The sequence below is a fragment of the Sturnus vulgaris genome, chromosome 2 (assembly GCF_052056855.1).
Source record: "Sturnus vulgaris isolate bStuVul1 chromosome 2, bStuVul1.hap1, whole genome shotgun sequence".
Taxonomy (NCBI): domain Eukaryota; kingdom Metazoa; phylum Chordata; class Aves; order Passeriformes; family Sturnidae; genus Sturnus; species Sturnus vulgaris.
In genome coordinates, this window is record NC_142244.1 from 115,007,557 (window position 1) to 115,059,620 (window position 52,064).

A 52,064-nucleotide genomic window follows, 5' to 3' on the forward strand; every position below is an offset into this window, starting at 1 on the left:
TGAAAACAATTCCCCGGGCTGGAAAGCAGAGGTCTCTGCAGGTCCCTGCATTCCCCAGCCAGCACAGAAGGGTTGTCCCAGTGGAGCCCCTCTGGGGCAACATTCCCAGCAAGGAGCCAGTGTTTGCCCTCAGAAATTTCAGTTTTCAAAACCAACAGCCCGGGCCACATTGCAGGTATTAACTGTACTCCACCTGTGTTGCAATCCAGGGCAAAAATGTGCCTTTGCAATCCTAAACTTGTGCTTTTAGGCAAGATGTTCCACCAGATTAACTGCAGAAGGAAAGGGTCAGTTATAAACTATGCATGCTTGTCCTCACTGAGCTATGCCAGGTCAGCCTTTGCTGATAAGGATGAAGATACTCTGTATTCCTTTAAAAATGGGGTACCCTGTGAAGAAATAAACTGGATTGCAAAGGAACTGGCTGCTGCCATTTATTTTTCACTGCATTCATTGCTGTCATTTCAACACAGTCTATGAGAAGCTGAGTGCTCATATAGCTGATCAGATGAATAATCCCCAAGATTTTATATTAAAATGTTGTTGTATAATGACAAAAATGGACTAGGCAGAAGTTCACAACAAAATGCAAGTGAAGAGGGTTCTGAAACCCCCTCTCCTATGGACATCACACTCAGAGAGAAGATTTCCCTTTTCTCTTGTGTTGATATGAATGGAGCAACGGCCAGAATGGAGCAATGATCTCCTAAATTTAAGATCATGAAAACTTGTCAAGAAGAGAAGGAGGTGGGTCAAAAGAGGAGGAAAGTGGACAGTTCTGTGCTGGTTTTGTTGGAAAAGCAAAAGGTGGACGTGGGTCACACAGATGGGAACACACAGAAATGAGGGTGGTGTTCAGGTCAGCAAGCAGCTCATGCCCACATCCAGGCAACTCCTGCCAGCACCTCTCACCCTCTGTCAACATGACCAAAACAGCTCCTTTCTGAGGGATTAATGACACTAAAAACCCCGAAGAACCAAAGTGATGCAGGCACCAGTGGTACCATGTTGTCCTGGCATCCCACCCCCAGACAAAATTGTCTGAGGATAACCTATACAAGTGGGTGTCCTGCAACCTTATGTTTAGCAGAATGCAAAAAAGAGCTCACACTAGCTTTACACTCAATAATTCAGATAAAAAACAAAACAAAAAAACCAACAAAAACCAAGCAAAAAGCCCCAGCCAAAACCAAGGGAAAAAAAAATCTATCACAAGACACAAAATAACTGCTTTTCTGTTTGCTTCTCACGTAGCTTTACTGAAACAAGTTTTTCAAGTAGTCTTGAGGCAGCCTGTTTTATGCAATACCCCATTAAATGTTTTTCATCTTGTTTTTTTCTTAGTTGCTGCACTGCCAGCATGAAAAGCCTGTTGCAATTGCCTGTCCCTTTGATGCTGATAGAGCCAAGCTGCCTCTCCAGGAGGCTCTGTCCATCAGTCAGTCTCTGGAAAATGTGGAAGATTTTTTGTAGTCAACTCTTTATGTCTTCCATCTCTCAAATCATCCTGCAGGAGCCTGTTCCCTAATTTCACTTTTGTGTATTGTTTTGCGGTCTTAATTTCACTGTTGTATGTTGCTTTGAGGTCAGATGCTCTGGGACAAAATTAACAGGGCACGTTTGATGCAGCAAGTGTCAGAGTCAGCAGGGCTTTTCCCTGAAAAATAAAAAATTAATTTTTATCTCCGAGATCCTGAAAGCTTTATCTTTTTTTGCAATGGTATCCTCCACAGAGTCTGTCACTGCAGCTATGAAAGGCAGCACGACATGAGATGGACCATCCATGAATGTCCATGGGGAAAAAGAGGAATTTACCTGCCTCTTTATCCTGAGGAACTGGGCTTTAAACCAGACAACTCCTTGAAAAAAACCTGATTGTGCTTGAGTGTTCCCTTCAGGAGATCTCAGGTTTAGCTGTGGGTCTCTACACACTGAACAGCATCTGTGAGGAGAAGAATATCAGACAATCTCTTAATTAAAACAAGGACTATTATATACTTGAGCTTTCCCAGGCATTTCAGTAACTTCTTAAGTCAGGCCTGAGTAAATATCAAACTGGCACAAAGTATTAACATTTCTGAAGAACATGGATAAGCAAGCCCAAGGATGGAGGAGGATGCCAGCTCCAGGCTTGTTCTCAGACTGAACACAGCTCTTAATTTCTGCACATCTTAAAAAGCTTCAGAGGCTTTACAGCTCCGTGTCTCAGAGCTTTCCTGGGTGCAGCCATAAATCATTGGCAAAGGTTTCACACAGGTACAGTGAGTGCTCTGTGTGCACCAGGAAGGAGAACCAGCTCCTTCTTGATTTGCTATGGATTTATAGCCTTGAATAGCTCGTCTGTTTTCTTTTTTCCAGGCAAGGTTTCAATGGGACACATCAGATATTTGGCAGAGTTCTTTAATGCTCAGTCTTGGGAGGAATGGGTTAAAAAGCAGAAGACTGGAGGAGGGTTGTAAATCAGCCCAAGTGACCTTGCAGCTGGAATAACCCTTGATAAGCCTGTGCAAACAGCAGGGCCAGAGATTCATTCCCCTGGCATGGGCAGGAGCTTAACAACATCTGTGGTTTGTGTCTCCTCTCGTGTGCCTCTGCTTTGGGGATCCTCTGCTTAGAGAGGTAATGGAAATCAATTTATTATTTGTGTTTTAGTCATGAATTCGTGGTTATTTGTGGTCGTTCTGGCTGCCTGCCTGTGCTGATTCATACACACACACCCTTGAGCTGACATAAACCTGCCTGGAGCACGCCAGGTTAGAGGACAGCTCTTGATTTCGAGTTTATCATCCACCTGACTCTGAGCTCTCCCATTGCACTTCCATTCACTAAATCAGACTTTTTATAGATCTGCCAGGCCTACCCACCAGCCTTTAAACATACCTGAATCCCCTTTGGTGCAAACTTCTATTACAGGTCTGTTTTTGTTAAACACTCCTGGGGGGGAATCCCATGGAAGCCTGTGGCATTTCCTAGCAGGATTAGCAGCAGTAGTGCCACTGCTATGCACTGTGCCCCTCAAACTCCTTTCAGCACATATTTTATAGTTCTATCCAAACACTCTGCTGACCCAGAACTTGTGGGTGGCAGCCAATCACCCTGGGTGGCTCAGCCAGGAGGCTTTTGTGTGTTCAAGTTGGAACCCAGGAGGGAAAATCAAGCTTCTGATCCATAACCCCACTAGACAATAGTCTCAATGGAAGGTAATTTGCAACTGCTCTGCTCCCAGGGGACAGAAATAGTGGCCTGAGAACAGTATGTGCTGTGAGGAGTGGAGTGTTATGCATAACTAAAAGTGCACTTCGAGCCCTGGCTGGAACATTGCTCCTTCCAGGGACTCCAAGGGATGCCCACATTTAGGAGGCAGCCCCAGCCAGCCTGCAGAGTGTAACCTAAACACAAGCATTGATGTTCTTGTGGACACTTGACCAGAGAGAAAAAAAACCCAACAAAACAACAAAAAAACAAGAGAGAACCTCAAAAGCATCAGAGTGAAATAGTGAAATCAGGGTGCCTCAATGTATTTTTTTCATCCCTAAAGACCCACGCCTTGCACAGCTGCTCCTCTGCTCTGCAGTTTCATGCTCTTTAACCACTCACAGCAACCCTTTTTCTGAAAGCCACACTAAAAAATTGCCTTCTTGCAGGTTGTAAACCAATCTGTGTCCAAGCAGCTCCTGCTGCTAAGGAAAGCTCAATCTTTCAGGCACCTCTGAGAGGGATGCATGCTTTTTAGCCTTTTATTATGTTAACTTTCCTTTTATTCAGGTGATGGGAGAACAATTGAGACATCTCTCTGAAGAAGACAGCAGTGTTATGGGTGTAACTCCATTGCTTTCACTTTTTAGTTCTAGCTTTGGGTGTATTTTGTGCCCAACAGCATCCACAAGAACCGACACATAATTTCAGGGGTGTTTCACAGGACTGCTCACCTTCTGCACTGGGTCACTGGATGTCCCCAGGGCAAGAGGGTTGTTCTTGTCTCACAGGACAAGCAGGCTAAACTCAGCTGGCTGAAATAATTTCTGCTTTCCTCCTGCAGAAGGGAGCACCTGAAGAAGCAGTTCAGGGATTATTGCTGCTCCTTCCGGGAGCCCTTTGAGGATGGGGGCAATGAATCCATGCAGAAACACCGGCTTTGGGCTTCCCTATTCACATGCAAATAGCTGAAATCCCACCACAGTCAAAGCCTGCTGTTCTTGCCCCATTCAGAGCCTGATAAAAAGCCTGATCTCCCACCTAGGTAAGAGTCAAGGCTGCAGCTTTTGCAGCCCCCTCACACGGTGCTACAGTTTTTGGATTAGTGCAGATCGGCTGTATTCAAATTATATAAAATTTACCTGCTCTGGGTGCACAGGATGCAGGACACCCAGTGGCCCCCTTTAGGTCCTTTCAATAAGTGGCTTACTCTGAGTGTTTGAAAGTCGAGCAGTTTGTGCTGATGAAATTACTCATGGACATCTGGGCTAATTTGTCACCTTTGGCATATCTAAGACAGAAATTCCAAGTCTTCTCAGACAGGGATCAAGCAAGTACAGCACAAACACTGAAGTACACTCTCGTGAATTGTTAGCTCCAAGTCTGCCTTTCTGGCTGTTTTGTGAATTCTTTGCCTTAAGGTCTTCTGACAGTTCCCTACACTTAAAGGGTAACTTCCTCTCTGAGTTGAAGCTCTGATCTCTGCAAGGATACCCTGAAAATAGTATTTTTCGTGTGGAATCCCACAGTCCTTATTTTAAGTGTAGTCCACTATTAAAAGACTAGATATTGATTAGGCTTTTCCAATAAATCGGACTGGTAGCAAGACACACGAACTTTATAGGATGACTTTAAATAAAAGGGTTATTTTGTATTTAAAAGCTGTAGGAAAAAATACATTAAAACCCACTCAAATGCTGCCAGCATCTATGACATCACTGTGGTGAGGTGTCCACCTTGGCCATCCTGCTGCTCTTTGAGGGATTATCCAACCCACACCCTGTGGATTATTATTTTCCAAGGTCTGGACTTTACTTGTTTACTGGCACTGGCACTCCTGATAAACCAGTCTCCATTGGGAATGAATTCAGGGAGGGACAGAGGACGCAAGCACTGAGCTCCTGTATCACTCCTGAGTCAGAATCTGAAGTTATAAGGTTATAAACTATGAATAATGATAATCTGAAGCAGAAGTTATAAACTCTGAATAATAACAATCTGAAGCAGAAGTTATAAACTCTCTCTGCCACTCCAGCCAGCTCAAGAAGAGGTGAAGCCTTGCTTTTGTACAACAGGCACCTTGCAGCTGTGTTTAAAGGTGTGGAAAATCCTCTTTATCCAGCTGGAGTAGTTCGGTAGAATGAAATCCACAGGGAACAGGGACAGAGGATTGTTTTGTCTTGAAGATACAACCAGGGCAGAGAAAAAACACGGCAAAGATTTAATTACTGTATAGTTAATATTAACAGTTGCCACATGTACATAGGCATGAGCAGAAATTACAAAACCAGAGCCATAAATAAAGGGACAAAAAGAAAGGAAAATTAAAAAAAAAAAAATAATCGTGTACCTCCCTCAAAATCAGATGGGGGAGGATGATCTTGAAGTAGATTTCAAAAAATAACACAGGGAATGGAAATACATCTGCCCCACAACAAATACAGCTCATTATGTATTAGGCAGCATGTAGCAGAAAAAAAAAGTGGCAAAATGAAATAAAATAAAATCTCTGACTACAGACACACGTTCATAAAATTAACTATTAGTTGGTCAGCTCCAGTCACCTGACTTCCATTTATGCCATCCATTCTTTATTTATCCCTTCAAAACTTGCCCACACAGACAGCAAGATAATCAATATTTTGCAATGACTGACCTGACCAATTAGTGATAATGGTAAAATGTTCAGATCTAAAGCACAGGCTTTGCCAGCTTTGGTTATTTGTGAAAATACTCATTTCTTAGGGCTATTTTCCACAGTGCCCATGCAATGTTGTCAAGTGGTTTTTATTGCACCTGCACTTTGAGCAGTTTTATGCACAGCAGCAGTGCAGATGCCAGCCCTAGTTGGTATTTATGAGATCGTTGCTGTTGTCCACACAGAAATATTTAAGAAAACAGGCCCATCACCAGCAGAAACTCGTATCAGCCAGCTTGTACTCCTTTCCCAGGATGGGTTCAAATTACCTTCTGAAAATTACTCACCTGGTGCTTGCACAGGAGTCTGATGACCAATGTCCAACCAATCCCAGAGAAAACAAACATTTCCAGCTAACTGCTTTGAGCTTCATAGGAAGCTTTGTTATTTTTCAGTGTCGTTGAGTTTTGATAACAAAAGAGGTCTATGAACTAAAAATCTGGTAATCAATTTGGTTAATCTTGAACAGGAATTTCTTCTTGTAAAATTTACTTGCCTAATTACAAAGTGTTGGCAATTAGGTAAAGGTTGAATTAAAGCATCAATCTTTCACCTCTTAGAGGAAAACTGTAATGCCACAGCTCTTGTTGTTGACCAGGATCTGTTTCCTTGTGCCACCTTCTTTAAAGATGAGAAGTATTTTGGCTTTATTTGTGCCTTCAAACACAAGGCTTCTTTCCATAGGCAGCAGGCAAGCAAACAAATTCTTTCGTAATGAATTCAAGCAGCCACTGAACCAGAATAAAGAGAGAGTCAGACTTAAATTAAGACTGATGAAGTAAGACATATTTTAGTCATTAACGAGAAAAATGCTGCAAGAGTGACAAGCATGTGACACCCCACTACAAGTTAATTATTTTTATACCAAGACATGGAAGAGTGGTAACTGTGATTCAGAAATAATTCCAGAAATCATCATTCTTCCTCCAATTGAAATTATATTCATAGTGCATATAGGGTTTCATTGAGCCACTTCAGTTAAAATTAAAAAGAAAGGTAAAGTAGAATAATTGAACATATTGGAATCAAAGTGTAAAATCCTGCCTTAGTCACAAACAAAGCTGTCTTGTTAAAAGTTATGGACAGCACATGTGGTTGCTTCCATGGAAAGCACAGAAAACTGCATATGCAAACAGCACGTATTCATCATCACAATTAAATGTATTTGGTCCTAAGTGAATTACTGGCTTGCTAAGGAATATAAACAGATGAAACTGAGCTGCATTTTCCCTCCCTTATAACCTGCCTGATCCAATGAGCTGGATCAGTGCTTCGTTGGTGACCAATCAGTGATTTACAGTTTTCTGACTTCATCTGCTCCATTTATCACGGAATTAAAACAATGTCCAACTGTTGATAAAAATCAAGTACCTTTATACCTGATGCAGGAACAGGCCATTAAAGCTTGTCTAGCTGCAGGTAAACATAAAGAGGACACTTCATTGTTACCCTTTTATAACAGGTTAATCAACAAGTCTCCAAGCACTTTTACAAATATTTGGTTGAATGTGAATATAGCTGTTCTTCTCCTGACATTGAATACCATTAATTCCCTTTTGCAGAGCAGGAAATGCAGGCAGATGGAAACAAATTTGCTGAAGTTATACAGCAAATCTAAAGCTGGACTAGTATGGAAAGTGGAAAAACAACCCCTTCTCTTTATTATTCAGACAAACAAAAGGCAATTCTTTTCAGATGGGATTTATCTCTGGTTATCTCATGCAGGTATTCAGAAAATTCAGCTGTTCAAAAGGTCTTGTTCGTTTTTTTTAACCTCTCTAGGATAAAAATATTGCAAATTAAATCAAAAACACTGGTCTTCATGGATCTATAGAAAACATGTTGGGATTTTTTAATACGAGATGGTATGTTTAACAGTCATCATTTTAAAAACCTATTATGATTAAATGATCAGTTGAGAAAATCTGGCTCCATTAAATCAATGTTAATTTTGTCAAAGATTACATTCAAAACATAATTTTTGGTTTCTAATTCAGAAAAAAAAATCTTAAGATTTATTGTGCTTTGCTTCTTTTTATTTTACTAATCCATATTTTTCTGTATGCATCAGGAAGACTAAATATATTTGATTCTAATTTGTACTGAAACAAAGTTCTTTCACTGGTTGTTTGAAGCCAATCACATAAGAACTGAGTAGTTTTTCTTTCGCAAATGAAAAAAAATTAAAAGGGTAAGTCAAAGTGCATTTTTGTCATTTCTTTTTATGAGAACTGTGAGATCATTCTGCATCGAAACTCAAATTTACTGATGCGTTGTAGTTGCTTTAGACCAGGCTGGCATATGAGTAAATAAAACCTGGCTTAATTGGCTGAGCAGTTTGGATTTATTGCTGCTTTGTGCTACAAGTGCAAGACAAAGCTAAACTACCAGATCAGTGAAAAAAAAAGGAAGTCTCAAATATCAGGAAAAAATCATACAATAAATGAAAGTTGTCATTCAATTTCTGTGCCACTAGAGTAGGGTTATTTTAATGTGGAGTTCAAATTTATAGGTTAAATTCTCTTCTGATATGGGAAAATGCAGCTGTATTTACATGATACACCCAGAAAAATCCAAGAAAGAGCAAGTATTTAAATTTTTATTCTCTTTTGTTATACAATAACAGAGGAGAAAATCATTGAAACAACATGCACCTGAACTAAAGTGAAGGCCACTTATTATTCCTGTCTTCCCTCCGAGAGACAGCAAAGAATTTAATTTTGTAACTCTGAAACTTTGCCACTGTACCAGAAAATTTAACTGGGAGGAAAAATGAAAAAAAAACCAAATTGAGAACTAAAAAGAGCATGGGCAATTTTATGGGTTTCCATCTGTGGGGCTTCAAACTCTTAAAATAGTTTCTGAAATGCTGGGAGAGAAGTGAGAATGTTCACAAGGACACACCTTTCTAATCTGCAGGCCCATGAGACCCTCTCCTGCTTCCCAGATAACAGGGTAATTGGTTTAAGGAGTTGTGTTTTTTCAGCATATTTAGTTAATACCCTAACAAAGGACCATCTCCTGCTTCATTCAACAGCTGGAATAATTTAAAAAAAGAGATTACATTTGAAGATGTCTGCCCATTTGTCTTGATTTTCAACTATGTCTGCAGCAGGTAAATTTATGTGTGTGTATTCATGGTAACACCAGCCAGATGCAAATGTACTTCCAAAGTCAACATACATTCAGTTTAAGCTTAGTTATTAAATGACTAATTATGTTCCCAGGTTTGGTGTAGTTTTATGGTTGAGTGGGTACCTGTGGTTTCTGTCAACCACAAAGATCTTTCATGGTACCAAGGGAAGAAGAAATTCAGAGAGGACACCATCATTTCAATATTGTTTGTTTTTTTTTTTTCCCCAGTTGTGGGCTTTAGCACTGAAACTCCCTGGAGATGGCTGTAATTTAGTTCTGTTGGAATGATGAAAGGAAGTTTTGTGCTGTAATCCCAAAGTCAAGGGCAAGCTCACCCTGAGTGTTTGGAGTAAGTGGCTGGATGTTTGGATTTAGGGAGACTTTATCTCCCATCGCTCTGGGGTTTTGATTAGACACCTGAAACACAGGCAGAAATCAGAATACAAGGCAGCATATGGCAAGTTGGGCATTAACTGAGTGGGAAATGAACTGTGTTGACAAAGTGCCCGCAGAAACAAAGCCAGTTGTGACTAATGACCTCATTGTGGTCTTGGGAAACAGAGGGACAGGTACCAATCTCTCCACTCTGTGACCAGTGAAACCTCATGGAGTAGAGTCGGGAAGTTTAGGTTGTATTTTAGGGAAAGGTTCTTCCTCCAGAGGGTGCTGGGCACTGCCCAGGCTCCCCAGGGAATGGGCACAGCCCCGAGGCTGCCAGAGCTCCAGGAGAGTTTGGACACTGCCAGGGACAGGATGGGATTTTTGGGGTGTCTGGGCAGGGCCAGGAGCTGGACTCGATGATCCTGATGAGTCTCTTCCAACTCAGAATATTCTATGATCTATAAACAGATGGACAGAATATAGAATATATACAGTTCTACCTTATAGAACAGGGCTGAGGAGGTGCCATAGGAAGCCAAAGGTACCCCCGGGTAGGATGCACAATGTAAGTGGTGCCAGACACCTGAAAAGAGCAGTTTATTCATCACTTTATTTATTTATTCAGATGCTTAGTACCAGTCTGTGGAAAGGTTAGCTTGCATTCCTGTGAAGAGCCAAAATAACACATCCAAACATCGTTTTGCTACAGAAATACGGAGGAGGAAGTGGTTTGCTAAACATTTAACTTACTAATAACTTGTATTATCAATACCATTGAACCATATTAATATTTAAGTGTGATAAAGTTGTTTGGAGCAATTTCTGGGTCATGCTGAAGGTCTCCATGCCCTGAATTCTGGGCAATAACGCTGGGCTGCCCAGCAAGCCCTCATCCCTCTCCAGCAGACACTGCCTGCTCCTCCCAAAACCAGGCAGCCACTCGGAAAAACCAAACCCTGCCCTGATCTCTGCTTTAGAGGTTGTTTATAATCCATTAATAAAATGAGTGCTCCCAAAGCCAGCTCTGAAAAACTTAAAACACAATTACACGCTCATGGAGCTATTTTGGATGAGATAACAGGGCCAGAGCTCAGCCCTGGACCAGGCAGGAGAAGCTGAACAGACCAGGCAGCTTCTGCTGCCAAGAGAGGAGGCAATGACCCCCTCCCCAGCACTGCAGGCTCTCCTGTTCCTCTGACCTTTGTCAGCAAGCTGAGTTAACCTCGGGGAATATTAACCCAGGCTGAAAAAAAAGAAAACAACCCAAACCAAAACCAAAAAAACAACAGCAACAAAAAAACCCCCACCAAACTTTTACCACTCTAGAGGCCTGCAAGGCCCCTTAGTGAGCCAGATACCAGCCAGGAGGGAGGGAATAACTGGGAAAAAGAGGGTGGGAATGCGCTGTTCTGTTCGCTGACCAGCTCAGCCCTCTCCGAGAAGAAAAGGTGTTAACAGGGGTAATCAACGAGCTGCTGGCGAGCGCCCAGATCTTCGAGGCTGTAACTAAGCAGAGCTCCATTCATTTGAACCGAGCTGCCCTGGATCTCCCCCCCAGCAGGTCTGGTGTTCTTTCCTAGCGCACAAAGCAACGCCGGGTCCTCCTAAAGGCTTTAAACTCCCCTGGCAGAGCAGCACTGAGTATTTTTTTTACTCTTGCCCAGTTGTTCTTGTGACACCTGAATTGATGAAATATCTTAAAAGTGGTTTCATACAGACTGTCAGGAACCAACCAGTATATATTTTTAAATCTCTCTCCTTATCCGTAGCCATCATGCAAGGCATTTGGTTAAATCCAAAGTGAGCTCCAGGATAGTCTAAACTCAAAAGAAATACAGTTTTGAATTATAAATTATTAGGTTATGTCTTAAGAGAGGAATGACACACCATCAGTACAGGAGTACATAGCCTCCAAACGACTTTCAAAGAAAAAAATACGTGACTTTCTAAAGAAAATAAATTTACATCTTCTCTTGTAGAACTGAACAGATCTTGAGGGTTTTTTTGTTGTTTGTTTGTTTTTGTTTTTTTTTGTTGTTGTTGTTTTTTTTGTGGCCATGGTGCCGAGTAACAATTTGCAGGTCTATTTCCCTCCACTTTGGTAAGGAAACTTAACAGGGAAATCTTACGAGCAGGCACCCTGGTTCAAACCTAAAACATCTCTAAGGTCTGAAGGCCATCTATAAATTGCTGTAGATTAAAGACAAGGACATGCCACACAGGTGGGCATGTTAGAAAACCACAGAAGGTGACACTGCAGTGTTCTGGTTGTGCCTGGGATGATTTTACCTTTTGCTTCAGATTAAATTTGAGATCAAATTCCTGAAACTGAATCCACACTCGAAAATGACTGAATCTCACTGATTGCTTTTGGGAGCTCAGGAGCAGAAGTAACCCCCAAAATAATGCAGCTTAAAAACATAAGCTAAAGTTTAAAGATATTTTAGACAATACTTCTTATGTTTTTGTACCAAGGGTTCTGCAGATTCATAGTTCTCTCTTCAAATACATGGACCTGGAAAAATACTGAATACGATCTTGGCATGCTTGATGTAATTCCTTGATATGCATTAGGAAATATAAACAAGCCCCAGACACTTGCATGCCAAACTTGTGTACTTTGCCTTATCTGCAGTCCCGACACAGAGATGTTAAATGCAGCATGCAGCAATACTGCAGCTAAATCAGAGCTGGTATTTACAGTGAGTGGAATGTCTTCATTTGAGAACTTACTTTTCCAGTAAGTACTACTCTGAAGTTTTGAGATGTGAGTGGAATTTTTTTTTTTTTTTTAATTTGCTGTGGAGCCCAGCTTTGGCAGAGAAAAGCCCTTTCTCACTGTAGGTCTGCCTTACAGGTGGTTCCACAAGTCACCAGAGCGTTAAAAGTAATGCAACCATTGAGATGGTAGTAATTTTACAGAGTGGTAGTAATTTTTCCCGTTATTAAATGACCCTAAAAAAGCCCAAAGAAGTCATTTCCCCCGGGCCGGTATTTTACGAGCAATCTTTATCAGGTGCTGACCTACCCTGTTCAGGGGACTGTTGTCAGTTATTTGCCTGCAACAACACCCTGACACGGAGGCCAACAGGGACCCATGGGCGAGTTCAAAAAGCAGGGTACAGCCACAGCTGGGCTGGAGCAGGGAAAGCCAACCCCGGGGTTTTTTTAGGGTGGAGGGGGCGCAGTTTTTGCCTTCCCCCTTCGCCTCCGTCCCACTGCTGGGCTTCGAAAACAGCCGGGAGGAGGAGGAGGAGGGCTGGGAGCACAGGGAAGGGAAGGGAAGGGAAGGGAAGGGAAGGGAAGGGAAGGGAAGGGAAGGGAAGGGAAGGGAAGGGTCACCCGTGTCCCTCCGGGCCCGGTGGGCTGCGGTGCTCGGGGCAGGTCCCGCCCGCTCGGGAGGAAGGGGCCGGGCGGCGCATCCACCTGCGGGCACCTGCCCGTTCCCTCTTCCCTGTTCCCTGCTCCTGCCCCGCACCCTGGCTCCTCCCCGGCCGCTCCGCCTGCTCCCGGCTCCCTCGGCCGCCCTCCATCCCCTGCCGAGCGCTGCCGCTCCCGCAGCCCCAGGTAAGCGCTGCTCTCCCTCCCCACCTGGGGCCGGGCAGGAATCGCCATCCGAGATGCGCCCGCTGGATTTGGCTTTTAACTAAGAAACTTCGGCCGGGCTCTGAGGGGAGGAGGATGAGGAGTGACCGCGGCGGTGCCTGGGAATCCCCATCCCGCAGGGGAGGAGGCGCTGGATGATGGAAAACAGAGAGGGAGACGCGGCTCGTTCCCCCCCTGGTTCCCCCCGTGCCCCCTGCCCGCAGCCGGCTCGTCCAGTGGGAGATGCAGCGGGATAAAGCTGCGCTTTCCCGTGGGCCGGAGTGTAAGGGAAACCGGGAGCCAAAGGGAGGAGGAGGAGGATGGGGAAGCCGAGATAATCGGGATAACCGGGAGCTAAAGGTGCACGGAGGCGGTGGATGGGGAAGTTGGGATAGCCAGGATAATCGGGAGCTAAAGGTGCACGGAGGCGGTGGATGGGGAAGCCAGGATAGCCAGGATAACCGGGATAATCGGGAGCTAAAGGTGCACGGAGGAGGAGGATGAGGAAGCCGGGATAACCGGGAGTCAGACGCGCACGAAGGAAGGGAGGGGATGGGCGCTGTGTATTCAGTGATAACGCGGTCCGAGGAGGTGAGGAGAGCTCAGCCAGAGCCGGCTCCAGGTGGAGCTTGTCCATCTCTTGTCCTGCTGATGAAGGGTAAAAGATTGGGCAACTTCCTCAAGGTCACCGAGCGAGCAGAGAGAGTAAATCAAAACAACGTTTAGTTCTGGGGTCTCTTCGGCGTGTGTTAATGCATTGGGTTTTAGCAAAGCCGCTAATTTCGGGTGCAAGTTGGCACAGCTCGGCAAGTGATTTTGGAAAAGTAACTTTTAGAAGAGTCGCACCGTTGAAATTTCTGTGCCAAATCTTGGCATGCTGAAGTCAATCCAGTCCACGCCTTCTCGCAGGTGGCTTTATGTTCATTGCTTACCTGGACCTCGAATCTCAGCCTCAACTTCCTGGGTGGGTGGGTGCCTGTGAATTTAAGGCAGCAATGTCACACTGAGCCTTCGTCCTAAGTGGCCCTGTTTGTCCTGTATTAAGCGACATTAATGTCTCCAGCGCTTTAGAAAGATCCAAAGCAAAGAGCTTGGATTATTTGCATCATCTAGGGCAATATTAGGTGGGGAAAGAGGTGGATGTTGTGTGCGACATAGATCAATGAACTGGGAAAATGGCAAGTTGTGGTTTTTACCTACAGGTGTAGATGTAAAGCCAAAAGACAAGGGGGCTAAGATAAATGTTGACGTCAAAGTTGGACTCCATGTGCCTTTTTGTCTTTCTTCCTTTCATTCTTAAACTGTTAAAATTTATTCTGTTCATAGGACAGTCAGCCTAGAGCAAATCTATCACAGTAGCCTAGCCTGAAATTGGAAATAAGTTGGAACTATGTTCCTGGATGTTGATGGAAAAACAAAGCAACACATTATTCTGGGATGCTGGTCAAAATATTTGTCTTGGAGTTGCCAGTCCTGAAAATATGGGCTTTTGCTCCTGTGCCAGTCCAGGGCTGGTCCACACTGAGTAGCTGCAGTGCCATGGTTTCTGGCACCATGAGCACCCATGGAGTGAATTCAAACCTCCTGCCAGCAAGATTTGCTTTTTACTCTTATCTGCCATAGACCTCTTAGAAGTAGTTTGCAGCTCCTCAAGATCTGTATGTCATGGGTTAAAAATCACTGACCTGGACAGGTATCTAAAGAAGTCTGGTTTGTTAACATAGCTGGGTTTTATTTTTCTGCAGTGTGGGTACTTAGTGCCACCTTATTCACGTCATATTAATGTGCAGCTCAAATATGGTGAACAAGTGTTCTTGAGAAGTTTATTTCCTTGCCAGTGACTTTCAGTGATGCAGACAGACACTTGAATTTAGTCAGAAGGTAATAATCAAATATGAAGAAGAGTAGCAAACATGCTTCTGCCAGAAAGCTATTTGCTTATGCCTTGGAAGAATGGCAAGGGCAGAGCCTGGGATGTTGTGTAGGGGGAAGTAAGAATCCAAAGCCAAGCTGGCTGTTGCTGCATCCTCCAGCTCCTCCTGTGATCTGGTCGTGGGTGCTGTGGTTTGCAGTTGTTGCCTGAACAATGGATCCATCTCCTACCATGCCAGAGCCCCTGGTTCTTCTGGGCTCTTGGTCCTTTCTGTTTCACAAGTGGCTGGTTTTGTAGGGTCGTCTGCCACTCACCATCCCCTCAGTGAAATGAGAAAAAAGAAAAGAGCATTTCAGCCTCCTTCCTCGCCCCACTGTTCCTAACAAAGCACATGATGTACTTTTTACAAGGCTGAGTTTGAAATCAATGTGTGTTTTCAGACAGATTATAATCATCATCATCACAGACAATTATTTTTATTATGAGTATGATATCCTATAACTTTTTAAAATGTGACTGCTACACTCAGAGATTTTTAATGCCTCCCATTTTTTTTGCATGTGGAAGTAGAATTAATCTTGGTTTCCTGGCCTGGGGAATACTTCTGTGGACTTCACTGAGCCACTGCTGATAGTGCTTATCAAGAGGGACTGTTTTTTAACACCTCTTGATAAGTAGTTGTACAGTATAATGGCATTTTAGGAGCTAATCTAGAATAGCTTCAAAACTATTTCTTAGGAACTGTGAGAAGGACAAGGTTGTATTTTTGGCAACCTTTCATGTAAATATTTGCATAGTCTCATGAAGTTCTCTGAAATACTTGTGATGTTACTGAACAAGCACGCTGAATAGAGCTCACTTCTGTTGAGGTTTGTTGAAAGGCCAGGATACTGTAGGACCCTGATTTTTATGACTTTGAGACATTCAGTCAATTTGTCTCTGATCCCTGCCAGAGGATAAATGGAGTAAATTAAAATCACTTTTTAAAATCATCACAATAAAAATACTCAGTGCTGCTTCTGAAGAAATGTCAAGGGAATACTATTAATGAAATGAGATGAAAAATCTTATTTAGCTTCTTTCCTTTTTCATTCATTCATAACTGGATTTTTTTTTTAACCTTTCAATACTTCATTTGCAAGTCATGATAATTTTTAGTACTGGTTGTTAAACAGGAATCTTGACCATGTTTGTTTCCTCTTGGGTGACAAGGCAGGAACTGTCCTGTGAAATTGCTCTGTGAAAAGATCATGAAAATGAATCTGGAATCACCTCTTCACTTGTGTTTTTATTTTATTTTATTTTATTTTATTTTATTTTATTTTATTTTATTTTATTTTATTTTATTTTATTTTATTTTATTTTATTGCCTCACTAACCTTTCCTCCACACCATGATATCATGGTTACGTTGTGTTCATGGTTATATTGCTGAAACTTCTAGGAGGTCATAAGATGGTTGGAAATGAAAAAAAAGATGAAACTATATTTAGTTTCTAGCATCATCAACGCCATAATGTGTTGGCTTGCCCTTTAAGGTTGAGTTTTGCACTGAAATTACTCCTTTGAGTAATTCGCAATGAGTTCTGTTGGTTTGCTCGTTTGCTGGACAGAGGGAACTTTTTGGATGTGATGCAGTGTGCTAAGTTCATGTAGAATGTTTGGGTGCTTTTATGCTTCCTCCTTTTAGAAGATGAGCTTGGCTTCATTCATTTGTTTTTTGACTGTTCTGTCCTCTTACATCTTTCTTGCTTGCTTTTATGTAGGTCTAACTGTGAAAAGCTAGTTTGCTTTATTTGTTCTGGGGTTTCTTTTCCAATTGTTGATAACTATCACACAGCTTAGCAAACAGCTGATGTTTCTGTTTCAGGAAGTAGCACAAAACAGTTATTGGAGCAATATGTAAATGCAGGAAGCAAGCTGTTGCCAATATAACTCTGGCTGCTTTGGCCAGTTGAATTCTCAGTGTTGAATTAGGATATCTGGAGGTAGTTATTCCATCCTATTGACTTGGGCATGGAAACAGCCTATAGGGATCTCTGTGTAAAAGCTCTTGGAAGCCAATTAACAGTTATGACATGGTGTGTGCTGAGGAAGTCCTGTTATTTCCAGCATGGAAATAAATGGAAATGTTATTTCTTTCAGGGTAAAAAGCAGCAGGTCTGGTGTCATTACAAAATCCTGTGTAGACCTTTAGGATTTCTTTGCCTTTCATTCTGTCCCTTGCCTTTTTGGGATGTTGGCTCCTGGCCAGCAAAGGACACAGCAGGTGTGAAGGAGCCATGAGCTGATGCTGCTGTAATGAGGCAAAAGCAGGGTCTAATTTTTGCCCCAAATTCACCAAAATTCAGTGAGGGGTTTAGACCATGTACATCTGGGCAGCACAAACTCTGAGCTTGGTGTTTCCTGTCCAGGGCACAGGGGGATTGTCTCTGTGGTAGGGAGGAGGACAAGCCTTTGGAGGGCTGAGAGTCTGGAAAGACCATTTTTGATTAAATAGGGTGTTGTCAAGTGAAGTACAGACCAACTCTGCTGTAATTTTTCCTTAAAGACCTGATTTGCAGAAATCTGTAGAAAAGTGAATAAAAAACCCCAAAAAACTATTGGATTGAATTTGTTTTGAGGTAATCTAATATTTTTGATTTTTGTATTTTTGTTTGGCTGTGTTCCTTTTTTATTTTTATTTTTGACAAATTTACTGGAAATAGTGATGCCTTTCTTTAATCTTAATGACCCATGACATAACATTAACACTTCTAAGGCATATGTAAGAAGCTCAGATAATTCAAGTAGCAGCTGCCAGCTACAAAAACGCATTTTACTTCATTCATCAGTGAACTGTGTCGGTGGTGGCTTTTTGCTCTTTGTCTTTCCTGTCATTAGAAACAGTGGCTTTATTCCTGTACTTTATGAAAGAAAAGCACACTCAGTTTTGGACTTTCTATGTTGCTGGAGGTCTAAATGCTGGTTCTGCTCCATCCATACTGGAGTTTTTGAAGTTTAGGGGCTTGACTGCATAGGACTGATGGGTCCCTTTCATTATTTGGGTGCTCTTTTTCCGGAGCTGGAAAGTGTTAGCAAGCCAACCCTTAAGCCTCCTTAAGCCTCTGGTACCCTCCTTGAAGCCTGCTCTGGTTCTCCATCCCAGTTCCCTTGCCTGGGATCTCCAGCTCCCTTTAAAGGATTCCCAGAGTTTGTTTTTTCAGATGCACCCAGTAAAGTGCTGTAGTAGCTCAGCAGGCATCAGGAGGAATGAGGGCAGTGAGAGGGGAAGGACAGTTGTACATTCCCACTGAACTCTCCTGCATCATCAGAGTGGGTTTATGACACTTTAAAATGGTCTATTTAAATTTGTCTGATGTGTGAGGTGAGTTAGAGGCCAAAGTATTGGACTGAGATAAGGCAGACCAGTCCCTTCTAGCCGTCTAGTTGTTGGGATGGGGAGTGTTTGACAGGTCAGTTTGGTTCTCCATGACCCAACTTCCTTATCTGAGAAGTTGTTGCAGTTCCCTTGATGTGTTTGTAAAACAATTTGAAGTGTGTGAGTAATGTGTGCTTAGGAAAAGCAGATTATATCATTATTGAATGCTGCAGATTGATTTTTGCCTTAAACATTTGAAAAACTAATGGGAGTTCAGTGATTGTGGTTTCATGCAGTTTTAAAACATTGGAAAATGTATGTATGTAATGCCATGGAAGTCTGTATTTACCTATGGGTTCCTGTATTTATAACAGGGAAACTGTTATTAATCAGAAGCTGGATAGGAAATAGATTAGCAAGAACTAAATTGGGAGTGATGGTGGAAAACCAGCTAAACAAGGAGGAGATTTTTTCCTCAGTTCATTTGAAAAACACTCCCAGAAACTCCCAGAAAAGAGGGAGGAACACTCTTCCCCGTTAATTTGCAAAGCCTTTCAAATGGTAATGTAAAAAAAAGTACTTGGGATTTTTTTGGTCATTATCCCTGTTGGCTTACCTCATCACCACTTCTCTCTGATATCACTAAACTTCCTAACCCTTTTATTACTTCTCCTTTTCAGAGAACAAGGAGCAGAAATATCCTCCTGTGATTTATTTGTTTCTACGTCTGGGCAGAGCTGCACTTCCCAACTGCTGTGAAGAGCTGGGCAAGGATGGATGGCACATAAAGCAAAGCAGAAGTCCTGGAGCCTTAGTCACCAGTCTGATGGACTTTCAGTAAGTAGGAGCAAGACTCGTTTCTCACCTGTCTGCCACACGAATAAGTTCAGTGGTTCATTATTTACACCTGTTTGCCAGCACTGATAAGCAAATACCAGCCTTGCTGAAGTGTCACAAAGAATTGGTGTGCTTGAGGGGCTGAGCAGCTGTTGAAATCTGCTTCAGTGACATTTGTAGTTCAGTTTTGGGTGAGATGATGCCTTGATAGAGGCTCTACAAAATAACCTATTACTTTGGGCTGAATTATTTTGTGTCTTTACAGAGCTGCAATGTGCAGGGTTTTGCTCTGCAAAGGTATTTCTCAGTGCAGGCACTTTCTAGGTTTATTTTTTTTGTTGTAGAGCAACATGAGAGGACTCAGTAGATAGCATTTATTAGAATGGTTGCTTGTGGAGGTGTATATAACTGTGCATTTTAGATCTGCACCGGCAAACATTTCTGTATTTCTTCTGTGTGTGGCAATCAGTGGTTTTGCTCAATGTTAACGTTTAACTCTAAAATAAACTTCTAGATGCTTGAAACATTCAGTGCCGAACCTCTCTTTTACCCTGCTTGCAAAACTTTCATATTGTTGTGGCACAGTTCCCCTGCTGTGCTTCTCTCCCTGTTTTTGGTTCCATGACTACAACAAACAGTCAAGAAAACAACTGCTTAGAACATGTAAGAGTGAAAAAAAATGTGGCTGCAAGTTGCGCTGTTATCATGAATTGGTTGAATTTGCATTTCCTGATGCTTTGCGGGTTTCTGTGCCATAAACCTCAGAGTGACACATGAGTAAGTGCTGAGAGAGGCAGCAGGACCTGAACGTGGTACTGACACCGTGTGAGTCCCTGCCAGGATATTCTGACTCTTGTTCTGCCAGCGAGAGTGAGCACTGACTTGACCTTCTCAGTTTGTGCTGCCCTCGTGCTAATGAATAGTTGCCACTGTATAATCCTCAGGCTTGTATTGAGAGGCTGCTGAGATCTGATTTCATGCTGCACCTTAATTTGTACCCTCTCTTCAAATACTTCCGCTTGCTGGTTTTTGTTTTTTTTTTTAATTTGTTTTATTTCAACCTCTGCAAATCTCGCCTTTTTCCAAAGGTAAAACTGACAAGAAAGCTGGACAAAGCCTCCAAGTTGTGATTGTTTTCCTTTTTTGTTTTTATAGGTTCACACTTTGCTCCCCAACACTTGAATTGTTTCTGTACTGTTGACAAAGGAAACATGACCTCTACTCTAGTAAGTAAACAAAATATTCACAATTTTCCTGGTTTTTTTCTTCTTTTAATATGGTTTTATTTCTTTACATGTAACAGCCTATTGAGTGATGTCCTGATTAACAAGTCTTTTAAAACATAGGCTATTTGTTGTGTTTCCTTTTTGGCAAAAAGATGCTGTGAGGCAGATGTAAGAGGCTCGAATTAACCACCATTTCAAGTGCTCAGGTACTTTTAGGGGAGATTTAATCTTCTGAGCACATGCTTTTGATTTATTTTAGCTTGTTTTGGTGGGATAGGTTAGAATGGTTTCTAACTAGTTCTTAAAGCTCTTCCAGGATAAATATTCCATGACCTGTTCAGTCCAGTGTGTGTGTCAGGAATAGCTTAGGTGTACCTGGTGTTGTCACAGCACGAAATGGGACAGTAAGCATTTATCGTGGACCTGGACAAAGGCTGCTACTTGTCAGCATTTCTTTCTGTGATGGTGCTGCCCACAGCTGTCCTTGCTGTTTATTTCTACCCTGTCAGACATCCCTGGGCAGGCGTTTGTGCCAAACAGATTGGGAGGGCTGGGCTCAAGAGTCCTTCTTAGGCTGGGCTGTGGATCAGGAAACTGATCTTGCCAGAGCTTTTCCAGCCTCACTCTGTGCTGTTTTTATGACTCAGACCGTGAGGTTTTAGGCACGTTCTGTCTGTGTCACCTGGAGTCGCTAGTCAGTGTTTCTGTGCGCGGGGTGTGTTTTATGGAGCAGGACAGGAATTCTGTCCTTTGTTTCTCACCTCCTCCTGTTCCCCTCCTCCCCACACCATCCCCAGGGTCCACCACCTCCATACTACGAGAACAGAGGCTTCCAGCCAGAGCCCCTGTACGCTGCCAGGCAGGCAGCAGGTGCTGCTCCCTACCCACAGCTCTTCTCCACCAACCCTCCCTCCGTGCCAAGCTACGTGCCCAGGGTTGCCACCCACCAGTCCAGCCGGCCAGCAGCGCACCCGCCCAGCAGGACGTGTGCAGCCAGTGAGTTTGGGGCCATTTCTCCCAGTTTTGGGGCCGTTTTCTCCCAGTTTTGGATCTGAGATCTGTCAAAGTAAGGTAACAAAAGAAAGGGACGTTCCCTTGAAAGTCATTTACTGAAGGAGCCACTTCCTTGTGGATGAAGAAGTGGGTGCTGGTGCAGCTGGGTGCTTTGGGAGGAAGGATGGTGGGATGGAGAAAAGCCTGGCTAAAAACGGCTGATTTTAATGTCAAATAAATGGTGCTGGTGGGTGGAAATCACTCTGATTGTAAACCTAATTTCTCTTTTCTTCCTTGCTTTCATTTCAGGTCTAAGGAAAACCATAATAATAATATTATCTATATTAATAGTCATTTGTTGTGCAATTGCTGCTTTCTTCATCTGGTATTTTGGTAAGTTTTTTTTGTTTGTTTGTTTATTTTTTTAAGAAAAGATTATTAAGCTTTTCAAGTTAGAAATATCCATTCTCGTTTTATGCTTTATGCTGAATTAAGGACAGAAAAGTCTTTGTTCCTTTTCTCCTAAGAGATGAACTAATGCTGATTCTTAATGGCTCAGTTTTGTTTGTGGGTTGAGGTGTTTTTTTTTTGTTTGGTTGGTTGGTTTTTTGGGGTTTTTTTTGGTGTTTTTTTTTTATTTTTGGGGGGGGTTGTGTGGTTTTTTTGGGTTTTTTTTGTTTGTTTTGTTTTGTTTTTTATTCTTTTGTTTTTCCTTTGTTTTGATTTTTTTTTGGTCTTTATTTTTAATGCTGCCATTACTTTCCAAATTTGAGCTTCACTTACTTTCAGGTGAAGGGAGGGGATTGCAGTTAAGTATGTAAACCTTAACTGCAAGAGTGTAAACAGTCAAGACATGTTTTGTTTTGCTAAAACGGGATCTCCCTTGGAGCAGAAGTAATTTGCATTCACTTATTTGTTTCTGTGGGGTTTCTGTGTAAATGTTGCATGAGCCCAGACTGTCTCAGCACTCTGTTGTGCCATGGATGTTGCCTTAGAAATCATCTCCAGCTGGGGTGACTGAGCTCTGAAGGAGGGCTGGACCAAATTCTGTTCAGCTTGGGTGAAGTTTGCCTTGTGCTGTCTTTATTTCCCTTTCAATGAAAGCTGCTTTGCTAAAAAAGCAGAAAACTGTTTTTAGGACCTTCTGCTTTCTATAGTGCTCAGGAAGAGATATCTAGTGGAAAATGTCCGTGCTCATTGCATTGGGGTTGGACTAAAATTATTTTTAAAGATCCCTTCCAAACTAGTCAATGATTCTAAGGGAGTTCATTTAGAACTATTAGGATTACACTTTGTATTCTTAGGGGTGTTTTTTTCACTCATTTTGATTTAAGCAGGGTGAGTGTAATCTTGTTTTAAATGAGAGCAAGAGTACATAATTGAGGCACTCACTCTCTTCCTCCTTTTCTACATGCTAACACTTTGCCAGTGCAAAGCTGATTCCTTTCTGACAACTTAATGGTGCCTGATTATTCAGGGGAGGCCAGTGGCCAAAATCCAATGAGCTGCATCACAGACTTGCTCTGACAAGTGATGCAGAGGACAGAGCAATCCATCTCCTGCTGTGGCAGGCTGGGTTCCCTCCTACCTCTGGCTCAGGAGCCGCTTCCAGTGCTTTTCTCCATCAAAGTGGGAAACTCCTTGAGAGCTGGGCTGACGTGCAGCCTCGTGGCTGTGCTTCTCTCTCCCTGCAGTAGAGAATCACTGTCTCAGCTCCCTGATGGAGTGTGGATCCTCAGGGGTGTGCATGTCCCCCTCCCAGTGGTGTGATGGAGTGAGCGACTGCCCCAACGGCGAGGACGAGACGCGCTGTGGTGAGTGACAGCAGCCAAGGGCTGGGGGAGAGACCTGCACCAACTGCAGGAGCCTGGCAGCAGATTGCCTGGTCTAGAGCTTGCCTAAGTTGCAACAAGGCTGTTTTAGCCTAAGCTCTGTCTTTAAAATGGTTTGGGATGTGTGTTACATATAGGTACTCACTTCATTTCCAGACCGATTGTAAAGCTGACATAAAACTCTTGGCTCAGGGGTTTGAGCTGCTTTGAGTTTGAGTCAGGTTTTTTAAACATCATCTTTTAATCTGACTGGGGTTTGTGCAGAACTGAATCTAGCATTGTCTCTGGATGGAACAGTCAGTAGTGACTTCTCAGTGTCACTTCTCACCTCTTCAGGTGATAACATAAACCTGGTGTTCCTCAGTCAGGCTTGTCCTTTCCCATGTATTTTGCATTCCTCATTCTCCCCTTAGTTCTCCAACTACATCATAACTCATTTGTGTAAGAAAGCCTGGCCTAATCACTGCTCTGAGCTGAAAAGATGCCAAGGGAAGCTTTAGTGCAGAGCTGAAGGTAGGAGGTGGAGACCTTGATTTGTCCAGTCCAGAGGTTTGGCATCTTGTGTCGTGCCAGTGCCATGCTGGAAAACTCCAGCTGTGCTTTCAATTCCCTCTGTAAACTTTTATTCAACACATTCTCATGCAGGGGTTACCATTTGCTGGCAGCTGTTCCACTCCATTTGGTTGAATAATTGGTTCTTGAAGAAGCCAATTTCAATCTGTTCTTTTGCCTGAACTATTTTTTATTAAATTCTTGTGCAAGCAAATGCATAATGGGATGTGGAATGTCAGAGCTAATTGCTCCTGGTTACATTTTTGCTCTACAAAGCACTTCTCTGAAGAAATCTGGTGTATTAAGAGATAATATATTTTTCAATATATCATACTTTATTTATACACGGTATGTGATATATTAAGAAATATATGGTTGCATAGAGAAAAGATCAGAAAATTTTCATTATTGCAATCTTTCTCAGTGGTAGAATATAAAAGAGAATTTTGAGCATAAAAGCTGAAGTGAAAGGATGAACTCTATCTTGTACATTTGCATTTTAAGACTGGTAGTTCTTCTAAATTGCTTTACATGAAAAGAAGTAAGTCATTGTCACATTTCTGTTTACTGGATATTTGCTCAGAATTTGAGTAGAAGGGAGCATTAAATTAACATCAGTTATACATGAAGTGGATATTATAGGTAACTACTTCCAAGCAGAGAAAGCACTAATAATAGCATGAGGTGTTCTTAGTTCCTTTTTTTTTTTTCTTTTTTTTTCTTTTTCCCTTTCTTCCTTTTCTGGCAGTTAGACTTTTTGGACCAAATTTTATCCTGCAAGTTTATTCACCTGTCAGCAAATCCTGGTATCCTGTTTGCCAAGATGACTGGAATGATGATTATGGGAAGACTGCATGCAAGGACATGGGCTACAACGTGTAAGTCCAACCTCTGTCAGCCTCTGCTCAGACACAGAAAGGTTCAAATTTCCCCCTTGCCATTTTTAATGAGTCTGAGACTTTGCTGTGAAAACATACTGGCAAAGGCATCTCTTCACCTTGCCCTGTTACACGAGGTGCATGCACATCAGATAAAAATATTATTTTAACCTAGTGACTGGTGGGAAGTGGGGTTGACAGATGTTTAAAGAATCTGAGACTCTGGCTGGGCTGCACCACCAGGGTTCTGCATTCATGTAAAAACAAAAATAAATATTTCTATTCTCATGTAAGAAGCTCCAGCTTGGCACAGTTCATTGTTACCACTTGTTTGAAAGCTGAAATCACTACTGGGTTTCATAGTGGGCTTTCTGTTTTGCAGAGAAACATATTTCTACAGTCGTGGGGTAGCACCTGACGCCAGCTTTAAGAGCTACATGAAGCTGAACACAAGTGCTGGGAACATAGACTTGTACAAAAAGCTGTACAACAGGTATCTTTGTTTAATAAAAGCCTCTCTCCTTTCACCCAGGGTCTCTCCAGATGCTGTGAGAAGTGTAGCTTCTGCCTGCAGCATAATGCAAGCACATCTTTTAGTGGGGATTGTTGGAGAGAAAGAGACTTTGTTTTAATTGCAGCAACCGTTCTTCCCTCTTTTTATAAACACAGCTGTCATTTTTCCATCCTCCCTGTCCTCTTCTAAAAGAAAAAGTGTCCCATCCTCTGTACTGTTTAGAAGTTTGCCATGTCAAAGGTATTTTTAAGGCTTCTGACCATCAGCAGGAGTTTGTGTATGGTGACAAGAGCTACCAGCTACAACACATTCACAGCAGCTGGCACAGCCTTTTTTCAGTCACATGAACACACAGCTTGCAAAAATGGATCTCCACTGTGGAAAGCATCATTTTTATTATCTTTAAACAACCCTGAAGTGTCCAGTTTCAAAACCTGTAGACTGCTGTGCCTGCAAGCTTCCTGCAGCTCCCTTGTTTAGTTCTTCTGCAATGACTCCCTAAATCAGCTCGACTTTCTCTCAAGCTGTTCTTCATCTTGCTTCTCAGTAGGCTTACAAACCTTTTGTGCTCATGTCTGCAGTCTCCCACAGGACAGTTTTGGTGAATGCAAGGCATGGGGAGACCAGGTGGAGAAAGTGAAGAAAGGGGGAACCCTCCACAGGAAGATGAGGCTGAAGGCAGGGCATGTTGCTGGAAAGGGTAGAAAGCAGCTGGAAGGTGGACTTTGCTCACCATTTCCTTTACTGAGAGCCTAAGATCCTGTCTGGTTTTTTTTTATTTCTCCTGCAGTGGTTCCTGTGCCTCAGGAAATGTGGTTTCTCTGCGCTGCATAGGTAACTCACTGGCTTTTTCAAACTTCTGCTGCTTCATGCTTTGATATGCTCTGACTGGCAAGCCCTTTTGGACCTGTGGCATTAATTGCTGTTTTTGCACGGGCAAATGATTTAACTCTGGTTCCCAAATAATGCAGTTTTAAGTTGGGAGAGGAGACAAGGAAGGCAGTGGATCCCCAGTCTTTGCTGCCACTGGTTGCTCTAAATGACTTGTGGTGAAGCTCCATATCCATCCCCCTGCAGCTGTGTTGGGATGTCTGTGGCACATTTACTCTCAAGATTCAGCAGTTGGATAGTGGGCATTGCCTTCCTGATGGTGATTCCTGCCCTGAGGAGTCCCCTGGCTGTTGGCTGCTTTGTTGCACAGCACAGACATGTTTGAATCACCAGAGATTCCTGAAAGGTGTAAAGAGTTTATGGTGAGCCAAGGGTGGGTTTTGCAGTTTAATGGGGGTCTGGGCAATGGCAGAGTTGGGATTTGGTGTCAGGGCAGGGCTTTGAGCTGTGTCCAACAGATCAGCCCTGGGGTGTGCACCCCTCTGCCAGGGAAGCCTGAGGGGTGCAGAATCCATCTCCCAGCTCCCTCTTGGATTAACCCGTGTGTGTGCCTGACCTTTCAGAGTGTGGCCTGTCCAGCAAGAGCGTGAGCATCATGAACAGGATCGTGGGTGGCAGCGGGGCCGTGCTGGGGCAGTGGCCGTGGCAGGTCAGCCTGCATGTGCAGGGCACCCACGTCTGCGGGGGCTCCATCATCACCCACAGCTGGATTGTGACAGCAGCACACTGTGTGGAAGGGTGGGTCCCTCCCCCCATGGCTGTTTGCTTTTCTTCAAGCTGAAATTTATTCAGTTCTCCCCACTTTCTCCTTTAGAACTGAATTCCTGCCTGGCACGCAGGTGCTCTGTACAGTATTTTGTCTGTATGGTAAATTTGAAGTATAGGGAAGATATTTCATTGGGAATAAGGGAAGATTGGTTCTGGAGGAGGCTGGCTGCAGCTCACCTGTCTGCTTCCTACAGGAGGCCTTATTTTATGTTTTGTCTTGCAAAATGAAATGGGTGATGCTGAGCACAGACACCCACCCAATTTAAGATGCAAACTCAAGGCACCAAATTTAATGCCAGCCAGCACAATGTTTTCATGAAGATGTTGAATTACACTGTGAGGAAACTTCCCTCCCCCCCCCGCTCAAATTCTCAAATATCACACTGCTGTAGATATGATCAATTTAAAGATGCTTGTGCCATTTATTTCTTCATATCTTCTTGCCACAGGGTAATAAAGTCCAAGTCAGTATTAAATACAGATTTATATCTATCCAAGGAGCACTTTATGTAGCCATCAACAAGAAAAATAGCTGGTGCTTTGTACATTTTTAACCTATAAAAGAGAGTTGAGGGTTTTGTGGTACCCTCAGAAAGGGCAGAATTTGTTTGAAAGGTGCCTGCTTCTGCTGGAGGGAAAACCCACAAAGCAAAAACATTTTTAATGGTTGGTTGGCTGGATCACAGTTTGAGGCTAAGGGAAGGAAGAATATTTGTCCTTAACCTTGAGAAAGGAATGCAAGTGTTGATTTCTACCTGGAGATCTTATCCCTCCTTTGTTGTCTGGATTTGAGCTCTGTAGTGCAGAAAGCTTTGGGAATGGCAATCAAGCTGCAGCTGGCACAAACCTGGTTTTCAGCCTGATTTTCAGCCTGATCTGGGTTTTTTTGGGAGGTGGAGTGACTTGCAGGCACTACTGCCTTGGCACTGCTCATGGAGGGAGTTTTAACACTTGTGGCAAGTTTTCTATTAAGCTTTTGCAAACTGTGCTGGAGCAAAAGAGGCTACTTAAATAACATCTAGCAAGCATGCTTAACATTAAAAAAAAAAACCACCAAAACCAGTCTAGAAAAAACCCTGGCATTTTCAAGACAGTGAAATTCTTTCACTAGATCATGTTTTTACTAATTCTGGCTTCTGCTGATACCACTGACATGTGAGACTTCAGAAATACCTGCCTGATCCCTCAGTCATGGAAATCAAAAGGCTTCAGTGTTGCAGTCTCAGACTTAATTTGTTGTGCTGAGTGATTAAGGGGATGGACAGTGATACTTAACCCACTGCAAAGATTTTTTTGATATATTTTTGAAATAAGAGCCAAGCTTTCCTCAAGTTACACGTCTGGCAATTTGTTTGTCTTACTCTTCAGAAATGGTAGTCAAATGCATGTGCATTTTTGGTCACCCAAACACTTGACTACAGCTCCTGAAGAAAGTTTTTTGAAGGTCCCAACCCCTGTTTTGTCACCACAGAAGAAACCCTTCAGACCTTTTCTTTGTTCTCTAGGCGACTTTCTGACCCACACAGCTGGAGGGTTTATGCTGGGATTCTGAACCAGGATGAGATGTTCTTTAGGAGTGGATACAGAGTGCAGCAGATAATTTCCCATCCAGATTATGACACAGACTCTAAAGACAATGATGTTGCCCTTATGAAGCTGGAGACACCACTGAGTTTTACTGGTAGGTATTCTGCTCTTCTTAAGGGAAAAATCCAGTGGCAGTGAGCACACCTTTTGAAACTTCTGATTTTCATCAACCAATCCTTGTAAATACTTATTGGAAGAACACAAAATTACCCTAGAGACAGAGGGCACAGGCTCCGATTTCCTAAGCAGGATTTATTTAAATCTATTACCTGGATAGGGGTTTTGGGCTCATCTCAATAAAACACTTTTACTTCAGAATGCTCTATGGTGCTTCAGTTTAGCCACTGCTGTATGTGCAGACAAATACAGGTGTAGTGATGGAGCAGCTGATTAAATCCCAATTCAAGTCAGGTCAAATGATGGTAAAAAACCCCTTCAGAACGCAACATTACAAGAAGTTCCTTTCATGAAAGCAGATGTAGGTTGTTTGTAAGCAATACAAAACAGAGAACAAGCCATTATTTAAACTTGAAGTGCTTTTTGTCTACAGGCCCTTTGTGTTTCAGTGCATCAGTTTAAAGCTACCAGGAGTAATCTGAAAGGGATTTTCTGCTGCTGAGAGCAGGGAGATTGTCTGTTTTCCAGCTTTTTGTGCTACACACTTCTTGTATATATCAGTACTGAATCCTGCTTGTCTTATTATTTTCAGCAGAGTTTTGCAAAGAGAATATAGAACTGTAGTTTTCAGAATTTTTTCTTCATCTTATACTGCTCAGAAGAGCTGGTGTTAATTGTTCTATTGAACCTGATGAATTAAGGTAGAACCATTAACTGCTTGTTCCTCACTTTGAGGTGAAGATTAGGCAGATTTGAGGTGAAGATCAGGTACCCCTCAGGGAAAGGGTAGCTGGTAAATTTTCTGCTGCTTCCTGCATAGTCTGCCTGCAAGGAATGCAAAGTACAGAGGAAATGCATTGTGTTTAATAGATGGTGGCAGTTTAAATTTATTTTGAGCTCTGTTTGAACATCTGTTATTCTGTTTGTTTTGCAGAAACTGTGAAGCCAGTTTGTCTGCCCAATCCAGGAATGATGTTCCAGCCTAACCAGCAGTGCTGGATATCAGGGTGGGGAGCAGAGCACCAAGGAGGTAAAAAGTGCTTCTGGAATATTTTGATCTTTTCCATAAACTAGTCCTCTTTATCCTGTGAATACTGTTGTTTGGGCCGATGGGACAGTTTGAATTAGATCTGTTCATTCACTATTTTTTCACCCATTTTGCAACCCCCAATATTTGCCCAGGGCATTCAAAGCAAGCTGTGATGTGTTGCATTCAACAGACTGCAAAGGACCCTCAGACCAGTACTGAGGGGCAGAAATACCCATCCAAGAGATAATTCTGTGCCCCTGATGGCAGGGCCACCTCTCCTGCAGCAAGGGTTGCTGTGTGCCAAGTGTGTCCTGTGGATGTGGGAAAGGGCAGGAGCTGCTCCTTTCCACCACCTCAGGCTGAAGTAGAATGATGCAAGTAAATTTGCAAGACTGGAAAAAGGAAAGGGAGGAAAGGATTTTTTTTTGTATAAGAAAGGTATTGGGGAGGTCCTCTTGAACTCTTGCAGATTTCTTGCATCTTAAATTTCCATCCTTCTCCTTCTAGGAACTTTATTTCATCTTGACTGCTGGGATTTTTTTATAATAGCAAAATGATGGGATGCTTATTCTGATTTTGTCTTTGCACGTTTGTGCATATTTCAATTCTAGGTAAAACATCAAATAACTTGAATTACGTTGCGGTGCCCTTAATAGAACGTTCGAGGTGTAATGCTGTTTATATCTACAATGGCATGATTCTGCCTACAATGATCTGTGCTGGAGACCTAGCAGGGGGAGTTGATTCCTGTCAGGTAATTATTCCTAATTAATGGTTCATAATGATCTGATTTCTTCTGTGGCCTTGCTATAGTAGGCTCTTTTTCTTTCTTTCTCTCTCTCTCTTTTTCTTTCTTTCTCTCTCTCTCTTTTTCTTTCTTTCTCTCTCTCTCTTTTTCTTTCTTTCTCTCTCTCTCTTTTTCTTTCTTTCTCTCTATCACAAGTAAATCCTATGCCCCCCCAAAAGCTAAAAATTTGCATTACATCTGGTTGGGCTTCTGGTTCCTTTGGTGGTGCATCCCTTTAAAGAGGAGAGCTTTTGTTTCATCATCTGAATGGCTGCCAGTGCTGAGTTATCACTAAATTCCCAAGGAGGGTGAGGCTCCTTTTAAATGCTTCAAGGATGGTTTGTTACCTGGTACTTGAAAGTGATCAAATACTCCTCATAACTACAGCATTATTATCATTATTAAATTATTAACCACAGAATTGTGCTTGTGAACAAGAAAGTCAATAATGCCAATCTTACTTAGAGGGATCTGGGCAAATTATTTTCATCCCTATTGGAAGCAGACATCATGTAGCACCAAAATTGCCATCATACCTTGTTCTAGTGGCTCCCTAAGTGGCAGGCAGGTTTATATTGAAACTAAAGCTGTGCTCCTGGAGTGAAATGGGTCGTGTTTTTCCTGGTGGCTGTGTCACTAACCAGGTGTTTGTGTCCCATGCAGGGTGACAGTGGAGGTCCTCTGGTGACTCTGCACCACTCTGTGTGGTGGCTGGTTGGAGATACCAGTTGGGGCACTGGCTGTGCTACTCCCAACAAACCTGGAGTGTATGGGAATATGACTGTGTTTACAGACTGGATTTATAAAAATATGCAGGTAAAACATTCGGAGTTTTTTCATCAATTTTAAGGCCCTATATTCTGAAATGTGATTTTTACTTAAAAAAAAATTAATAAATAAATGTGACTTGCATGATAACTAAGCTGTTTTGTTGAGAAGCATCCAAGTTATTGTTAAGACAGAACCTGAACCTTTGTTTTCTGTTTTGTTTTGTCTTTTAAACAGGCAAACAGATGACAACACCCTCCTTGCTAATCGATGTTCCTGAGGACAAGAATAAATGAAGCCATGGGGGCCTGGGATATTTATTCACTTTGCGGTTGATTTTATTTTTCCTCTTTGATTTTTCTTTTTAAAAGTAACATGAAGGATTGCACACTTGGTTCTGTGCTGGCTACAGTGATGGATCTTAATCAGTGAAGGTTCATCACAACAAGCACCTTTCTTCTCCTTGTGGTGCCTGGCAGAGTCATTCTGTCAACTGCTTGCTGAAATGTCTCTCTTTTGTTGAGTTACTTTTGCTTGATGATCAGGCTTATAATGACAATTTAAATCACAATTTAATTTCAGATTTTTGTAGCAAGATGCTAAGACGGTTTAGTAGTTTTTAAATTAAATGTTAAGTAATGTGAATGTTGAATCTCTGAGCTGCTGGTTGGCAATTTTAAAAGAAATTAATTTTTTTTAGTATAGAATTACAAAATAGTTTGGGTTGGAAAAGACCTTAAGGATCATCCAGTTCCAACCCTGCTGCCATGGGCAGGGACACCTTCCACTATCCCAGGTTGCTCAGAGCCTCATCCAGCCTGGCATTAAACACTTCCAGGGCTGGACCAGCCTCAACTTCCCTAGGCAACCTGTTCCAGTGCCTCACCACCCTTACAGGGAAGAATTTTCTTCCTAAAATCTAATGTAAATGTGCCCTTTTTCAGTCTGATGTCACTACTCCTTGCCCTGTCACTCCATGTCCTTGTCCAAAGTCCCTCTCCAGCTCTCTTGTAGGCTCATTAGGGACTGGCAAAGGTGCTGAGGTCTGCCCAGAGCCTTCTCCAGGCTGAACAACCCCAGCTCTCTCAGCCTGTCTCCACAGCAGGGGTGCTCCAGCCCCTGAACACCTTTGTGGCCTCCTCTGGACTCTCTCCAACAGGTCCATGTTGGAGATCCCAGAGCTGGATGCAGCATTCCAGGTGGGGGTCTCAAGAGAGCAGAGGGTGAGGGATATATATGAAGGGAATTTTTCATGCACTACAGTACAGGCACAGAAAATTAAAAAAAAAAAAAATACTGTCTATTCAGGTAGTTAAAAATCCTCAGGATCTCAATCTAAGTCAGATTGTAGCAGTCTGGCTGCCTCAGACCATACAAAATGTGCTGTTCTGCCTTAAGCTGCTCTGAACCCGAAATGGGCACTTTGCCAATGTGGGATCTGGACAGGGATGCCCTGGACAGGGATGTCCCAGTGCTGAGGTCCCTGGCTGAGCACACTGAAGGTGACTCTTGACCTCTCCCTGCTGTGAAAGGCAAAGGGCAAAGGTTTCCAGGCAGGCTGTGCTGCACCTCCAGCTGCAGACACACACACAGAGACTGGAGGTTTTGTACAAGGAAACTCAAAGCTGATAAACTACCTCATTTGTTAAATTTGGCTTCTGATTCCTTAGAGCTCTCCTTTATATATCTGCCTGTATGTTTTTAGCAAAATGTAATTCGTATCCGAGTGCCACCTGAATGAGGAATTTGAAAATAATTTATAATCGTGGTAGAGGATCAAAAAGCCATATCAAGTCACTTTGTTAAGAAGGATAAATCTTTATTGAATGAAATGACTCCACTAGTCTTGTTTTCTCTTTTGGTACTGAAATGCAATTATCTTACATGTAAACACTGCACCAAATAAATTGGTTTTTGTTTGTTCTCTTTTTTTTTTTTTTACAAATAGTTTTCCTTACTTGTGCTTTATATCTCTTTACTTGGCTTTGTGGTTTTTTGGAAGCAGTTGCTGGATTCAGTGTATGAAGTGCTTTGAGGGTCTGATTAAAAAAACCTAACAAAAACAAAAAAAAAAAGAAAAGCAACAGGGTGAGCCAAGAGATTATTTTAATTCCAATATTTCAGGTCCTTGAACAAACCCAGGAAATAAGAGCAGGATGTCCAGGAATGCTGAATGTCTTTGGTGGCTGGGTCTGATGAAATCACTCTGACTGAATTGAATTAAATAAGGAAGTTTGGCCTGCAGGCAGTAGCTTGAGGGAATCACACCCTATTTTGTCATTCCACCTCATGCTGCCTGGAGCAACGTGTCCTTGCCCCTCCTCTCTAGGTGTGAGATGGGTGTTTCCAATAGCACTTGTGCATCAAGTGCACCTTGGGGGATAGGGGAATACCATGAAATAACCAACGAGTTTAAAGTACTTTCAAAACAGAATTAAAAAATTAAGTGGTTACAGGTATGAGGCACTTTTTCTGTGGCTTCTGACCTGCAGCACTGCAAGTCAATAATAGCAAAAGAATGTACTGGAAGAAAGGGGAAAGTGGCTGCAGTGTTCAAGGTTAAGGAACGTGGATGTTGGGGTGAATGCTGTACCAAAAGTCAGGCACCAGCTGCAGTTCCATGCCACAGGGACAAACACTTTTTGTCATCTCTAGCCTGAGGAGAAGGCTTCTCTTGTAAGAAACTTGGAAGTTACTACATCACACACTGGTATAAGCACATTTTTTCTAGCTGGATGCAGACATTGCTTTTGGTTATTAAACCAAATCTTCCCTGTCAAAGATGTCTGTACACAGTGTGTGATATATTTTGCATTGGCTTCCACGAAATGAAAGAGCTTTTGTAAAGGTTCTCCTTGCCCTGGAGAGGGAAAAGAGAAAGGCAGCAAAACACATGATGAGACACCCTTGTGATGTTTAACATCCTGGGAGGTTTCTTTTCTTTTGGATATCCAAATCCTGCCCTCTAGTGAGTTGCCCATCAGTCCCAAAATTTCAGGTGCTGGTGCAGACATCTGAGAGGAAGAGCCTCTTGGCCTTCTGCAAATCAGAGAGCTGGGAAAGGAGACTGAACAGAGCCCATGGCATCCTCTGGATGCACCAGTCACATAAAATAAATATATTTTCCTTCTAGGCTGGAACGGTTTCATCCCACTGTGCTCCCTCTCTCCCTCCTGGGCTGAGACTTAGTGGTGACACTTTGCAGAGGTGTCTTTTAGGTGATAGCAGGAAAGAGAACAATCCCAGTAAGCCAAAAACACAAGGGGAAGTAGGAGATTGTGAGTGTCATGCACTAAGCTTCATTGAGGAAAGCTAGATAATTTGATTTCTACAGTTTGTGAATTATGCAGCTCCCATCATTAAAAAGAGAAAAAAACCAAACCAACAAAGCATATAATTCCCAGAGTGTTAGCTTTTTAATGATTACTCCAGTGGTTGCACAGAATTCATAAAGGAAATGTTTAAAAATGGGATAATGTTTATTTAATCACAACTTCCCCAGTGGAACTCTTTATGCAAAGGCAGCTGCTTGCATATAACTGATTATGGAAAATAAAGAAAAACTGAATGCTAAAAGTTAGTATTAAAGGTCTGGGCTAAAAACACATTTTTATGGGATTATATGAAATTCTTCAATAATGCTAGAAGATGAGGAAAAAAAACAACTAATGAAAAACAAAGAAACTACAACAAGCTGAAGTCTCTCAGGTACTGGCAGGCTTTGGTGAGACGATCAACTCTTTGGCTGAGGTAATTCCTGGTTTTAGCAGCTTCAGTGTCCTCCTCAAGGAGAAAGTTTAACTTCTCTTTTTCTTGTAAAAGTTGCAGCATAGCGGTCTGCACATTATCTCCAAAGTCGTGAAGGACACAAGACAGGATGATCAGAGGTATCTGATTGGAGAGACGTTTACTTGCTCCCTGCAAGATGGGGGGGAAAAAAGGGTAAAATACTAAATTAGTAAAAAGAACTGAAAAATGAAGGGTATATAAGTAATCTGGTAAAACAAGTAGTTCCAAGGTTTTAAAATGTTCGACTGAGTTACTATTTGAGAAGGGAGTAGTGCTATGTACTAAAAAATATTTGCAAGCGATGTCTTTTGTGTCTGCAATCTAAAAACTTAAGAGTCGTGGGGATGTCAGCTGTTGCTTTTCTTCCCTCAGCAAACTAAAGCCAAGGCAGGCTGTTCTCTGCTCAGCTCTGTCAGCTGTCACTGGGACAAGTTATAGGAGGACATTCCTGACAAACAGAACTTGTGCAGTTTCTGGTGTCCAATCTGCCTTCACTGAATGCTAACAATATGTTTGATGCAGGAAATCAGAGTGATTTTCCCTAAAGCTGGAAAATTCCTCTATCACATGGTGGTATTTAGATGGTGTTTCTGATGTGGTTGTCCCTTTAAGTTTAAGACAGCTTTAGAGGAAGCTTTAGCCTTAGGAGGAAATGTCTTCAGCAGTAGTGAGACCAGATCGTGCCTACATTACATCTGTTGATATCCCAATTGAGACAATCTCCCGTCTGACCTGACCAACTGCCTGGCTCATTTATGGATGCAAACTGAAACAGACTGACCTAGAAGAGCTTGTGGGGCCCTTTCCCCATGGACATCCACAGGGTTTAGGGGCCCACCTGGTGCTTTTGGGCAACATGAGGTTCTAAACCTCTCTCAGCTCTGTGAAGTGGCTGCCTCCAGCCCTCCTGCTGCTGGATGAGCACTTAGACCTAAGTGCCTGGTTGCAATTGAGAGATTCTGTCTTTTTGTGGTACAACTTGAAAATGGCATTCCTAGGTTCTATAGGGTGTAGGCAGCCATGGACACTTAAGAGCTTCCATCTCGTTCAAACCATATTTGGCCTTGCACAAGTCAGTCCCATGGAGTTGCCCCCTGGCACTTGGGGGTTTGTTGAAAATGGCTCTCAGGGCATTTCCAAAAATATTTAACTGCAGGTAAGACATACAGCAGAGTGTGTAGCAAGGTGGGATGGAAATGCTCATGCACTTCTGGCTTTGTTTCTTGTCCTATGAAAGCCAATGGTTTTCTCTTCATCAGCCTGAGCAGCCTGACCATTAAATTACAGGGATTTGTCACAAAGCCTGCTCTTGGAATTCAAAGTGAGCTGCTACTTACCTTCCTGAATTATTAATATTGAACTTGTTGCTTTCTGAGGGAGTTTTACGACAAAGAAAATCTTGATACTGCATGTTCTTTTTTCTGTTTTTCTTTAACATGATCTTTTCTTAAAACACCCCATTTGTCTTCAGAGACTTCACTTACAGGGTGCTATCTGCAATACAGCAGATGAACTCTGATCTCTACAGACAGCTGATAGATTTTAATGTAATGTTTTATAATTGCTCCTCCTGCTGTAGTAGTTTAGGATCTGACTGCAAGGCACTGACACCACTTTCTGTTGGCTGCAGGAACGTGCAGAATGGCTTGAGGCTGACCTGAGCCAGACTGGGAGGTAGCTAACAAGGGGTTTAAGAGTCAGCTGTCACTTTGGCACCTTCAGGCTTTTCTAATCACCACATCCTGCATCCTGCAACCTGCTGATACAGCCCAGCTTTGCCCTGACATTCTCATCACTGGTCAGAAGCTCCAAGTAGTTTGTAGAGAAGCTGAGCATGTACCTGAATGAGGCACTTAGATACCCCCTGGCTACTCCCTGCACCGTGCTGGTGTGGCATACAAGGCTGTATTGACTGCAGCAAGATCTGGGTGAGAGATATCTGCTGTGGCATTCAGGGGGCAGCAAATCTGCTGCATCACAGCCTGTGAACTCACAGAGAAATAGGCACTGGTGTGGGAAACCATCTCCACGACAACAGCCGACTGCAGATCTTTCCCCAGGGCGTTTTCTGCCTTAAGAGTACTTAAATCACCAAGGTAAATGTCATCCTGGCAGTACACAATTCTCTCCATTTTAAACTGTGCCCGGATATGTCTTACAGCCTCTGCTGCTTGTTTCTCTCTGATGTCTTCAATTTTCACCTAGAAAAGAAAGGAACAACAAGTTCTGAGACATTTGCTTCCTTTGGGAAGGTGCCAGTGCTTAGCAGTGTCCCCAGGGAATGGCGAGGTGGGCACAGTATTCAACTGCTCTTGTGCAGCACTGTCTAATCCCAGAACATGGGAACATGGAATAATGCTTTGGATTGTGGTCTCTCTGTTGTGAAAGAGCAGGAAAATGTGGCAGCTTTGTCCCCTCCTTACCCACGAGTGGGATAAGTCCAAACATGATGCTTGGAACCCAAAGGAAAATATCGATTGCCAGCAAAACAACCCTGTGTAACCCCTCTGTCTGGTGCTTTTATTGCAGCCATCTGACTCTTTCTGGCCTTTTTAACACTTCCACCTAAAAGTCTGTGGGCGCTGCAAAGTTCCCTCAGTCATGCTCAAATTCCCTTAAAATGCTTTCCTAACATCCCTAGGAAAACACCCCATTTCTTTTCCCACGTCCAGTGTTTGCCAGAACTTCTTCCCTCTTCATTCTTCTCTGTGTTCCACCTAAAGACCCTGCCTGAACATCTCTGTGTTTGAATTAAATAATTTATTTGTTCACTGTCTGGTTGGCCTGGGAGCTCAGTAGGGTTTTGATACAATTAAAATGTCAATGGTTTTATACCTTGTATGAAATTTTGAATTGTAACATGATCCATTATTTTTTTGTTTTACTCAAACTCTGAGTTTGACCATGCAAGTGAAATAGCAAACCACTTATTTCACTCACATTTGCCTCTGAGTTTCCTTTTTCAGCAGTACCCTGTGAGTGGACTCTGGACCTGGCTGCCAGCATTGCTTCTTATCTTTTCCTCAAAGCTCTTTCTGAGAAAAGGCCTTCAAGGACATCCATATCACTGAACTCCACCCCAAAACATGCTAATGCCCAAACTGTGAACGGCCATCTTCTAGTTTTTCATGGCTGGATGATTTTTGGTTTGTCTGCTCCTGTTTCCTTTCATCAAAGATGAGATTCCTGCACTGGCTAAAACCCTGGCTTGCTTTCAGAGAGGGAAAAACAGTTCAGCACTCTGACAAATCATTGCAAGACTTAAATATGACATTAATGATAAACTCTTCAAGGTAGCCACACCAGGTTTTCTTTGCATTGTGTTACAAACGTCAGGAAGGTGAGCAGAATGAATAAAGAATGTATATATTAGATCTTGTCAAAGTTGTACAAAATGCACTTTTATTAGTGCCATTATAATCCTGCCATCATTTTCAGGCTCTTTCTTATTTTCCTGCAAGAAATTCCACACTTGCACAAGAGTAATGCAGTAAGACAGGTACCATAAGCCTGGATGTATGTACAAATGCCATTCTGTCTTTTGAGAATCTCAGGTTACAGGTAGTGCCTCACCTTGGCAACTCTGCTTAGATTGTGAAAATTAGCAAAATTCCTATTAGCGAGTTCTATAAATTTCTCTTCGACCAGTCCTAAGGGAAGAACAGAGAGACAAAATAAAATCAGCTAAGTAAGTGAGGGTTTTAGGCTATTGTTAATATGATACTTGGGAGACTATTCATTTTCTGTATTCAACCAGAAGTAGCTGAGCTGCTGTACTGGTGCACTCTGCCTTTATGATGCATACAAACAGGTAGAAATTTAGATTTCTAGGTCCAAGAGTGTCACCACTTAACACCAGGTATTTCTACTGTACTGTTTCCTTGCTGTGTGATTTGTTATATAGTTATTTTCTAATTCCTTTCCAAGAGCCACTGGGAAAAGTATTAACAAATGCTGGAGACCATGTGTAGAGATTGAAGGCTCTAGAGAAGGAGCAATCCCCAAGCTGAATTAGATTTACTTCCACACTCTGAAGGATCCTGAGAGCATCAGTGACAGCATCAGTTTCTCCTGGAAAATACATTTGTCAGGCCCAGCAGTGCCCCCCAGACAAGAGCCTCCCATGGCCTGGGCCATACTCATCACGTTGTTGAGGATCTGAATTGCTGGCTCCTCCAGTTCTCTGATCTGGTCTTTTATAATGTCCTCAAAAGTCTTGTAGTTGCTGAAGCCTGGGAACTCCCGCCCACGGTACTGGTCTTCGTATTTCCACACTCTACTAGGGACGGTTTTTTTAGCTGTAATGGTGAAATAAATTGCTTTATTACTAAATCACTCAATGCATAAATTTCAGGTTTAAGAAGGAAGTCTATTTCTTCTCTTTGAGTTGTTCTTGAGAGGAAAAACTACTGAGATGATTTTTCTTGTTACCACAGAACAGAGCTAACATGTTATAGCTCTCTGAATGAGCCATCTCACACATTGCATCAAGCATCTGACTGACAGAAATTATGATGGGCCACAAAAATTTTGGTTCTTCTTGGTATTTTTACCCTCATAGAAGTAGCTGGCCATTACCAATCACTGCCAAGTTTTAAAAAAACCTGAACAAAACAAACCCCCAAGCTCACTAAACACTTTTCCAGTGAATCTACTGTCAACTAGTTATTTTTTTATCACAATCAGTACTTCTTTGTTCATATTATACAAATTTGTTAATTTCTTTTTGTATGAGGTATCACCTTAGCCCAGAGCTAAAGTGGAACAAACTCCACCCAGATTCTAAAATATTCATAGCAATAATAAAATTTAAAAAAATAAGAGTAACAATACAAATTAATATATAGATTATTATTATGTATTATTATTCATTGGTGTTGCTGTTATTTAGAAGAATGGTTCAGAAAATCACCAACAAATTCTGTTCCCAGTGTCCTGATTTTACTGCTGTGCTGGCAGAAAAGAGACAAGCACTGACCTCTCTGTAATGACAGCATTTAACACAAACTGTGTCCGTGTCCCCAAGACACCACAACACAAGGATGCTCCTGGCTTCTTGCTCTTAATTTTCTTGAGGAGTATTGACTGAAGATGCCGTGTCTAGGTTTAGAAGCAAGGGGATGGGCTCTGTGCTTACCCCTCGCAGCACTCTCCAGGAGAATCACACCCCACGTGCAGAATTCCTTGCGGACCTTGGTGAACAGCCTGACTTCATCTCCAAGCAGCTGCTCCTCTCCCCGTGTGCTCTGAGAGATGTCTTGGTTAAAGACCTTGATCAACTGCAGTGAATCAAACAGCAGGCAGGCAATTTAGTGAAGTTTCATTTCTTCAGACTAATTTGTCAATGTTAAGTATATCTGTAATTGTTTGATGTTAAAGCAGGGACATAAAAAACATCCCTTTCTTACATCTTTTATGCTCTTAGCTCTTGGTTTGTTTGGTTTTTTGATTTTTTCCCCCCCAAACTGTCACAGATAGAGGAGAACAAACTTAATACTCTTTTGTTTTTCCCCCTGTAGACTTTTAGAACCATTTAACACATTCTAATAGGCCAGACTTGCATGAAGTCTGATGAGCTTCCATAAACACCTCTAATGCCTACTGAAGGCTTACTCAGGGAGTAGCTTCCTGAGATGAGGCACTGAGATGGACTTGCAAACCACATTTTGATATCAGGAATATGTTTGATCTTATGAGTGCTGTAAACAATGGGAATCTTTCAAAGTGTTGAGCAGGCAGGAGTTCAAGTTTTCCCTCGCTGAGATGTTTGATTTTGATCAATCAAGTTGTTTAGTTTTCTTGGCCCATAATCAAAGCAAAAAAATTGCTAGAAGGAGCCACGAGCTCCTGTGCTCCGTTATTTTTTCAGGTGTGGTTTGTCTATGTTTCCCTCACTGAAATGATGGATATCACAAACTTCCATGCTGATGTTTTGATAATTTCTTTTTCTCCCACAGTTACCTCCTTGCTCTGCTCTGTGACCAATAGTGATACTTACATCTGTGAGGAAAAACAGCTTCTCATCCTCTGTTTGGGGTGTGCCTCTATTGTACCTTTGCAGATCCTGTAATGTTGCATGGAGGGTATCACGAATTTGGCTCTCCAGCGCTGGCAGAGTTTTCTGGGGAGGAGACAGTGGAGAAGGACATTGAGAAAGGTTGAACCTGTCTGGTTTTGGAAGGAAAACAAAATCCCTCTAAGAGTGACCTACACCTGCACGGGATCTTTGCTGTTTTCACAAATCCAAGAGCTTGCTGTCAGTGTCCCATGTGTGACAGTGGGGTAACATGGAAGAACAAATATTGCCTTTATTGTGGGAATGCAGGAGCCAGGATCTCCCTGAGAAATCAGGCTGGACCTCACTGAGAGCTGGGCAGAATATCTGCAGTCTAAGGCAAGATTTCATCCACAGTGAGCTAAAAACAATGTCCTCACAGGCTGTGCCAGGAAAGTGGTATCTGCTCAACTCCTGACAAATGCCTGATGGAACATGGCCCTTTAGTTGCTTATTTGTGGATGTACACTTGACAGAGCTAGAAAATTACAGCCTGGAAAATATTCCAGGCCAGAGCTTCTCAGCTCTGTTTCCAAGCTGATAAGGTGGTCCAGCTGAAGGCTAGGGAGAATTTCTCCCAAGATGATAATTTGGTCAAAATAGAGAGGCATTAATAACAAAGATAGAACACCTGTTGTAGTATGTGACCAGGCCCTGGGAAAGAAGTGTCTTCTCTCTGAACCAGTCATCTTTTTTCTGCTCTTGGAGTTGCAAGTCATGCTATTTAAGCAAATGTGTTTCTGAATAAACTTGGCTCTTTCCTATCATGAAAGATGACCATGTATCTGTGTGTCTTATTTCCACTGCACCTAAAGGGTTAAAACCCCTTTCCACGGCTATTTTTTGTAAATTTACATAAATAATTTTTTTTCTCCTTTGAGACTGAGTTTAGATGTTCCTTATATTTTAACATCTTCTCTTAATGGAATAAGATATATTACATGCAGATATATTTATACCAAATAAAACCCTCCAATATCCTTACATTAGTATATTAAGATAATAGAACATCTTGATATTTTGAAGACATTTTCTGTTGAATAGAAATCACTGTTTCTAAGCTGACAGCAGTAACTTGTCACCCAGGTAATCAACACTCATAACCAAAAAGAAATATCATGGCTGCCATTGAAAAGGCAGGATTTATGAGTCACAAATAGATGAAATAATTTGCTTATTGTTGATCTGCAGTTAAAAGGCAAATCTGAGGACAGAACATGAGGATTTTTACCTCTCAGTTCAGTTTGTTCAGTTGGTTCTCAGATCACTGAGTTGAAGGATTATTGAGCATATAAAGGTGAAATCCAACTGCAGTCCAAGGCTGAAGGGTTGAATTTGTTTTTAGGTAGTAACTGATACAAATAGCTCAGTATGGGACCTCTGTTACTTACAATAATGTGTTTCACAAGTTCATTTGTGAGCTTCTCTGCCAGATGGGGGATAGTAGCCTTTCCTTGTTTCATAATAGCCCTGTAAAAAAAAAAGGGGAAAGGTGGGTTTAGATAGCCAGGCTGTGCAGGGCAAGGAGGCAGCACTGATGCTCTGCTCTGTTTTCACTAATTGTATTATAATTTGAGCAAAGAAAGGGTCACTGAGCCAAGCTGGTGCAGATGTGGCAACAGCCCAGGACTCTCTGGGCATGTTTATTCAAGAGTTGTTTGACAGCTACTGACTGAGCAAAGGGAAACAGAGAAAAATCTGAAAAAAAAAGCAAATTCTAACAGCAGATCAATGTGCTGTTCTATTATTTCTTCATGTGTGAAGTTCACGGATTCAAACCCCTTGTCAGCTGCCATTCTCTGGATTATGATTGATTTGCTGCTAAGTCATCCAGGCAGCCTGTGCCCTCAGCTCAGCCTTTCTTTCTCATGCTGCTCCCCCATGTTTTCCAGTGAACAGAAATACTTCAGTGCCTGCCTTGAAGTGCTCACATGCTTTAACTTGAATTCTTTGGGACTATTCAGAGCTCCTGAAGTTCATGGTACTTCCCCCATGTATTCTGCATCAAAAAACCCCCAACAAAAACATTTTAAAGAGTTTATTCGGTGTGTAAAAATGTTCTGGATTACTGAAACACAACCCTACATGAGCAATGAGAAATATTCAGTATAACTAATACCTGTTTGTAACCCCTGAGTTAAATCTCGGCAAATCAACAGGAAGCTTTGAGGTGACTTGAGCATGTTTTTGATGAGAATTTTTCTGTGAGGAGTACCTGAAATGTTTGTGATTCTCAAAGAAGGCTCTCTCCTGTTGGATGGCAGCAGCCAAGGTCACTTTGTTGTGGATGTCCTGCTGCCCACGGCACTTCACGATCATGTAGCCTTTTTTGAGGGGGATTACCCTGTTTTGCAGTATTTTAATTATGGCCTCTTCAGTCCCCCTGTCCACGAGGTCGGGTTTTGTGAGGATTCCTGTGAAATTAAAACAGAAAGTTAACCACTAAGCAGGAACCCTCTGTACCATGTTTTATAAAGCAATTTTTTTTTGTATTCTCATTCCTAGAAAGCTCTCAGCTCCTGGACTGTAAAACTCACTGTACAGTTGGCCTCCCACCATGCCTTTTGCTTTGCAAACCCTTTTTTGACAGGCAAAAAGCAAAGCTTTTTTACCATTAACTTCACACCAACTACCATTAAATGAGATTTTCAGCTTCCAGTCATTCATAACAGGAGTGCCAGCAAGACACCAAACTAAGGGATTCCTGGAGCTACTCAAGAATTGTGACTAGAAATACTTGCAAATATTTTCTTTAGGCTGTTTTCTTTTTTCCCCCCTCTTCTTCTAGTAGTTAATTTCACAGATCTGGTGCAGAACAGAGAACATCAGACCTCATGGGGGGCGGGGGGGAAAGATTTGGCCTCCTTTTCAGCTCATAGATTAAAAATTATCTCACCTATTGTCCTTTCTCCAGTGGGGTCCACCTCTTGAGCCATTTTCAATGCTTCTGTTGTTGCAATATCCACGTTACAGGGCACCACTACCAAATTGACTGTCTCTTTGCAGCCAATATGTTTTTTAAGTAGCATTTTGATCTGCAATTCAATACAGTGAGGAGGTTCAATGAAATCAGACACTTGCTTGTAGGATGTGACAATTTCTAGCAATAGGAGCCACAGCCTGATGACATTAGATGCCACATATGCTGAGGATGGCATGGAAAGGGGTCAGCAGCCTCTTTTCTTATGCTAGGATTAATCCAAACATCTGGCACGAGTGAGACAAGACTAATGTTGTTAAGCCTGTCTTGGCAGCTATGTGGAGTTTAACCTATTGTGCATATATAATCTTTCATTATAGAAACATTAAAGGTATTTGATATCTAATTGCACTGTAAGAAAATCAGGTTCTGATGTGTAGGTACACACTTATGGAATGAAAGCAAGCTCAATTATGCTGATAAATCTCAAATTTGTATCTCTGAAAGGAGCATAAATGTCTTTGGCTTATTTTTCAGTGGAATATTCGTAGGAAAATTTTAAAAACGTCAAAACTGAAGCTGCACATGACATCTAGTTGGCATTTTTCTGTTTCAATGACAAACTAAACTAGTTCCTCATAATTTGTGTTGTTTTGTAGAAGCTTCACAGAGCACTATTGTACTTATTCCACAGTAAATAAATTCTTTTTTTCCCCCTGGATTTTGGTAGATGCCTCTCTTTTCTACTTGCCACCCATCCCAGTTTCTGACAGGCTGCAATGCTACAAATCTGTCTGCAATGCTCCATCTCTAGAGCATGCAGACAGCTGGGGACAATGAAAATGTCTGGATTTTATCACATCTGCTGCTTTCTTCTCAATACAATAGAAAGATTGCTATCTAACTGTGAAATTAAATTACTGTCCTTCCAGAAAGCAAAGCCCAGACAATCCAATCTTGTCTCACTTCTGTTTGGTATATCTAGTTTAGTTTGGGCTCCTCTTATTCCAAGTCCCCATTTAAAGGTATTTTAGGAGAAACAACACACCCAGCTCCTGCACATCACCCTCACATCAAGGGGTGAAGTTTTATTTGCATTCCCCAGCATTTCTTCTAAAAACAGCCAGAGGAAGAGCAGAGATCCCCTCCAGTTTTTCTGTTTGCTTCACAAAAGATCTGCTGGGAGCCCTCAAGGGATGAGACCCTGGGCCCAGATTGGCACATGAGGCTGAGTTTTACCTGGTCCCCGATGTCTTTTGGCTGGTCCCCCACGGCCACCCTGGCAATTCCAGGAAGATCAATTAGTGTCAGATCCGGGACATCAGGGGACTGAACTTCCAGGGAAATTAACTGCCCGCTAATGGCACCTCTAGGACCAGCCACAACATCCTGGGCTGTGAAAAGAGGGAGGCAATGAATACAAGCTTCAAATGATGCATCAAACCAAAGCTGAACACAATGACTTTGAAAAGTACCAGCTACCACCTAACGTTCTTTCAAGGTTGTCTTTTTCTTTCATATCCAGCCACACCCTTAAATCCATTTATGCAAAAATCTAAGGAAATTATCATGCAGAACAAGTTGATGTGAAGTCCTGTTGGAATGTGAGCTGTAATATTTTACAGAGCATATATTTATACTCTTGTGTATGCAGATAAAATGCATGTACATAAACCACAATGAAAGGGATGGGTAAAATACTTGTCAGTTGTAGAAATGCTTCCTCAACAACAAAATACTTTGTAAGCATTAATTAATCCTCGGATGCCATGAAAGAAAAATAGGTGTTGTTCTATATTCTTCACATTTTGATAGAGAGATTGAGAGTAAATTGTCCCAGATACTACAAAACAATAATGCTTGAATTGTGAACATAGAGAAGCAAGGAAACTCTAGAGTCGTTCTCATGAGAGATTTTCAGCTCTTTATTTACCTTAATTCATACCAATTGCCTGGCCAGTTTTGAGACTATCCAAATAATGTATTGAAAAGCTAATTTAAAAAATTAGGAAGAATAACAGTGTGCAAAGCTGTGCTAGTCAAGGAAGTAAAGACAATCCAACTTTCACACTTAGGGCTAGTGCTTACTGCTCTTTGGGTAAGAACACTGATTTCTCACCCAGTGTGAAATGCTGTAACAGTAAAGCTGAGACATGAAGGGCACTGACTGAGCCTGTGGTCACAGTACCTGGCAGAATCTCTCTGTCCTCCCCTCTGCCTTCTCTCAATTTCCTCCAAAATAATAAGATTTCCAGCCACAGAAACCTCCAGCACTCTCTGATGACAGGAATCATTTATGGTCCATGTTTACAATTTGAGAGAAAACATCCCCAAAGCAGGAAACCAGGAAGACACCACCCAGGTAAGGACACAGCCTGAGCCTTTATCGTGGATCAGGATGAAAGGATCATGGAACTAGTGGGTGGCATCCCCGCCTGAAGTGTTGGAACTAGAAGACTTTTAAGGTCCCTTCCAACCCAGGCCATTCTGGGACCATCATCATAGATCATCTTCACCACTGAAGCACTGGTACCACTCCCTCGAGAGAACTGAGTTTTGCTGACCCAGCTCCTGCTCTGAGTCCAGCTCTTGGTGTTACTCCACAATCACCGTGGAGGCTGCTCAGTCTAAGAGGAGGATTGAGAGGAGCCAGCCAAATCCACTCACCATGCCTTATTGCTCTGTCCACCTCGGAGGGGTCCTGCAGCTCCTCAGTTACATTTCGGAAGGAGATCTTCCCTTGCCATGCCTGGCCTTCAGGCAACCTCTTGAGTTTAAGTTCCAGGGGACACCGAGTGACAATACCTGCAGCAGTTCCAGAGGCAGAGGTTGTGCATGAAACACAGCCTTGAAGCACGTGCTGTACACAGGATTGCCTAATGTTTCACACAAAACCGTAGAAATGTTCCAAGAGAGCTTCCAGAGGGGACTTGTCCACCTTCCTGCTCAGAGCAGGATTGTCACCAGTGCTAGATGAGATCAACCATGACTCTTCCCAGACATGTCTGGCCCTGCAAAACTCCCCAGATGGAGTTTTGCTCCTCTCTGGATGATCTCTTTCAGTGCTGCAAATAAATCCTATGAAAAACCTTTCCACAACTCCAGCCTGAAAGACTAGATTATATTGTAAACTCACATGGGACTTGCAGAATTTATGTGTGCAAAAATGCACACACAGAGCTGGAAAGTGGATCTTCTTGAGCTGTTGTCTTCCAACAATCATCTCTGACTTAAATAATGCTTTAAGTAAAGACCTCTGTACACTTTTTACACATAATAATAATAAAAAAGATATCTGTATGAAAATGTTGTTTAAAATACCCAAAACAACCCCAAAAGCAAATTAAAAAACTGATTTTCCATGTGAAATTAATACTCTGCTGCACTACTGCTTTCTGGGAAATGCACAGAGTCAACTGAGGCAATTACACTTCTTATTCCTGGTCTCTTGACCACCTGGAACATGTGCCTTGGATTTACCCTGTGGTGCCTCACTTGCACCTCCATCCCTCAGTCATGGAAAAAAAAAAACAAAAACCAAAACAATAAAAAAAACCCCAAACAAACAAACAAAACCCAAAAAAACAAAAAACCCGCAAAAATAAAAAAAAAAATCTCATCCACCTCATCAAAGTGAAAACGTGAGAAAGCAAATTCTTACCATTGCCCCTGGGGAGAGCAACACCAGACAGGGCTTCGAGGACAGAGCTTTTCCCAGAGCTCTGGTCTCCAATCACAGCAATTGCAGGCAAGGACAGGTCCTTTTCTATTCCAAGAGCTCTCAGGCTGTCCACAAGATCAATGCAGGGTCGGATCTTTTCCTCATATTGGTTGGACAAGGTGTGTTCTGCAGCCTGATAGAGTTAAATTTACAATCAATTTTCCATAATTAAAAAACAAAAAAACAAACCTCACATTTTCTATTCATCATTCTTTAGTAAAAGTTATTTACTGGCATCAAGTTCTAGTTCATATCACTGTGCATCCTTGCATCTCTAGGTGTCTGTAAATACAAAAGAAACAGTTGAGGTTGGCTCACAGACCATCCTTAGTAAAAACACCAAATTTTGGAAGGCATCCTGAGAAGATAAAGAATACTTTACTAAGTGTGCTTTGTTAATTTTTTTTAAGAACAGTTTTTTTAATAACTGCTATTTTCTTCCACTCATCCACAGATATACTGACACATGTGTATGCAAATCAAGAGTGATCTCAGAAATCACTGAATTTGGTAAAAAACAGCTTATCAGATCTTTGTTTTGGAGTTTGAAGATTTAGTTTGTGCACAGACACCAAAAGAGTTCTGCTGAAATGTTCTTAACAGGTGGCTGAAATCTTTTAGATCATCATGGCTCTTCTTTCTTTGCCTCATTTTAGGCTCACATAAGGCATGAATATGAGTGGGTTGTTTTAAATAACTGATTATTGTCATTTTCTGGGTTTGATACAGGTCCAGATATTAACACAGGCTCTTCATTTACATGAAAACAAAACAAATAATTTCCAGTCTTTGACAAAACTGGTCCATCTGCTGTTAAATATGCTCAGCTAAAGTATAGAAAGATCAGCTTGGTCTCTTCTCCCTGTTCCTCTCTCCATGTTCCAGTCTGACTGCTGCATTTAGAGATGCAATTTTGGGAACACCAATATGTTTCAGACATATTGGGCCAGACACATTCAAACCCGATTTTTTGAAAAGAAAAGTTGAAGTTTTTCTCCATCACTTTTATCCAAGAAAAATACCTCCAAAAAGTATCTCTATGGATCAGATGTACTCAAAGCAGATTTTTTGGTTCAAGATGAGCAGGGCAGCACACATCACTGGAGGCAGGCATTTTAAACCCTTTTTGTAACCACTGCCCACTCTCTTCACTACAATGTTTAATAGCTAGTAAATTCTCAAAAAACTTCAATAACTGCATCACAGACTTAAAACTAATCTGTGTTCAGTTAAAATATCCAAGCAGGTTATTATTAACCTTTCTGTGCATTTCTGTTGAGGGTTGAAGAGCCTCAAGAAAAAAAAGAAACCTCAGCTTTTATGATTTCTGTTCAGCATTTGTTGCTAGGATTGAAACAGACACATGTCACACATTAAACTGGCTTCTAGGCTGCAGCCATCTCTTTTTTTTAGACCTGCATTATTAATGTCTGCAGATTAATTGCAGGTACATCTCTTCCTACTTACACGATGTAAGGCTAAGCCTCCTCCCAAAAGTTCTCCTTAGACCTAACAAGTGCAGATTGCCCAAAGAGACAAAGGAATTCATTTTGGGGCACAAAGTGAAACAACAGAGTAAGAGTGGGGAGGATCTATGCCTTCTCCTTGCCTTACCTTGTTGTCTTCTCTGAAAAACTCTTTCTCTAAATCCTTCTGTTCACAGTCAGGCTTTTTCACAAACATTTTCTCTGACGTCACAGCAGCATCTTCTGGGTCTGGTGGGAGAGGCACTGTAGCGGCTTCTGGAAATGGTTTTGTAAAAGAATATATAAACCCCTCTTTCTTTGGGGAGTTTTTGTTTTTTTCAGAAGGTTGTTTGAATGCTGCTTTCTTTTTATCCATGGTCTGCTGATATACTGGGCTTCCATATAGGTTGTCCATAATTGCTTCACTAAACTCTGGTCACTGCCTGGTCCAACCACTCTGAGGTGCAGTCTCTGAAATCAGACATGAGGCAATGAGTGACTCCACCTTGCAACAATGATCAGAGCAAAGAAAATCAAGCACCACTTTTATTTCCCGATCCAAACCCTCGGCAGGTACCTTGGTAGGTACCAAGTGCTGCAGATCTTTACAAATCACTACAATTGGTCTCCAGAGGATAGAGTTGAAACACTTCTCCCTACCTCTCTTAAGCTTTCTTTTTGATATTAAAAAAAAAAAAAAAAAAAAAAAAAAAAGTGCCATGGGGAAAAAAACAGTATTTGTTTTTTTGGGGAGAAAAAAAGTTACACTAGTTTTTGCAAAATGCCGATTCACCTCAATATTTGCTGAAAAATATTTGCTGAAAGGTGTTTGCAGAAGCTGAGTCAGTATCAGGGCAGGACTGGAGGGAGTGTGAATCCTTCACTTCCTGGGGTCAGAAGGGTAGAGCTGTGGGCTGGCTCCAAGCCATAGTCTGCTAAGTGGCTATCTCACCTCTTTTGTGGAAGAAATACTTGTCAGAGGCAAGTCTAACACTTGTTTTAGAAGCTCTCTATCTTGGTCCCCTCCCCTATAGCTTAAAACCCTCTGCTAAAAGCAGACTTTTCTTCACATGAGGTTAGAGAAGGGAGAACGAGGAGGCTTTTGATTTCCTTGTTCAGCATTTCCTTATAGAGAAGTTCTGTTCGCTATGGGTGACTGAGGAAATTAGTGGCTTTTGGCATTACATTATCCAGGGAAGGTGATTTTCAGACAGAGTGATTTAAGGAAAAAAAACAACCCCAAAAGTCCTTTTTCAAAGCTAGCTTTTTAGTCTCCCTCTGCCAAAACCAAGATCTCTTTAACACTTTGAAAAACAAATTAGGAGACCACATCTTGAAATAACTTTCTGTTCTATTAGTTTCTTTTTTTTGGTTGAATTAAGTTCTGTTATGAATGGTTTTCTATTTTTCCAATTAAACAAACAACAAAGATTAAAAGTAACAACAAATTTTTAATAGTAACAATTATAAATGAATACAATCAGAAGTATTAAAGATGATTACAAAAATTATTGAAACTAAATACTATCCAAGTAAAGTATTACAGTTGTATAATTTGGGATGGATAAAATTTGAGAGTAAGTGTTTTAGTATAATTGAGGTTCGTATAAAGCATAAGCAAAACCGACCGGGGCTACGGGGAGGGGCCTGCCCTTCCTCTCGTACCAAAGCATCCAGGCTAACAATCCCACTTAAAAAGTTTCTAGGAAGCTCCTCCTAGTTTCTATTCCTAAACTCTACGTAACTATACTGCACGGCACATGCTCTACTAATGGGTTAGGGGGTCTCTCATCCTTTTGAGGGTCTTATTTCCGATGAAGGCTCATCATCTTCATCAGTGCCCGAGGTGTGACCTGCAGGTAGCGCAGGCGCCCTGTGTGACTGAGCGGATGTTTTCCATAACATGACTCTAATTAAGTCCCATGCTTGGAATCATTCCATTTTTGCCCATTTCAAGGTTGAAGCTGTATTTCTAGATACTGCTTATCAGACCTACGTCCTTCTACTGTTCTTATCTGACTTTCTTCCAGCCTTCTTCTTCGACTCCCAACATCTGGAAGATGTCTTTTGTCCTGTCTCACCCATCTCCCCCCCTTTCACTCGGTAACAATGGTCTTCTATTGATCTAAATACAATTTTTCTAATATAGTTACAATTTAATTAGCACGAATCACATTTATCACAGTTCATAGGTTTTCTAATTTAAACAGATACCAAAATAGGATGATCAGACACAATGTAGGTTATACTTTCAATTTGTAAAATAAGTTTAGAAAAAACGCCACACATCGTAGCAGAGAGTTGAGAGAAGGTAGTGGGCTGGGCACAAGAAGCTGAGCACAGTGACTCTGTGGGCATTTATAATTAGATTTTTTCCTAATACAGTATGTAAATATTGCTAGTGAAATATCAAAATAGCAACTCCATCATGTATTATAATGGATTATAATCTGGTCATGGTCCTTCTGCTGAGTCACAAGTGAGACCCCCTTGCTTCCAAGACTTCTCAGAGCAATCTAGGTGCAACCTGCTCCACTCAGTCCCAGATTTGGTCAGCAGCCCACGTCTAAAGGGTTACAATCAGAGCAGGTTCAGGTGGAAATGTACAGATTTACAGTCTTTGGACTTGCAGAATTCACCACTGCAAAGCAACAAAGCACCTCTGGAGCTACTTTAGGATTTTATGTCTGGATTTGGGTAGACCTTGGGTCTTTTAACACCTGTCCAAAAGTGTTGGAGCTGGAGGTACCTTGTGGGCATCCCTAGTGGGGGTGGGGAGACAAGAAGATGGGGAAGAGGAAAATCAACCCAGAAACTTCCTGCAACTCTGTGACGCCAGCTTGCCCTGTTGGCACAGTCTCCAGCAGCATTTTATATCCCTTTTGTGGCCAGTGTGTACCAAAGTCAATCGCAAACATCTCAGTTCCCGATTTGTAGAATAAATAACTATGCAAACATCCAGACACCCTGCAATACCCACCTGGTGTTTACTTAGGACAAGCCCCATGGCCAGCACAGAGGTGGAAGGGATGTGGAGAGGGCTGAGGATGCATGAGGACACCCGACTATCTTTAGTCACCCTTTCCAAGCATGGAGATGGAGTGCA

The 52,064-nt window shown here is 42.1% G+C and overlaps 2 protein-coding genes and 1 long non-coding RNA gene across 3 annotated transcripts; 1 reads left to right on the plus strand and 2 right to left on the minus strand.

The window, feature by feature from the left end:
• Positions 1-409: 409 nt before the first annotated feature.
• Positions 410-3,008, minus strand: LOC148224984 (uncharacterized). The gene is made up of 3 exons (XR_015801871.1): positions 2,881-3,008; positions 1,816-1,942; positions 410-1,657 (listed from the first exon to the last, which is right to left on the minus strand). It is a non-coding gene; the product is annotated as an uncharacterized LOC148224984 (long non-coding RNA).
• Positions 3,009-12,912: 9,904 nt separating this feature from the next.
• On the plus strand, positions 12,913-32,931 carry TMPRSS2 (transmembrane serine protease 2). Its single transcript, XM_014880657.2, has 15 exons — positions 12,913-12,976; positions 18,908-19,064; positions 20,220-20,290; positions 21,088-21,286; positions 21,593-21,676; positions 22,978-23,097; positions 24,416-24,545; positions 24,928-25,038; positions 25,850-25,893; positions 26,514-26,688; positions 28,224-28,399; positions 29,357-29,452; positions 30,064-30,206; positions 30,903-31,055; positions 31,245-32,931. Exons 3-15 carry the CDS (start codon positions 20,276-20,278, stop codon positions 31,254-31,256), a joined length of 1,458 nt encoding a protein of 485 aa, XP_014736143.1. The 5' UTR covers positions 12,913-12,976; positions 18,908-19,064; positions 20,220-20,275; the 3' UTR covers positions 31,257-32,931.
• A 1,470-nt stretch (positions 32,932-34,401) lies between these two features.
• Positions 34,402-49,363, minus strand: LOC106855758 (interferon-induced GTP-binding protein Mx-like). The gene is made up of 13 exons (XM_014880662.2): positions 49,107-49,363; positions 47,433-47,625; positions 46,439-46,576; positions 45,011-45,165; positions 43,748-43,886; positions 43,067-43,265; positions 42,243-42,321; positions 40,795-40,917; positions 39,934-40,075; positions 38,936-39,094; positions 38,370-38,446; positions 36,791-36,997; positions 34,402-34,925 (listed from the first exon to the last, which is right to left on the minus strand). The coding sequence occupies exons 1-13, from the start codon at positions 49,332-49,334 to the stop codon at positions 34,692-34,694; spliced, it is 2,073 nt and encodes a 690-aa protein (XP_014736148.2). The 5' UTR covers positions 49,335-49,363; the 3' UTR covers positions 34,402-34,691.
• Positions 49,364-52,064: the final 2,701 nt, after the last annotated feature.

Coding starts and splice junctions, on each gene's coding strand:
- TMPRSS2 (XM_014880657.2), top strand. Junction 29,453..30,063: donor GGGAGCAGAGCACCAAGGAG/GTAAAAAGTGCT, acceptor TTTCAATTCTAG/GTAAAACATCAAATAACTTG. Junction 30,207..30,902: donor GGGGAGTTGATTCCTGTCAG/GTAATTATTCCT, acceptor TGTCCCATGCAG/GGTGACAGTGGAGGTCCTCT.
- LOC106855758 (XM_014880662.2), bottom strand. CDS start 49,334: ATGGATAAAAAGAAAGCAGCATTCAAACAACCTTCTGAAAAAAACAAA. Junction 43,887..45,010: donor CAAAAGACATCGGGGACCAG/GTAAAACTCAGC, acceptor ATTGAATTGCAG/ATCAAAATGCTACTTAAAAA. Junction 39,095..39,933: donor CCTGGAGAGTGCTGCGAGGG/GTAAGCACAGAG, acceptor TCACCATTACAG/CTAAAAAAACCGTCCCTAGT.